We start from the raw sequence: 72,089 nt of genomic DNA, 5'->3' as shown, positions 1-72,089 counted from the left end.
TGGAATATGTCTTTCCCCAGTAAAGATATATAGTATAAGCAGCTCTTGAGGTCAAAATAAGTCCACTGTGTACTGTCTGCATCTAATTATAAAGTGTTTTATTGTCTGATAAACAGGAAGTGTGCAGTTAGTGTGCTATTTGTTGTTAGTATTACCATGACACAGACTCCGCTCTGGCCTCTGAAAGTTGTGAAAATAAGTTATAAACTCATCGTGGTGAATATTTAGGATGTTTGGAATGTGTAGGTTAAGTGAGGAATAACTTTGGACCTGTGCAAATAAATCTTAAAATGAAGTAGTTCTGTTTTTCAGACAGTGAAATTCAGGTACTTACACAACACAATAATATCTGTGGGATTTGTATGTCTTGTAATTTGAGGGAGGTCTATTTTTGTTAGAATAATCTGTTTGGGAGCAGTACAACACCAGGGAGCAAAAAGGATTTGGCAGTGACAGACATTCACACAGTACTGAATGAGAATTGGCAAAAAGTTTTAGAGAAATTCTTTCGTCAAATGAATGGCTCACTGCATAACGCTACAAAAAAGCTCCTCTCAGCTCTGTGCGCAGCATGCAGTGGAAATTAGGTATTGACTGTTTTTTAATGAAATTCAAAGTTTTCATCTGATCAATAGACTATCATCTGTAAAATAATGCAGCTGCTGGAACAGTGCGCTCAGGAGAAGGCAAAAAACATGAAAGCAGATCACACACAGTAGCAGTGCACATATAGGCCTGCGATAATAATGACGATATAGACTTATTGCTCTATAAATTGTCAATGGAACAATGCTTTTTGGGGGGCAGTATTTATCGTGGGTACTTCTTCTTTGCATTGGTGCTGAATTTGTTGTTATTTGTCTGTACTACGATAAGATTTGAAGTGTTTTATCCATAGGAGGTGCCGACAACTGCGCAGCTTTTTTGTTGTGATGATGTTTACAGCGACGTCAACTCCCATTGGGCATCTCAGTTTTCCAAACAGAAGACAGCGAACTTCTTTCTTGTTGTCTTCCTCGTTTTAGATCAATATTGTGATTTAAAATGTCCAATTTATAATATACTGATCCATAGGTGTCATAGATTTTAGCTATAAAGCAGACACAAGCACAATATGTCTTCTTTAAATAAAATAATTCAAATATGAATTGCCATAGTCTCTGATATAGAGTTGTTTTTTGGGGGATTATCCTGCTTTAAGGTTATTGTGTCAGTGGTAAAAATCATTATTTCTGTTTATCGTAAATGTTTTCCTCTGCAATATATCACATTTCAAAATGTTTACAGTGACATACCAAGTGCACTGAGTTCTGTGGCTGGATCCGGCTCTCTGCCATTGTTTGTGCAGAGGGGTCACCTGTCTAAGATGCTCAAGTGGCCTCAAGAAGCAGCCCATTAATTCAGCTCAAGTGCTCCTCCTGAGCCTCCTGAGGGCTCTGTTCACACAGCACTTTGTCACAGACACGACTGTGACATCTGCAGACAGAGGCACGGTGCATGGCTTTACACTGCACTGAGTCTAAACAGCAGACCAACAGGAAATGCACAGGGGCAGGATACTGTATGTGATAATATGCTATTCACTAGAACTCCATGATTTTGAAGGGGAAACAACAAATTGCATTTTTTTATGAGGACAGTAAGATTAATCGTAGTTGAATCAAATTGCAATGGGCGCATATCACAAAGGCAACAATTTTTAAAGTACCATAATTTCCCCAACAAACAACAAAATATCCTGCCATGTTCTCCATAAAAACTGTACAAACATGTTCTGAAATGTGCCTCTTGTATTTGTCAGTTTGTATTTCAGTCTTTTTGTCAGTTCCTCTAGACAATTTTAAAATATGAACTTTTGAACTGGATCCTATTATGAAAACATAAAATGTAAATCTAATTGCAATCGCAAAGCTTGTCAGAAAAATCGTTCATCCCTATTTTGTAGCATTGCGATTTTATTTGAAGCATTAAAATTTGAGAGAAGAATGAAATATGAACTGATGTGCTAGTACAAGAATCCCATGTATGTTAGTAGAGGTCTAAACTACAGGGTTGATATGTTTTTCTATAAAAAACACACATAATATTTTGTTACATGTCATAATAAGACCTTAATCAAGCATGAAGAAAGACCCAATTCATAATGAACAAATAGTTTACAGTAGAGAATGATTCAGGCTTAGTAACTACGGTACAGTAAAGTAACTTAAGGTTAGGAGTTAGGGTTAGGGTTATTGGTTAAGCCTGACTCATTCTTAACAAACTATTTGTTCATTATGAATTAAGTCATGCTTTCATGGCTAATTAGGTGTGGTTAATATCAATTGTTGCCAAATATTTTTTATTTACTGAAGACAATCTGCAGCCTGTTTAATTTGTTCAGTTGCACCAGTTAAAAGTGCCATTTCCATTTGTTTGCAGATATTGTGCAGTCCTAGTATTCACATCACACCTTTATTATAATCTATAGAAACAGAATGTAAAATGTAATGTGAAATACAAGCTTGTTTTATATCACAACAGTGGCTTGTACATGCACACACCACACGGCCGTTTACTGCGTTTCAATTAGCCAAGGTCAGACAAGAGCTCATCATTTAGGGCTAACGCTGTATCAGCCTTTACAGCTCATAGGCTCAGCTCTGTAATGCAAAGCAAGCATGTAATTAATGGAGCCTCTCAGCCACCCCTCTTTGTTGTTCGACAGACACTCAAGTCAAATGTCTGCACAAAGAGGAGAGAAAGGCGTCCTGCCCACAGAACTGCTGACGCTGTGCTTTCGGCTGCTCGCACAATCCGCTCTATTTTACGGTTTTTGACTGTGCATTGGCTAAAATCATCCACTCAAAAGGAATTACCTTTATAGCTAGCAACAGTGTTTGTTTACATAAAGCTGGCCAATGAGGTGTCAGTAAAGATCCAAAAATAGGATATATGTTTGTAGCTATAACTAAAATGTCAAATTTGTTTATTTTATTTTATTTTATTGCAGAAGATTGTATTGTTTGTTAAATTGACCAATGAGGTGTCAAATATTCAAAAACAATGACTTTTATTTTCATAGCTGTAACAAAAAAATTAAATTTGTAGATTTTTAAAATAATTTATTGCAAAAGTGTTTGTACATTGTTTGTTTACATAAACATTAGCAGTGTAATTGTGATGACAGTTGCTATAGCTTGATGAAACTCATAAATAGCTAGAATATTAAATGCCTCAATATTTATTGCAAAAGTGTTTGTTTACAGAAATCTGACTAATGAGGCGTCAGTAAACATCCAAAACAAGGGCATTTTTATTGCTATAGCTAAAATATAAAATGTGCAGATTTTTTTATTACTTTAATGTGCTTGATCAAATATAATTTAATACAAAACTTTCCAGCATTTGTTTACATAAATCTTATTATATGTTGCCAATAAACATACAAAAACAAGCTAAATGTTTTACCATACTGAACTATTTTTTTAAGCTATAGTGAAGGATTTATAAATTGAGTATTTTGACCACATGTTGTTTGACCTACACATTTGAAAGAGAGTGAAAACGTTATAATCCTTTCTAATCCCGATGCATCTAAATCTCAGTGGCCCTTTGTCAGTGTTGACTTTGTTGAATAACAGGTGGCAGCATCACAAGCTCCAGCCTCACTCTATACCAACAATTTTACATCATAAAAATCACACAAAATATGCACATTTTGGCTGTAAAGATGCTACAAAATGGAAGACTATTTAGTGGAGGTGGAGTGCCCTGAACTAGCTTAGACTGTGTGGAGACCAGAGTACAGCTATGTTAGTTCTTCGTGTTTACTGTACAAGCTTTATCACGTGATGTGCTTCTCTCTTTGCTTCTCTAGCATTTTTACATCCTTTTTCCCCCTCTGCTTTCTCCCAATCCCTCCTGGCGTTACCGTATACAGTGCTCTGATATCTTATGTGGCGGCGGTGGGCTCTTGAAACTCTAAGCTAGTTTTCAAATGCCCGGAAGGACGAGAAAGATGTAGCATCGAGAGATGGGGGTGGGGTGACTGTGCATGGATGGGGAGAGGGGGGCAAGCGAGGGGAGGATTGGACCGTGATGGGAACCCAAGGACAAAAACAGCTAAGGACAAATGCATATCCGATACTGATCTTCTTTCTGAGTTTTCTTTTACAGTCTATGCAATGGGCCGCGTGTGTGGTTAGCATCCACAGGTTTAAAGCAGCTACCAGATACGTCACCAAAGCTTCTACCGATTAGACACACATTTTGTTCCCTATTTACATAAGCTAATCCGTGGCTGTGACCTGAATTGTGCTGTCCTTCACTCTATAGTCAAAAAACAAAAGTCTACTATGGGGACACGGCTATGGGGGTTGGGTGAGTGTGGACGGGATTATTTAGGGATATTGACGCACATATCATCCATACGCATGTAAGAAAGTCATGTACGCTGTTACAGGAGCAGAGCAGAGCCTATCTGATGTAGAAACAAAAGAGAAAGCTACACTAAGTGGAGAAATGTAGGACATGTCTACAGGGCGAGCACAGATTTAAGTACAGGGCTGCAGCGGGGCAGACTGGAGGCATGTTAACTCACCATTCTCACTGAGACGGACGCCCAGAGTGGTCACAGGGTCCGAGATGGAGCGCGTGAAAGTGAAGTCATCCAGAGGCTGCTGGTGGTGGTGGTGGTTAGATGAGGGAACATTGGACGAAGAGAAATCATCAAGCTTGATCTTCTTGACCAAAAATGAGCGGGGCATGTTTCAGAGGATGGGAGCACTTATTAGAGAAAAACACATGAGAGAAAGAGATGCTCGGACGGTAATCCTTTTGGTGAATGTGAAGACACGGCCAAAAGCACAGGATGGAAAATCAAATGTAAATCAGAGAAGAACAAGGCTGGCGACAATGCTGTGTGATGCTCTCTGGCTCCCCCAGCTTCCCCCAAAACATAAAAAAATAAAAAATAAAAGCGATCCTGTTCAGCACTGGATAGCTCCTGTGATGCAGTAGGCTTAAGGGACCAGTGAGGAAGAGAAGAGATGGAGACAGAGCGGAGGAGAGAGGAGGGAGAGAGACTGTCAGACTAGCTGAGATCAGCAATCACGCCAGCCTTTATATGGGGCACAGGCAGTGGAAGATCAGGTGGTGCTGCGAAATGGAGCTGCTTAGCTTTAATCCATCAAATGTCCCCAGGGACACACATCAAATTACTACTGAACCGTCTGTGCATTCACACACAGACAGAGCAGCAGACCCCCCCCCCCCCCCCCCCCCCCCCCCAGCCCCCTCCTCTCCCCCCCTCTGCTACTGGAGGAGGAGAGAGGAGAGGAGGAGAGAGCAGAGACAATGGAGATGTGGATGAGAGCACTCGCTGTCCTCTCCCCCATTGTTTTCAGATGAAGTGGCACAGTTTATGTTTGCCTTGTAGCGGCCCTGCCTCCACTGTCAGCTCTGTTACCTCAAAGCGCCTCGTGTCACTGCTGTTACGGCTGTTCTGTTGTATCTGTGGTGTTGCAGTATTGTACAGGGCTCATACAGGAGTGTGTGGAGCCGAACTGTAGATTCCAGTAGAGCTATCGCTCCTCTCTATCTCTTTCAGTCTGTCTCTCAATCTCACTCTCTTTCCTTCTCTCCCTTTCTCTTGCTTTCTTTCTCTCTCTATTTCTCACTTTCTTTTTCTCCCTCTCTTTCTCTGTCTCTCTGTCCCCTCTCACTCTTTGCCTTCCCCTCTCTCTCTCTTTGCCTCGCTCTTTCTTTCCCTCTTTCTCTCTCTCCATTACCGCTGCACAGATGTGTGCTCTGCCATGCGTGGCACAGAATTATCTGATTAATTAATTACATCTTTTTTGATTAGGGTGAAATCTCAAATTAGATTTGTGCTCAGTAAATTGCCCGGATATTCTCTGGGCTGGTTTGTATTTATGTGAATTCATCAGCTCATTTTGTGAATTTTATGCTACATTATACAAGCTGTAATTTATAAGTTCAGCATTTGTTTCGCCCTTCAGTGTAAATCAAAGTGAAATATTTAAACAAAATAATTACATTACAGCTGCCTGAACAGCACAGGAACACAAGCACCTGTTTGATGCACTGTCAAAGGGAAGCACTTGAACCAATCGTGCTAATAGTAAATGCAAAATACTGACTTCAGGTAATTTGACTTAATTGCTAAATTAAACAAAACAAAACTGCATATAGTTATGATAAAAATGATAAAATATATTTTTTAAAAATTATAGAAATGATGTCTTTCTCATCATCTGCCTCCTCATTATCTTAATCTAAGTCGTACTTGAATTGATTCATGGATTTTTGAGTAATTCTGTACTGTCCTGGATTTGGGGTGAAATTTCACTATGAACAGGTTATTAGCTGTTTAATATTGAAATATCCAATTAACTGTAAAAACTGTAAATGTATATAAATTTACAGTTTACATTAGACACTGCCTCACCACTGAGAGAAATGTGTTATTTTAAGAGTAAGTAATTTCACAGATTTCATACATGTATGTCTTTTCTATTTGTTGTAATGAAAAAGCATTTGAACCTGGTTAAAAATGCCATAGATTCATGTTGTCATTTAGGGGTGCCCTCTCGCTCTCCGCGTGGCCCTATATCAAACCTCCTCCCTGTACAGCACATGACCCGGGCGCTCGCATGTGGCGGCTCTCGCACGGATGCCCTGTTAAATCAGAGCGCTGGATTTATCATGCCCATGTGATTGTACATTACAAGACAAGTTCACGTTGCTGTCACCAGGGCCGCGCTCATGAGCAGAGGCAAGGACACGGAAAGGTCAAAGGAGGAGTCATTGTCACAAAGAGCAGCTTCAGCCATTTTACCTGAATTATATGTTCACTGTTCAGTTCATATCTGCGTACTGTAATATCTGCGTTGGTGTTTTCAGATTCTAGACAATGTGATGGGATTCTCTCAGGTGGGAAGCAGGGGGATATTGACAATAATGAATTACATTAAATTAATATCTTGATTTAATTTTGCATATTCCCAAGACAACAATTGCATTAGTATTTTTGTTATTGTTATATTGTTATAAAATAGTTATAAAATAGTTATAGATATGTCAATTATTAAATTGTTCAAATGTTAATCTGCCATGAAAAACTCAGAAGAATGTCACTGCTATTGCACGTATGTTGGATAAATATGAGTCAATAGTATATATCGAGACAAACCTTAACTTAACTAGCTGCAAATCAAATAACCTAGTAGTTTTGTTTAAGGGAAAAAAATCAGTTCTCATCATAATAAATCTAATAAGTCACCCACAACATTCAGTTTGTGTTTTTAAGTACCCATAACTTCAGTTAATTAACAAAATGAACATAATGCAACAGGTCTTCTACAGGTGACCAATGACTTAAGTATCTGCGATTGACACATTTCTCATTCTCCCATATCGGCAGCTGTTCTCACATCCTCTGCCCCCCTCCCCCCCTCTCTCCCTACGGGCCAGTTCACTTGTAGCCTCCCAAAACTTCGACATGTGGTCACTGCCTTGGGACGTTACCATGGAGACTCACCCCCCCAGGCTAGAGAGGAAGAGGAGACAGGAGGGGTAAGGAGAGGAGGGAGGCTGTGGTCAGATGGGGGAGCAGGCCTAGTACAGTCAACCCCATTACCGTCCTGCATGGGCCCCAAGGCAATGGAGATGACCTGAGATTGAATGGAGCAATCCAGTTGATTTGTTCCTTTACTCGGCCCCATAAGAAGCACCACTCACTGTTTCCCAGCAGGCTTTATTACCTCTATTTACACTTATGAAGTCCACGGGCTGCTGCAAATAGGACTACTTTAGAAATCGACTTTTCAGTGATAATTTATATAAAGGTGCCTTGATAATTTTACACTTATTTTGTCCATTTTATTGCTGTTATAGTTCATATTTTAATATGATTATAATCGCTCTTTGGTCATCAGATTGTATTGTGTTTTGAGTGTTTTTCCAAATAATTTCCCTTGTGCGGATCAATAAAGTTTTTCAATCTATTTTTTTAAGCTTTTACCAGGAATATTTTGATTACATTTTAACCAAGATCTTTGAGGTAAAACCTATTTTCAGCGCAGTAACATTCTTTAAAGTCTAACTAGTCCAGATAATGATTAGTGATGATTAGGTTAGTCATTGATGGTGTAATTAATGGATTAGACACAGGGATGTGCAATATTGTTTTGTTTCCTCGATTACTTAAATGTATTTATTCTTTAAGGACCCTCATTTCTATTGATGTCAAGACAATAGTTTTACACTATTACAATCAAATAGGGGTGGCAGTAGCTCAGTTGGTAAAGTAGTCAGGTCCACTGACCCACGGGTTGGCAGTGTGATTTCAGCTCTCACAGATGAATACTTCTGTTGTGTCTTTGGGCAAGACAATTAACCCACCTGTGAATGGGTGAGTGGCTCCTTGATGTAAAGCTCTTTGAGTACCTTGAAAGGGGAAAAGCGCTATATAAAATATGACCAAATAAGACAATTAGAAAGATATAATGAAAATGAGTGTGTTTGTCAATCAAACTCTTAAATTGTCCCAAGGTAGGCATTTAACTCATACAGGAGTGCTGTAAGTTATTCCAAGCAGCTCTAACATTGAATGCTGTTTTGCATGGTTGTATAGTTCAGGTTGACTACAAAAGGCCTGAAAATAATTATGATTGCAGAAACATCACAATACCCTCATTTGAAAGATTACATTGTATTTTTCTTTCATTTTTCTTCCTTATCTGGTATTTTGCATCTTATTATTATTATTATTAGTTGTTGTAGTAGTAGTATTAGTATTATTAGTATATTTTAACAATATACTCAATATTCTAATTATGCCAGTCTTTGAAACACCAAGTTTGACATTATTACCATTCAGTATATCAAATGTTAATCCTTTGACTATTTGCTATAGTTATATCAGAGTCTCAGCGCTCTGTGTCCTTAAATTCTTGTGTGTGTTGTTCTGGACATTAGGAGCTGGTGCAGAGAAAGGAGAGTCCATTAGCCATCTATAATTCACCTCTTTCTTTCTTTATGGGTCACTTCAGCAAAGCTTTTGAGCAGCAGGTCTGGAAAGCACTGCCCTGCTAAAAGCTAATAGGCATTCTGCTCTTGTAAACAAAATTACATATGTCAAAAATGCAATAAAAGTTTTTTATGTTTTTCTAATTGTTACTTTGTTTGGTGGCATAGTACCCGGGGTAAATATTTATCATAGTTTTACACCAGTTAGGTGGCAGTTTTTGGAAAAACTACAAAATTACAGGGAGTAACTGTGAGTTCTAAAATGAACTCACAGTTATCAACATTGAAAACTCCATTCAAAATAAACATACAAGGAACACATTTTTCTAATAGTTTGAACCTTCATTTAACACTAATAAAGGTATTGTCATATATTTTTATTAGTCTAAGCATAACTATAACTGCAATTTCAACAATTTTGGACTTTGTTAGCATTATTGTTTATATGTCACAGTTATAGAATTACCTTTACATACTGTAGGCCTATATCATATCTTCTGCCCATGTCCAATCAGGAAGTGAAATGATAAACTTAAAATAAAAAAATAAAAAATTATATATATATATATATATATATATATATATATATATATATATATATATATATATATATATATATATATATATATATATATATGTGTGTGTGTGTGTGTGTGTGTGTATATATATATATGTGTGTATATATATATATATATATATATATATATATATATATATCCTCCTGAGACCCGAGCTTTAATCAAATAAAATAATAAATAAATAAATAAATAAAAATACAATAAAATAATAATACAAACAAATAAAAAAAAATTAAATAAAAATAATTAAATAAAAAAATACAATAAAAATAAACAAACAAAAAAATATTCTAAACTCTTAGAAATATTAAAAATTGAACATGTTCTTGTTGCTGTTCTTCTAAAAATTTGCACTGTGGCCTAAACAATCCAAAATGTGTTGTCCACAGATGAGGACGCCAGTTCTCAGGAGGATATATATATATATATGTATATAGAGAAAAAACTAGGCTATCCATCCATCTATCTAGTTATCTAAAATGACTCGTCTACCCATGCACTTTAAACTGATAATATCTTTTATGATAATATCCTCTATAAATACATGGCAACATTTCACTTTTACATTGCATGAGTTTGAGTAGTTTCCATACTGTAACTAATGTTGTTTGCTCCACATTTAAGTGCATCGCTCATGCCCTACTTGGCATGCGCCTGGCTCTTGTCCTGTTCGACTCGGAGCGTGTGTGCATTTGTTGTCCATGGCCAACTGTTCTGTAAATAGGGCAATTAAGTGTGAAAAGCAGAAAGAAGCTAGTATGTTCGTATCTTTTTAGTGGGGGAGATAATTTATGCTAATAACATCTCTACCGTTCAAGCTGCCCAAAAATGATAGCAGACCCTTTTGGCTTGTGAAGAATCTTTTCATCCTCTTGGTTTCTGAACACCTTGCAAATAAGACAGCTGTGTGGCAGTCAATGGCCCTCTCCCCCTCACTCCGGCATCGCTTCTTTCATCTCTATGATAATCTCTTCTCCTCACTGGTTTGTATGGGCCATGTTTGTTCTTCATTTAGCCTGTGGAATACTTGAAACCTACTTCCCCACAGCACCTCACAGACTGCTCACAATCCAGCAGCATTTTGCTTTGAAGAGCCAGCATAGGAAGTAGGGCGGCATGAATAATCGCAATTGAATCGAAAATATGAATGGTCAGAGTTGGCAAAACGTAAAGACTGCAGTGCTGTACCTGATTTTTACCGTCTTAAAAATGTGAAAAACAGAAGCAGTTCATTTTCACCTGTTTGCAAAAAAGCAATTTTCACAAGGGTAACGCAGTCTAAAACTAGCATGCTAACAGAGGATAAAACAATATTAGACTCACACTATTATTGGACTAATTTTGATGCTAAGATGTGGTATTACCATCTGTACTGAGGCAACATAAATATTACTATGCAAACAACAAAATATAAATGGTAGATCGTGTATATAGTTCTTTTCTACAGCTTTATTGGGCACTCAAAGCACTTAACATCAAAGAACCACTCACCCATTGATATACCAGTGTACACAGACAACAAGGTTAAGTGTCTTACCAAAGCTCACAACAACAGTATTTACTCGTGAGAGCTGGAATCTAACCACCAACCTGTGGATCCGTCCACTCTACCAGCGTCACTAGTGCTGGAAACAAGATTTGAACTGCCAACCTTTGGATCAGTTGATGCATACTCTACCAAAATGCATGCTATTCTTGTATTGGTTTAGTAGTTAATCTCTCCTGGTGTTGGTGTTGCTCCTGATTGTGTTTAAAATATGTGCTGTCTGCTGAATACTGTTTTGAACCAATTTAAGTCAAAGTCACAGTTTGAATTGTCACCAATATTGAATTGCAAAGACTGCAGTTATTTAGGTAATTGAAGGTTTTATCCTGTTTTGAATGACAAAACGTCCTGCTCTGAGATGCATAGTTTTGTATTACATATTGTTAATATTTCAACTTTCTTAAATATGTAAAATGTACACTGTCAACTGAATTCATATTTCACAATATATAGTAATTTGCAATCTGCATCAATTGCATCTAATCTGAAATGCAGTACTTCAGAAAATCCCTCTGCATTTTGCCTTGAAGAAACATCACAGGAACCCTCTGTGAGCGAATGGACAGCAGTAAATAGTATCCTACGCGTGAGTGATGCCTGTTAATAACACTTAAAGCCAGGTTGCTGTAGCATAAATTCCTCTAGAGCTCACAGGCTTTGTAATGTGAAGAGCAGGGTCGCCATGGCGCTTCAATAAATAACCCCATAGTCACTGGTGAATGTACAAGCAATAAACCAAATGAAATCGCTACCTGTTTTCAAGCTCATATGAGAAGCGTGTTGTTACCCTCAGCTTAAGCCATATGTCTGTGTTCAAAGGAGCATTTGTTGACTGTGCTCTGTACATATAAAATGGTGATGTTTTATGATGTCAAATTGTTAAAGGAGACATATGCAAGATTGACTTTTAAGAGGCTTTAACCATGCTATAATTGTTTTCCTTTCTCAATTAACCACTCGAAATCTTATTTAGATTGAGTCATCCATTACTCCTAAAATTCCTGTTCCTGCAATTTTATTTCTGAAATAGATTCGGCACAAGAGTGTCTCATAGCCGTTTTGGAACAATTTCATAACTACTGCGATCTGCAGCTATCCACAAGCGGAGCCCTCAGCATGGTCCAGCAGCGTGGCACTTTGTTGTGAGGACACTTATGGCAACGTAACATAATGGGGCCAATGGGAACCGGCACAGCGTTTTTTAACCTGAAGTCAGCTTTTTCTTTTATTATTAAGTTGTTTTAGATCAATGTTGCGATTCAAAATGTCAAAAATATAAAACATCGATCCACAGGTGTCATAGATTACAACTGTATAAAAGCATAATAGGTCCTCTTTAAAACTTGGAACAATTTCCCAACTCAGCGTAGAAAAACTTGAACCTATAACAGATTTGTATGGTAAAATATCTTCCTCCATAGACTGGTGCTGAAGAGTAGGAGATGAAGAGGCTGAGGAGTCTAATCACCCTACTGCTGCAGTGGAGAAGATTCAGTATATTCTAGGAAAATGGAAGGGAGCAACTGTGTATTAATATGAATGGCTTGAGATGTGATTGGTTGAGAGACTAATCATAGTTTCTTTGTTGAATTTATAGACTACTTCAATGCTATTAATTTCTACTTTATCTACAGGTGGATTTTGTGAAAAGCTCTCAAATTTTATTACAATCAAACCACAACTGTAATTATAATCATCGCCCGCTGCTTCTTGATTTATGGAGGAATAATAGTTGAGATAAACTGGGTCTAAATTAATTGGGTTAATTAATCACCACAGCGACCTCTCTCAAATAAAGGCCTTCAGGTCCTTGCACATTCTGTTTCTCCTCAGAGGTCAGAGCCGGTAATAGACTGTCATTTCCAATTTGTAGGTTCATGCAAAGGAAGGGCACATGCATTAGTGAGATGGTATCAGGGCGCTTTAAATGACGCAACACATGGAGAGATTTGCACGTGAGCGCTGAAGGAGAGGTACAGATTAGCGGGGAGCGGTCTCGGAGCAGCAGAAACAATCACACAGTACCTGTTTTCGGACAAGGATTCAATTCACCTGTTTGAATGAGAGGGGAGAGAGGGACAGGAAGGGAGAATGAGTAGTGAGAGAGAGGGATGAGAGAGGGGTGAGAAAGGGGAGAGAACAGGGCAAGAATACTGTGAAGAAAGGGTGAGAGAGGTGAGTGACAATTGAGAGACAGGGGAGAGGAGTGAAAAAAGGGAGGGAAAGAGGCAAGAGAGAAGAGTAAGAGAGGGGCAAGAGAGGGGTGAGAAAGAGGGGAGAATGAGGGGTAAGAGAACCTTGAGAGAGAGGAGGAAGAAAGGGGAGAGAAAGAGGCTAGGCAGGGGTGAGAGAGGGGAGAGAGAGACCCTGGCCTCGCCTGATGGGACTGACCGCCGCTGTGACTAAAAATCCAGAGCACATTGTCGTCAACAGCTCTCTGCTTTGTGTTTTGTGTTGTGCTTTAGCCGTGCGTGTCAGGCGCAGAGGTGAGATCCATTTCCACAGGATTAGGCCGCCTGGGGAAAATGATTGCTTTTTCTAATACTTAGTAACAATTTTTCAATTTCCTGTGGTCTTTGTTACTCTCAACATTTTTGCAAATGAGCAAAACAGAGGCAAGCGGCATTGCTGCTCCGTGAACTTCACCTTGGGACCATGCATCATTTGCATATATATTGAGAGCATACGTTTTTGGTTTATAATAGTCAGTGTTGGGTGGGGGTGGGGAGCTGGGGGGCTGGCAGGCGCTCTGTCACCTGTTATGAGGCCCTTGTCCTGAGCATCCCAGAGAGGAAACAGACCATAATTACTGACTTGCTTTGCTCTCTGTTTTACATTGTTTTAAATGTGAAAAGTGTGACAAAGACCGCCACAGGGCTCTGCTTTGTTCAGCCACACACAGAACCAGGAGTTTCCTACATTCATAGAAATGAAATGAATCCATGGACAGCGACTGCGCGATTACAGACACACTAATAAATAAATCTCCATGTTCCACTCCACCACGACAGGACTTTGTATTCAGGCAAAAGCAGCGTGCGCGGTCACATGACAAATGGCTTTATTGGCCCGTTATGGAGATTTGAATCATAATTGAGTGTCTCCACAGTAATGTGTGACTCACCCAGACTCCAAAGGACAGATGAGCTCTGCCGCTGCTTCAGTTTGTGGCCCATTTATTTTCATCTAAATCTTTCAGTGTTCAGTTTCAGTCTATGCAGTAGTAGTGTTACTGTATGTGGACTAGAGTCTGCAGTGATGCATGTGGCTCACGCTCTGCTGCTCTTGTGCTTTTCAAAGGCCATGCTTTTGTGCACAGAGGATGCAGCTGGCAGAGTGTGGCTGCTGGCTCTGCTCCTGGGTCACTTTACTCTGCTCGTCTGGGCCCAGTACAGCCTGTAGAACCATGCACATCAGACGAAAAGGAGGCATATTGTGGAAAAATCAACTTTTCAGAGATTTTAATCATGTTAGTGTTGTTTTTCTTTCTCATTTACTAGGGGTGTTGAAAAAAATAGATTGTGATTCTGTGTCTTAACGACTCTGCATTGATTCCAGAGAGAAAGGCTGTCTCCAAGCACACTGACACATACACACATGCAGCACGCACCAACAGAACAGGGGACTTACATGAGACAGCGCTGAGACAGAGGAGACATCAACGGCACATCACTGTTACTTTGAATCACTTTAGTGTTGTTAACAGCAAAGAAAAGCTAATGCACTAACTACAGCTACAACTTGTTAGAGTTAAAGGGCCAGAGCCACAGTCATTGTAAATAGGCTATAACATTTATCAGAAAATATTTATAATTTAATCTTTGACAAATAGGCCAACATTTTAAATCACTGCAGTATGGAATTAACTGGGCCTAGATAATGATTGAATAGATATATTATATTTATTGATAATTATGAACTAATACAATAAATATAATTTCAGGTACTTTCAAATTCTTGCCTAATCCAAGAACAATTGTATTTTGTATCGACATAAAAGATTGTTACATCAGGGAAAAATAAATATGTAAAATAAATGTTATTTGTTTTTGAATAAAAATTGCTCCAGAATATATATATAATATATTTATGTTATTAATATTTTGAGAATTGAGAATCATTTTTCAATCAAATCGGGACTTCAATAATCTAAATCGAATCGCCAAGGACTTAAAGATTCACAGCCCTATCATTTACTCTCTCTAAGTTGTATTTAGAGTAGTTCTTACATGTTTTAGTAATTTTTATTCTCTTGTATTCGAGACGTTATTGCTCCGATCTATCCTCTTTTCACTGTCCCCACCACACGCCTACTGCTCTGTACTTACTCCAGTTTCATTTTCTTTATTGGTGATACACATAGGATTTGGCAGCGTCACGTAGCAATATTGGCACGAATGAAAAAAAAAACTTGCTTGCCGCTCACTAGTGTGATCATAGCTATCCATAGGAGGGCCCTGACAGCATGTGGCACTTTGCTGTGATGATGTTTACTTCAACCTAGCATAAAGGGGCAGGCGGGAATCAGCTCCTTATAACTCATTCTGCACTGCAGTTTTCCCAACCCTGAAGTCAATGATTTCTTTTGTTAAGTTGTTAGATCAATATCAAACACAATGATCCATGGGTGTCATAGATTAGATGCAGATGCAATGTCATTATGTCTATAAAAAAAATGGCTGGTTGAAAATCTAAATAAAAGACACTTGCAGTAAACGTTCAAACAAGGGCTTAGATAGACATAAATAGAGAGATTATTTTTTAGAACTCTGCGCTACTTCCTGGATTTTTTTTTACATTTTTTTACAGCTTTTTGACTGATGTAAAATTATGATAAAAATTCATCACAGGTACTATCCAGCCAAACAAAAATTCAAAATTCAAAAAACATAAAAAAAAGCTTATTTTTTTAACCTTTCTTTGACCCCAAAACCAGCTTGTAGCTATATTTTTTATATTTTTAACAATCAAGACAAATCAAGGCACCTTCATTCATTTGTCGTAAAATTACCTTATAAATGAACCGTCTTAGACACCTGTCAAAGCAGCGTGAATGTGAATCCACCACAGGCTCTTCGTGATGGGCTAAGTTGGTAATGACAACTTACCACGTCTGTCCCCTCGGGCTGAAGAATGAGAACGCGGTAGACTCCTCTCTCCCCATCCATCCCTATTAGGATAATGCATCAAATAGACATTTTAATTTGAAGTTCATTTACTCCTCAAGGCCTTGTGAATGTCTGTGGGCATGTATGTTTGGAGAGATAACCTTTTTCCACAGTACTGGCTTGTGTAACAGTTGTATTTTTAGGCCCTATTAAATTCACTGGCTTCTTGTTTACAACATGTTGGCACAATGAAGTAGCAAAGGGTCTGTTGCTTTGTTTAAAATTAAGTGAATTCTAAAAATAACTAATTCATAAATCTTCGTTTTCCTCTTTTCTTGGGCTCGCCTACATGCTGGAGTGAGTGAGTCATTGCTTTTCACAAACAAGCTAAAATTGCAAGGAGTGGCAAACACAAGGGAAAATCTCATCACTCTGCACTATTTTGGTCTATGACGTCAAAATATCAAAGGGGACATGGGACAACATTTCTCTCTACAAATTAGACACATGATTATGAAAGAAAAATACAATCACAGAAAAATCATTTCACCTCCAACCAATTTGCAATGCCCGTCTGTATGCCAGTTTTTGTTTTATACACCAAGCAATTACGTCTGTGTAATCCCTCAGTCGTCCAGGTATGATTAATCCTACTTTTTATACTTATAATGTATAAGTCTGTTACAATAATTACTATATCTACTTATCGTTCAATATATATCTGATGAAACAACATGTTTTGAGGATCAATATTTATCGTGGTTACTTTTTTTTGTACTAGTTGGGAACTTTTTGTTATTTTTCTGTTCAAGATGAGATTTAAGCTGTAGAGGGATGAATAAATAACTTCTATGACTCATTATAGATACAAAACTAACTACTAGCAACTTCAGTTCTGCTATTTGCTTATTGCTGTGAGTGCTTTTTAAACATATTATCCATTAAGAAAATTTTTTGGAGGATAATCCAGTTTTAGAGTTGTTTTGCCAGTGGCATAAATTAATTTCAATATTATCATTTCTTTAACAATATATCACACTTAAAAATCTGTTATTGTGACAGGCCTAAGGAGGTATTTAAATCTATTTAACTTGTTCTTATAGATCTCAGAAACTCTTTTGGCACATTGCTAATATTCATACGCATTTTTTTTTTTTTTAAGATTTTTTTTAAGATTCTTCAGCAGGGTGGACCTCCAAAGAACAGCCTAAAGTGTCATATAGCGGCGCGGGTCTTTCTTACAGGTTTGCGATGGATAAAATGTTTTACAATTAGATGTAGACAGTGAGGAGCAGTTTTATTTTGTCTTCTTTTGATTTATGATTACTGATCTGTCCAAATTAGCAGATGGTGTGAGTCTGATAATTAATAATAATCCCAAACATCATATCAATAACAAACAAGTGAAATACAATGTAAAGGGCTTGTACCCAGTTTTGAAGCATGAGTGAAGAATATGCTAGTTTCAACTCATAGCTCCACTCACTTTGTCTCTCTCCCAATCTGATCAATTGTGTAGGATAGTCACAGGCAGTTTTTTCCACATGGTTCTCATCCAGCGACGAGTCTGATTAGACAAAAATAGATCCATATCGTTCGCATACAACTAAAGGCTTTAAAGTATGCATATAATATCCTTCGGTCTCACTGTTTCGCAAATAGAGACTTTTACATTACATTGCAAGGTATATGTAGGGCATTAACCTGGAATAGAATAAAACAAAAACACATATTTGACACCCAATATAGCAAGAATATTCAGTATTTTCACTTTAGACTATTGACTCTTTTATTTTGTTTTGACAGCCCACAAACACAGCCCATTGTCTTCGACCTTTGGTTTAGCATAGGCCAGTGTGTGGATAATGTGCGTGAAATGAGCGGTCCATCACCCACCTGCCCCTCGCTCAGCTGCCTCTCCACGCCCCACCGCACTCGCCTAATAAACAAACCTGTCCTTATCACCAGAACTCCATTAACGCTGCTGCAGTCACCTGAATCCCTCACCAGCACCCCCTTCAAGACCCAAGACCCCCTTCGCAAATTACAAGGCAAATGTAATGGCTTTTTGCTATATTGCCACACCGCAGTCAGATAGTGAATTACACCAAAGGCCTGATGTTATTACATGTTCCCCAGGACGCGGGTTGTGTTTTATGATGACTCCAGTGAAAACCAGGTCACTGCTCAGATTGTCCTGCCCTTCGCCTCGCTCGCCCCAGCTCTATCCATCATGTCCATTCAAAGACATTGGACAAAAGGAATAAGGCGAAGGACTATAGTCGCTTTAGACTGTGCCATATGTAAAACTGTCATTGAGTGCTAATTAGCAAGTGGATTACTTGATCTGTATGTACACTAAGGTCACAAATAGAGCTGCACAAAATATTGCAATCAATTCAAAATCAGAATTTTAGTTGTCACTGTTATCAAATCTCAAAGGCTACAATTACTTATATAATATCCTCTGCAAGAACAAAATCTCCTGTCTTTTTATAGAAAAAAAAAATTACCTAGATCTCTTCAAACATGTTCAAAAATTCATGATAGTTTTCAGTTTATATTTCAGTGCTTGTAATGTTACTCAGTATGGCATTAAACCTGGTATCTCCATGGAGTCAAGCAACAAGCAATAGGAACACCTGTCACAGTATAAATGGCAAATATAAAGTAAATGCTGTGTAGTGTAACAATCTAGACAAAGCAACATTATCTCCATGGAGATGAGCAGTTGGCAGACTCTCTACCATAAAAATCACACAGTGCACCTTTAAATCTAACTCGTGAAAGAAAGCTTTATTTTCTAGATCTGATTAATAAACTTGGCAAGCCACTGTGTTCACTGGGTACACTGATGCAACCCCTGACCATAGGAAGAGAGAGAAAAATCACAATATAAAAAGTACATAAAAATGATAATAAAAAAAACAAAAAGACAATTTTCAACAGATGATTTTTCAGATGGATCTTGAAGATATAGACTGGCTCATGTTGTATGGGTCAGTAACAAATTTCTACAAGTTCAGTAGCGATTGCACACCTTGATTTGAAACCTAGTCGAATCAGATGTGCTCCTGTGTCACATGACGAGATCAGGATTTCTATTTCTGTCAGCGCAGTGCAGAGTATGAGTAATGACTGTTAGCTGCGAGCGCTTGTATAACAGCTCTCTGTGGTGTCTGCAGCGAAAGAGGCCAAAGCGATGAAACAATCTGAACACAAGGTTTGTCTTTGATTATTGAACCCTGTGTCTTTCACTTTGCTCAGCCTGAGGACATTCTCGGGGCTGGGAGGGGAGAGTAGTGCTGTCACAATACTAAAATTTCAAACTTGATTTTGATACTAAGGAATTTTCAACCTTAAATAATAGTACTTTCTTTTATATTACTAGTCTATGTGGTCATATACTTGTTCTGATACAGCTCAAGTTCCTGTCCTGCTCTATATGTGCACCCCAACTCACTACTGCATGGGACCTCATTAGCCAGTTGTCCTTGTCTGGTAGGACTGTCACATGCACACATTTTGAAGTAGGACTGAGAAATCAAATTTGAATTGGCTCAAGATCCAGTTGTTTCAAATCGCCAATGAGAGGTCATTGAAGAGACAACCATTGTGGTTAAATGGCACCTGTTTTTTCATCTTGATTTTACTACAGAAAGAGATTTTTCAATATAAAAATCAGATAAAAAATGATTATTGATGAAAATGAGGAAAAAAAGCTTGCCATTACACACAGCAATATTTTGAAGGATGATATATTGCTACAAATATTGACATAACATATTTAGGACCACTACTGCTGACACAATAACTCTTGGTTATTAGTACACTTTTTTCTGAATGAACCATTTTGAGACTAAAGCATGTGATAATAAATAAATGCACAATGAACACTTAAGAAGTTGGTTAGAACCTATTTGGAGGTAAATAATTTGATCCTTTAGAGCTCAGAAGTGACCACTATTACAAAATAAGAAATTCCCCATAGTCCAATAAAAAGGTGATGAAAAACATTAAATCAAAAAATATATATATTGTTGATCTTACATATATTGAACAGTAGGAGTTAAGATTTCGGCTTACAAAAGATGAGGTTTATCTGAAAAATCTATCTATAAACCATATTATTAACAGCCATATTTATCTGTTTTGATTTTAAAAAATGACATTAAATCATAATTGAAATATACAAGGTGGAAAAAAATCTGTATAAATGTCTCCCGGCCCTAAGGCGCGCTAGCACACCACTGGGGCCTCATTGACAAATCGTCCTTGTCTGGACACATAGACTGGGGATGGAGGTAATTGCATATTTTGCTCTAATTGCATTTGTCACAGGTGGAGTCGGCCTCTGTCTCCACTGATGTGCTACACTAAACATGTGAACTCTCACCTGCACCGAGAGAGGGCCGTGCGCAAAGGGGGCTGTGTGCAAAAGGGGACAATAAATTATGTAGTGACACAAACATCCACGGAGCAGTCAGCCTCAGTCACTCGAACATGTGCGGCTATAACAGACAGGCATGACATTAGCTGTGTGTGCTAGCATCACAACACTGTGTCATAGGGTTTATTATTTTGCTATTTTTATTGTAAGCCTTCGTGACCTCGTGGGTAAAATGAATAGTGTAGTCATGTAATTCTTTATAGTGGCAGGCTTGGCACATTCCAGTCCTGTTGTAGTCATTGGTTGTTTTCAGACTGTAAATGTGTCATGTCGATTTCTCGGATGAAAGGAGAACCTAGTTTTCCTGTATATTTATTACAGTATTTATATTCAGAATAACCAAAACAGAAATCCTCAAATGTTGAAAATGTGAATCCAGTAAAAACATGAGTACATATGTTAGTACACCAGTAGCTCAGTTGGAGTTCTTGTCCTCTGATCTGAAGGTAGGTGCTTCAAATCCTCTTTCTGACACAAACATCATTGGAGAGCCTCTGGTCCAGAGGTTTGCGGTTCGATACCATCTTCCAATGAATGCTATTGTTGTTTCTTTAGGCAAGACACTTAACCCAACTGACCCCAGTGTCTTGTATACACTGTATGAATGAGTATGTAAATAGGTGAGCGCTTATTGTTCATCAGCTCTTTTTGCAGCCTTTAAAACATATTTTTTTTATACGAAGATATATCAGATTTCCGCTTTTGGAAATATGTTTAATTTAAAATAGCATACACAATATCGTCAATTACTTTATATCAGCCCTTCTACAGTAGCAACCAGTGATGGCGAGAGCAGAATAAAACCAAATATGTGATAATTTACCCCTGAAAGCAAAAAAAAAACCTTAGCTTGATAACAATAAAAAAGCAAGACCTGTGTTGAAATAGGTGAATGTGCATGTTTCTTTTGTCCCACGGTTCAGCCCTGTTTCTCCTGCTTCAGCAAACTTTCCCGAGGGTGGGGCCACAACAAAGAGGAGGGGGAGTACGCCGTGGTACAGGGGGGTCCCATCTTGGCTTCTGGTGCCTTGTGATATGCAGCCAGCCTCTTGCATTATACAGAGGGCTTGTACAACTACATTTTAATCCAGTCGTGTTTCGGGCCTGATAAAAGGATTCTCTCCATCTCTTTCTGTTTAATTCACACCATCATCAATCAAATGCACCCCCCTCACTCTCCCCCCACTCTTTCTCTCGCCCTGTGCGCTCTCTTGGGTGTTGGGGTCCGCTGCATAGGCTGGGGGGTTTCCCTGGGGGGCGAGGGACAAGACGGACCGGTCACAGATGCCACCCAAATTAAAATGCAAGAGTTGAGTCAAGGTGTTGCATTTCTCATACAGACTCATTTGCACTAATACGCACGTGACATAAGGAGGCTTATAAGATCATTGCGTGAAGCACAAGATTATGAGACTACACTACAGAAATGAATATCTACATGTGTTAATGTGGTTTGTATTCAGAATCATAATGCTGATTTGAGTTTTACTTATTTAAAGTAAGGTATATTTTTCAGTAACACTTCTTTTCAATTCACTTCAGTCCACTATTGATAGCTCTGAAGTAACCAGTATATCAAATAGTTGATACTTTGAATATTATTTAGAATATGTAATTGATTTGAATACCGGGTTATATTGTTTATTGTAAAAACTTGCCCAAAAAGCTGCAAAAAGAGCGGATTAAAAATAATATCGTCCAAAACGTCTATTTCAAACAAGGGCACAAAGTTTATATTTTACATGGCAAAACATTAATAATAAATGAAGTATTGGCTTGTAAGTAATATGTAGTTCTAATCAGAAGAATTCATTTAATATAAATTTTGAATAATAAATCCATATTAAATGTACACACTTTCGTGTCAACAAGTATTAATACTTTTCATTTACTTACTCAAAATAAATAATATTATGACATGGAAATTAAGAAATTGAGAAAAAATACCTAAAAACTAGCCTAGTTATACCACAGTACTAAAATTTAAAACTCAATTTTGATCTTAATATTACCATGTCATCTTTTACTAGTTCTAACATAGATTAAGGTATTTCAAAACCTCTTCCAAAATGTTTTGGGCTTTTTTTTATTGTCTTTTTTTCAAATTAAAAGACCTTTTTGTAATATTTCAAAATGTGTTGACAATGTATGTTTCCAATATCAAGCTTTGAAACTAGTTTTAGCATCAATTATTAGCTGGGTATCTTTTTCTTTTCTTTTTTTTCAACAACTCTATGTGCTATAGCTACAAGTGTCTATTAGGCCTACTTTTTTTTCACTTCCACAAAATAAATTAATATTATGACTTGGAAAAAAATTGAATATGGAGCCATAACATAGACCTAAAAATAAATAAATCAAGTCAATTACTCAAACCAAGACTGCATGATTAAACCAACATGCTAAGCGCTATCATGGCTACAAGTGTGGAAGACTTGCTGTGCTCCATAGAGAGAGAGAGAGAGCTAGCTAGTGCCTTTGTCCCCCTCCATTGTGTGCACATGACAGTCGCCACGGGCTACTCAGTAATGAATCTGCGCTGTAGCGTCTGCACTGCCATGAATAGAGTAAATATGCACCATATCAACACAACAGGTCAGCCCCAGCACGGCAAGACTCTAGCATGATCAACCGCTCCACATAAGCCCAAGAAACTACAAAGGAATTATGTATAAACAAGTGTCACACCACGTACGCTAATATCCCGCAATGATTTTTTTTGGTCTAAATAAGGCGCTGTATTCCTTTGTCTTTCGTGGACATCTATAAAACCTTTGATGGTGTCTCTACTTAGTGACACTTGAATATATGCTAGTTTGACAGGTAATACGGGCTCTAGCAAAAATAGCACATTTGTAGAAAGCCATAGTGAAGCGTCTTTTGACAGATTTACAAAGGAAACGCGCTTGGAGGACGTTTGTCATAGTCGTGTTATCATCGCTCCGAGTGGTTAAATTATGTTTTTTTTGCAGCGAGGCAAAAGAGGGAGAGAGAACAGAGCAAGGGGCTTTCAGCTTTATCTTGTAGGTTTAGTACTTCATTTTCCACAGATGTTTTTGTGTATTGTTGGTTTGTAGAAGTGGAAAAATAATGTGAAATCTGCAAGTAAAAGAACTGCTCCTTCTGATAATGTTATTCAAATAAAGTCTTGAACAAGTGCCGTTATCACCACTATTGCTGCAACTACCAGTACAAGCTACTACAACTTCTGGTTAGTTTTATAGTATGTTTATTGGCCATGTTTTTTCCTGTTGTAGAGCCAAAATATTTAAAGGTGCATTATGTAACTTTTCTGTTACTTTTCTTGCTACCTGCTTGCATCCATGCCTGGAATGTTCCACACTATGGCATTGATCTTGTCTATATTGCATTTAAACAGTTGCATGTGTTTTTATTGCTAAATATCTCCACAGATTTGACCTGTAGTTTGACCTGGTGGCGTCAGCTTCTTGTGTTCATGGAGATAGATAAGACTAATGCCATGACTTGGAACAATTTAGACAAAGTAATCGCTATGAAAAGTTATATTATTTTGAAAATGTAGTTGTTACTACATTGTTTAATGTTTGCTTTTTGACTTGTTTTTTATACATACAAGTTATGTTTTAATTATGTATAATAGCTGTGGGGGGTATAATCTGGACATTCGTAGTTTGAATGTCTTTCTCTACTAATGCAGGACAGTGATATAGGTTATAAATAAATCTAAAATATTGCCAACATGTATTTGTCTTGCACTATTGAAACTTACAGGCAAAGCATAGATTGCATTTCATAGTAATAAGATTTCTTTATTATTATTTTTCTATTTCCATCTGTCGTCCCTAAGCAGGTAACAAAGAAGACAATTACAGAACATTACAAAAAAGACATAAGTGCTCGGTTTTACTTCATCCACAGTTTAAGGTGTGATTTGAAAGTGACAAAAGATATTTATGATCATTTTACATATTTTGAAAATCATTAACACAGCCTCATAACCAGCTAAGCTTTAGTTTCGTTTGTGGGACAAAATGATAAATATTTGATTGGAGTGAATAATTTAGCACCTGTGTATTCCCCGGAGGTTCAGTCTCAGCTCTGATCCAGTCACTTTAAGATGTCTTTTGTGGATGGAGAGTCATTCAGCCTAAATGACACTTGGCCAAATAGCACTTAAGTACATGCTCAATATTTTAACAGGCCAGAAAGGAAGCAGTGGAGTGGGCAGAAAACAGGTGGATAGCTTAGTGCTCATTAGCCACCGGAGAGTTAGCCATCGTGAATAAAATGTGCCATAAGAACTAGCTTAACCACTTGAACACAGAAGAGATTTGAGTAAAACCATTTATCTAATCACTCTTCATTGTAATAGGAATCTTCTTAGCTTTCAGATTTTCCTTTCTGAAGTGGCCACAGCAAGACCATTTCCTCTAGTGCAGTTTGATGCCAAGACGTTTGGACGATATGGGAAAAAAAATTGTTGTAATTATATCTTGAGCCTACAAGAATTTTACGATTTTGATTACATTTTTGGTTAAAATTTTTAAAACAAGTTTGATCTCGACTGAGGAACATTACCATTTGAGAGAAGAAACATGAACACATTAACTCCTTAACTAATACAAAAATCACATTTTTCAGAACATGTTTGTAGAGGTCTATAGTTAAACATTTAAATTGTTGAACAAGACCCCACAGAGGCAGAATATTTTCTTGTTGCACGGGACATTCTATTACCCAAAACTTTGTAGCTTTTACAGTTTGTTTTTTTCTTGCATTGCTACCAGAAAATGCTGATCAAATGCAGACTCCATTGAATCGTGATTTCTATGGCACTGAATAAGGGATAATCGGCGAAAAGCAACAGGTTCATACAAATAAGTGTCATTTGTTAGTAGCAAAGAGAATTTTAAGCATGCAGTTCCTATTTTTATGATGCTCCAGAAAAACTTGCATTATTATTATTATTATTATTATTATTATTATTATTATTATTATTATTATTATTATTATTATTATTATTATTATTATTATTATTAGGCAAACATATAAGGCTATGTTCACACTAGCACACACACACGGCCCAATATTCAATTTGGACTGAACCCTGAACTAAACCTGGACTAGATCAGGACTATATCAAAGTCAAAAAGGACCAAACAAAGTCTAGATCAAGACTAAACTGGGCTCAAACTAGGATCAGACCAGGTTAAGTGAGAGTTTGAATGATATTTGAACCAGCTACCATCTGGTCAGAGGGCTGTTGCTTGACTGACCACCTCCTTATATTTTAACATATTGGGTAGAATAATAGCTGAAATATTCTTGCAACCTTTGGCTTATAAAATTCACCAACCTGCTCTATGTATCTCCCAAGATAAGCAGCTGCCATGAGATGTGAATGAGATGTGAACCTGCTAACTACAGGTCAGAGGGTGAATGCTTGACCACCTAAAATGTTTATGCAGAATAATAATGTACTGATTTTATAGGGAGGAAATGCCACCTTCTGCTTAATCAAGTTGACCAACCTACTTTGTGAAGCATTGTAAGTATTCTCATTGTAGTATTCCAAATGAGATGAATAAGATTTGAACCTGCTACCTCCTGGTCAGAGGGCGATTCCTTGACCACCCAAACAATAACAAAAGCCCTAGTACTGATTTTATGTGGAAGAGCTGAAACCTTATGCTAATGAAGTTGACCAACCTGCTTTGTGACTCTCTTATTGTAAGCAGTCCAAATGAGATGAATAAGATTTGAACCTTCTACCTCCTGGTCAGAGGGCGATTGCTTGACCACCCAAACAACAACAAAAGCCAGAGCACTGATTTTATTGGGAGGAGCTGCCGCCTTATGCTAATGAAGTTGACCAACCTGCTTTGCGCACTATCTCCTAGTGTCAGCACGGCTATTGAGGAAGTCTGATTAACGCTGGGCTGACGGAGGAAATTAACTCATATTCACTTCATTATAAAACGCACAGACCTCAAGCACCCAGACTTTTATGGAGCCGCGACCAGATGTCATCCAAGCCACAGCCCCAATTAATCTCGTAGCCATGTAACACACCCTGAGAAACAAAAAAAATAAAAAAATACTCCCGTTATTGGGCGAGTGGGGTGCGAGATGCTATCCGAGACACTAGAGAAGTCTGCATTGGGCTAGATAAGAGAGGTAGGGTAGGGGAGGGGGGCTCTCGTAGGGGAAGCTGAGGTTATTCATTGCTCTGCCGTGAAAGCTTGAGAAGATTACCCACAGCCTGGTTGGCAGTGATACAAGAGGGGGACAGGCAGCCAGCATAGCCCCCCTCTCCTCTCCTTTACCCTGGCCCAGCCCAACGCGACGTACCCCCTTTTGTTCCCCATCCATCTGCTAGAGTCACACAATGGCTCATCAGGACCAAGTAGGAGGGAGAGGGGGTGCAACGGGGGGTGATGGGGGCAACGGAGGCTCTTGGAGAGGGAGGAAGTGACAAGGGGGGACACAGAGAAGAAGTGGAGCAAGGAGACTGACAAAATTTGAATTTTGAATCTTAATTTTATTATAGATTATTTGACTTGGCTTGACTAGAGACTATAGATTCTGACTGGTTCAAGATATGTAATTTTTCATATTTTAAGTCAATAATAGGAAGAAAAAAAGCACCTGAAATATTTCTTCAATCATATTTTTTCATCTTTTTTAATTCAGAAAGAAATATTGAAAACAAAGGTGTTACTCAAAGAAGTGTCACAAAAACAAAGAGAACGATTTCTTTAAATAAATAGACCTACTTTTTTTTCTTCAATATTTTATGTTATCCTTGGGTTTTGAAGTGATACATAATTAACAGTTGTCATAGCAATGAAGAATTCAGTACAAAATCTTTCTTTTTATCCACCTATCTGGTCCAAAGTCCTCAAAATGGCATGCATAAGCAAAAAGTTGAAACCCATGCATCTAAATGCAGTCAACTTTATTTCCATACACAAACTTGACTAAGACCTCACTGAGCAACTGGTTGCCTGGTGACTAGTTGAGAAACCTTAAGCAATCTCTTGAATCAAGTTAAATAATACTGGTAAATAAATCTAAACTAATCAAAAGTACTCTTCTACTTTTGCTACTTAAGGGAACATCCACACATTTTGGGAGTTGTTGGGAGTTATTGAGCATATTTTGATCCTGATGTGGATTTGGTTTGGTCTTGTCCTAGTCCTAGTCCTGGTTTAGTCCTGATCAAGTCCAGGATTAGTTGGAGGTTTTGTCCTGGTTTACTCCCAATGATAGATGACATTACTTCAGAATGTCATCTATCATGTCATCTGAGGTAACATGGATATTTACTTTTTAACTATTTATTTTTTAATTTGCAACTAGAGTTGTAAAGGAGAGAGACAGTGAGGATGAGAGTTATGGATAGAGAGAGAGACTGAGTTAGAAAGGTAAATAGGGACAAAGAAAGATAGAGAGACGAGTGTGTTTGAGACAGGGAATGCATCCTTTATCGTGGTGGTCCGGGGTGAGAGTTGGTGCTGTGTCTGATGGGTGCAGGGACAGAAGCGGGTGGAGGAGTGGGTAGGAGGGGGGTATAGGGTGGAGGAGGGAGGTGGAGGTCCGTGTTCACGTTGTTATTTTGGGGTGGTAATGGGCCCGCTGCTCCTCTTCACTCTGAATAATCAGTACTTTGGTCGGTCTCAGACACCACTTCAAACCATGACAAATACAGCACTCCAAGCCCTCAGCGCACACAAGAGAGCATTTGTCTGTAAATGCCGTGGCCACCATATTTATCCTGTTGAGGAATGATCACATGATGAGGGGCTGTCTGCTAATACCAGGTAATTATAGGTGCTTTGACAAGGAGACAAACCACAGACAACTGTTAAGGACTTTACAGGTGTCCCATAGCACATTAGGGAGGGGATGGAGTGGCGGTCTTCACAGTCTAGAATGTGATTATTCGAGCTGCACGATTTGGGAAAATATCTAAGGATGACTTTTCAGACAAGTATTCAGCAATTTAGATTTGCCATTTATGTTTTAATTATAGGATTCTGTTCAAAGCTTACATTTTAATAATGTCCAGAAGAATTGACAAAAAAGGCAGTAGTGGCTCAAAGATAGAATATTCACCCCTAAACCCAAAGTTTTGCTGCTCGAGTTCCTGTTCCAATCAGCACACACTGCCTGTGTCCTTGGGCAAGACTCATTATCCTGTATATGAACGTGTGGTGATCAGATTGGTGTCCACTTGTAGACTGTGGCTACAGAAGTAGCTTACCACCTCTGAGTGTGTAAATAATGCATCATAAAGTAACTTCTGGTTTATATATTTTCTTGACCACACACAGATAAAAAAATATCTTAGCCCCTTTTCAAAGAGAGGCAGTGTGCATTCATCCTCGGTCTTAGTTTGAGCACAGTTTAGTTCTGATGTAGGCCAGGTTTGGTCCTCTTCTAGTCCTGGTTACATTGTGATCTAGTGCAAGTTCAGAATCAGGATTAGTCCAATCAAGATATGGAATGTGTGAACGCACCCTAAACTCCTGATAAAATATAATTGAGCCTTGTAAAGCCATATAAACTGCTGAACTTTCAAAGATTGTTTAATCCCAAATGAATCTATTACTGGCAGTTAATTCTGTCCTTGTAATTTGCCCTTAGTTCTATTATGGCATTTACCAGTGTTATGCCTAATACATCTCAGTTGTAATTGTGACAGTGTGGGCCCTGCGCACCTGTCGTGCACCTGTCGGTCCCAGAGTACAGCTACACTAATGTGCTTCATTAAAGCCGGTGTTCACCTCCCTGCTCATTATAATGGAGAGAGTGTAATAGAAACGACCTGTTAGTCCAGAGTGTGCAGAGTCTCAGGCTGCAGACAAATACAGCAGTAAATGTGCCTAATGGAAACGGCTATTGTCTGGAATAAGGTTGTTATTGTTGTTGTTTTAAACCCCTTTTTAAAACTAGAGAGAGGACACTGCAAAAAATCAACATGACATAACATCAACATGAGTTTAACTATCTTGAGCAGTATGAGATTAATTATAGGGATGGACCTTATCTGACCCTTTGGCAAAGTGGAGAGATAGTTAAATTGTGATTCAGAGTTTTTCTATGCATTACCTTTTCTGGTGGGGGTTTTACCACCTGCCTGTCTTCATGGAGATATTATTTCTTTGGCTATACTGCTCCACTGTATGGCATTAAATATATTTTGCATTTATTCAGTCTATTTATTGTAGAAATACCTTATTCTCACTGTGAAAGGGCTAGCCTCTCCATGGAACTCTTAATGGAGATTTAAGTTTCATGTGTAACATTTTTCTGTGGAACATTCCAGGCAAAGCAATAACATCATTATGGGGCAAGGAGGTGGACAAACTCTTCACTAGGAAAGCAACTTAGTGCTCATTTAAAACTAGCTGAACAATCTAAGCTTAAAGTTAAAAGTCTATAAATATAAACTATGGTTAAAATTATGCAAATCAAGTTTATAATTCTGAATCCCAGTCATTTTACTCCTGATCCTTTTTTGCAGTGCAGGGTCATCCCTCTCTGATTGTCCTGTGTATCTAGTTCATATATGAATAGCTGCGGGCTATTACAGTGCTGAATATGAAGCAGACCAATTACTTAGGCCCAGATGGAGCAGTGTCTCCTGTGAGGACGCCCTGCACCCATAGAAAGCCCAGAGCAGCTCTGCTGTGGGGAATGAACAGCCTAATGACAACCACACATATATGAATTCACATTACTCACAGAATTACATCTATTATAATCTATTATACTGTATTTGACACCTGTCCAACACCAGCAATGATATCCAATGAGGTTTTGTGTGTCAGGTAATTGAGCTAAAGCTTTTAGCTGAACATGCAGCAAATAGGCCACTGATTTAAAATTTTATGTCAAAAGTATCACCTTATAAAATATTAGGTTTTCCAAGTACCACCAAAACTAGAGCAGGAAACAAAAATAATCTTTAAGAGGGGGTGTTTTACTTCTATGAGGTATTAACTGCTAACACATTACATATTTAGATCACCATGTCACCTGTCACCTACTGTATACTGCTATATTTGCCAAAAACAACATATTAGCATGTTTTGTAAGTTTCGCTTTCATTTTTGGCGCTCTGAGTCTCCTCCTCCCTTTGCTCCCCTCCCCTTCTTTTTATTTGTAATAATAATGGGCATGTTGTTTGAGTGATGATAAGATGTTTTATAATAGCAACAACATTGATGAATAAAATGAGCTAAATTGAAGTCATTTTAATTCTTACATAAGCCCTGGACTAATGCATTATTAAAATTCTAACCTAAATTAACACTAGAACATAGTATCACTAATAAACGCCCGTGTGCCACTCTTTGAGAATCGCTGATATGAATAAAGTTTGAGGAGTGCACTGTTTAAGCACTTTATTAAACCAAAATGGAGCGATTTATGAAAGTCCCAGAGGAGCTCTTATGGGACCATCCCCAAAGCATCAGAGCCGAGTCCTGGCTCTGTGTCTCTGGACATATGGCCCTGCTCCGTCTGCTGCTACAACCTACTGTGTGTGACGAGCCATTCACAAACCACTATGACACCTGTTTGAATTCTACTGAAAAAAACAACAAAAACATTTGTGCTTTTAATATATTTTTGTACTTAGCTTCATTTAAAAACACATTCACGTTACACAGCAAACTATAAATAAAATGCACTTTTATAATACTATCTCATCTGTTCTGATAAAAATATTATTAATAAGGTATAATCTGTTTGTATAAGCTTAACGAGGATTGGCCCTTCAAAAAACTAAACTATATATTAAAAGATTTTGTCCACCATGTTGTTTGATCTTACTCTCCTAAACTTGCAATTTATTCCACAGCTATTCAAAACAATAAGGATTTAGGTTTAATTACTGCTATATGCATATTCATTTATTTATTGTAATTGAAATAAAGCACACGTTAAATATAGCAACTAGAAACAAGCCAAAGATGGATGACTTTAAAGCTACATAGAAAAGGAACTTTCATCAGCTTGTAACTGTAAGAACACAGTAAACACACATCTATAAATTTTATCCTGGGGCTGTAAGTCTGTGCAACCTAAGCAGTCTCCAGGGCCCAAACTGAAATGCATCTTTTAGCAGCACTGAGTTGGACTGGACATTAAGTATTGAGAGTATCCACGGAGCGTCCGGGGGAATGGGGTTTTTGATACCAGCGACCTTGTACTTATTGAACATTTCAGATGGAAGTGTGTTACTCGATCTGACTGAGGGCTGTGTGGAGTCAGGAAGAGAGAAGCAGGTCATATTTAATGTGCAGAGTATAGGAGAGAAGCATCAATTATTAAATGCTTAAAAATGGACAAGCTTCGCACTCTGGCTTTGTGGCAGTTCCATTTATGATAGAAGGCACTTACAAGACACTAAAACACTAAAATATTGCCGAATACTGAAACAAAAAAATTTAATGATATTATTTATGGTTTGGGTAGTTTTGTCTGTTTAGATTTTATATTTGGCCCAAGGATCATTTATTGTCCCAGGGGAGAAATTTGTCCTCTACATTTGACCCACATTATGGTGCAGTGGGTAACCGCCATGCAGCACCCAGGGACCCATCTCCAGATCTTGAGCAGTGTTCATGCTCAGGACAATTAGCTTATTGAGATTTTTTTGGTTTAGCCTGCCATATGTATCATACATATTATACCTATCATTATGATGAGTTGTCTTTTTCAAGCTAAATTATCTGTCAAATTGTGCCAATGTAAGGAGAAAGAAATTGCCACCAAGTACATTATAGCTTTTATAACAATTATCTTGTAGTGTGTTTTAAATGTTTTTAAATATTTATTTTGAATACATTTTCAGTTGTCTATACATTTGCATATGGTGGGTCTTCTTATTCTAGTTCATCTGTTCATGTGCTTATACTTTTAGTCTTCCTCTTATGTTTTTATTATTCTGAACTCATTTTAATCATTACTATAGATTTTTGCAGTGTAGTAACATCCCTGTACCTGTGGCCTCTCTGTTTGCTCTGACTGTAACATGATTCAGTTCAGGGGGAGGACTGTGGCTGGAGTGAATGTCATATGCAAAGTTAACCTCTCTGTGGCTCACTAGATCAGAGCCAGAAGCGAAAGGACACGAGCACAAGCAGCACTCTCTGGGATGACGACAACCAGCCAAGTCCCCAACCTTTGGAACAACTGCAACCACTGCTGCACACCAGATCACAGCAGTGCATAAATCTGTGATTGTCCTTGAAAGCAGCCATTCAAACACATTAGGCAAGGCAAGTTTATTTGTATGGCACAATTTGTACACAAGGTAACTCAAAGTGTTTTACAGAATAAGACACACATTAAAATCACAATACAAACAAATCAAAACATAAATAATAATTATAAAATTTACATTAAAGTCATATGCACAACTAAACACAACTAAACAAACTGTTTTGAACCTGGATTTAAACATTGTCAGGATAGAGGCCTGTCACACATTTTGTCAGGAACATCCCCCACGTTCCTGACTCTGGGCACCAGCAGGAGGCCGGTCGCTGAAGTCCTCAGAGTGTGAGATGGTTCATATAGCACTAACATGCTGGAGATGTACTTTGGTGCTGGTACACAAGCTGAGCTGCTTTAAAGTCTATTCTCTGAGCCACAGGGCTTATGTGCTCGTACTTCCTGGTTTAATTCAGGACCCAAGCAGCAGTGTTCTGGATGTACTGCAGCTGTCTTACCACACGTTTGGAGAGACCAATGAGCAGGCCATTACAGTAGTTTAACCTGCTGGAGACATAGCTGCGATTTTTGCAATGGTGTTTAGATGGTAAAAAGCTGCAGATGTTGCTGTTAAAGTTCAAATCCGAGTCTGTTATTACCCCTAGATTTCTAGCCTGATTTGAAGGTTTTAGAGAGAGAAACTGGAGGTGACTGCTAACACTTTCTCTTTGTTTCTGTGGGCCAAAGACTATGACTTCAGTCTTGTCTGAGTTTAGCTGGAGAAAGTTGTTCCGTACACACTGATCTGTTGGATGGAGTGGCAGAGTGAATCCACTGGTCCATATTCACCTGCTGCAGTGAGATATGAGTGTCATCTGCATAATTGTGGTAGGACACATTATTGTTGCGTATTAACGGACCTAACAGAACTTCTTTTCTGTGCTCTGACCGAGTCCTCATTCCTCCATGACACTTTCTGCTTATCTTTAACCACTTTAACCTTCATCGAGGCAATTGCGTCCTCTATATTCAAAACACTCGAAGTCAGAGTTTGACAAATCATCAACATTAGAACATGAGGCATTTTCAAAGTCTATCATTTCTGTGAACAGTGCACCTGTGTTATCATTTATGTATCATCTTCGAACAACTGCAGGACCAGCCCCTGGTTTGGGAATAACAGACAGGTCAAAGAAGACACAGAAATGATCAGACAGTGCAACAATCACCACATTGACATTTGAAATATTTAGTCTTTTTCTGATGAGCAGGTCCAGAGTGTGTCCTCTGTTGTGGGTGGGCTCACTGACATGCTGAATCAGTCCAAAGGTTTCAAGGACAGAACTGAGGTCTTTAGTGTTTCTATCTTATTATCCACATGTACAATAAAACCACAAACAACATCATGATCACACCAAGCAGAATACTGTGGACAAAAATGAGCAAAACAACTACCGACCACTACTGATGAGACAATGGTCCCATCAGTAGTGTTCTGACATAGTGGTGAAAAAATGAAGGAAAATCACGGGGGCAACTCCCAGACATCAATACCATCTACACCACTCGCTGTCTGAGGAGTGCGCACATCAACATTTTTCCACCTGCTGCCCTCAGGTAGAAGGTCCAGGTCCATACAGGGCGGAACAACCTGACTGACCAACAGCCTCTCTGTATCCTCAGTGCACCCCTCCCCTCTCTGTCCACCTCCCATGGACGATAACCACATCCACCAGTACAGTAACATTGAACTGGACTTTGCATTGTTGCATAATGACATAAAAACTGATTTGACTGTATGTCCCTGTGATGCACTTTACTTTATGCTGCTGCTAAAATTTACTGTTTCAGCTTTTTACATATGTGCTGCACTAAGGTTATTTATGGGATTATTGGATGGGCTCTTGCACCTTTTATATTGCACTTTACATCAAAGCTATACATTGTTTGATGCTCTAAATGTAATTTTGTTGTTTTCTATGACAATGACAATACAATCTTGAATCCTGAATCTTGTAATGTTGATTGTTCAGAAGATGTGCATAAATTGAACACTTTGCATATTGTCTTTTTCGTGGGTTTCAGGCATAAGAATTCCTGCCTGACATGAAGGATTTGGCAACGGTCCTCCAGAAACAAAAAATTAATTAGAAACCTGCAGTGTTATCTTCCAAAGGGTGATATGTCGGCACTGTTGGTTTCACATTTCATTCACATTTGTGGAATCTCAACCAATTTAGACTATACATCTAGATTTATAGCACATTTTTGAAAAATGTCTGAAATATGATGTGGTTTATTATTGTTAATGTGATAATCAATTAAATCATTATTTTTAAAAGGGCATTTGGCAAATTCCCCAAAGTTATAACTACTGCGGCCAAAGCTCTAGTGGATTAGAGGAGCACTTCATAAATCTGTGAACCTGCAGGTGGACACTGGCCTCTGTCCATGAAATCATTCATTCAAACAGAAATAGTTGTTTTTGTAAAGCAATATTAGAATACGATGATCAATAATAAGATAACTTTCAAAAGGATGACATGTTTCTAATAGATTACAAAAAAATAATCTTGAAGGTAGTTGTCAGAATGTGAGAGTTAAAAAAAATGTAATATGAAAAACATGCGGAAAATCGCTTTTACCAGCTCATTTGAAAGGTTTAATTGGAAATTTCTGTTTTTTTGTTGTTTTTTTTAATCATTTTTATATTCAGTATTCTTAATTTGCATATCTTCAAAACATCAATTTCAGTATCTTATTATGGCCTACCTCCACTGTCCAATGTCCTTGAAAGCAGCCATTTGAGCAGATTAGTAAACTCAAGACATTTCTGCAATAGACCTTTAATTGTGCCGATAGATGTTGATTTCCTGTTCATAAATATAGTGAAAGATTCTCCACTGGGAGAGCATGTTCCTTTTCTGTGGCCTATAGTGTGAGGACAGCCAACAATTCCATTGAGAAATTAGCAGGTCTCCCGTGCTTTTGTGCTTTAATGAATAATTCAGCTGTCAGGGTGAACTAAGGGCGCTGAGACCTTGACTGTGACTGACTCAGCACTCTGCACCCAAGGGTGACACGCGAAACCCATTTCCTCCTGGTCGTCCCGTGTAAGGGCTGTTACAGTATATGTGCAGTATAGTGGAAAGAGCGCATACATTCAAGACAGGTTAGCTTGTAAACATTGAATATGAATGAAACTGAGTAGTCGTACGGCTGCAGCTAATGATTATTTTAATAATTGACAAGTCAGCAATACATTTTTTCATTAGTCGATTAGTCAAATGATTTTTTCTAGTATACATTAAGACTTTCTATTACAAAAATCTAAAATTGCTATTTTGATTGAGTATTATAACTTTCGAAATGCTGTTTCTATATGTATTTTAGTCTGATTATCAAAATATGACTATGATTTTTTTAAATATAAACTAGTTGCGATTAGTTGATAAGTTGTTGCAGCTCTAAGTCTTAGTCGACAAATTGAAAAGTTGGCAGTTATTTGGTTATATAATGTCTTTTGCAAAGAACAAAATATCACGCCTCCATGGGGTGTTATAATATAGACCGAAACTTAATTTAAAGTTAAACATGAAAATTTAACCCTCAGAATACTTTACCATTGTTTTGTTCTGTATGGCCTTTATGTCTGTCTATTTGGCAACATATCTACATCAAATATGCAAAGATACCAGTGTGTTAGATGTTTCTCTCAGTCAGTTATTCAAGGTTAGGTAAGGTACTATAATGTCCCCATTGGGAAATTTGTCCTTTACTTGACTTTGATCCATCCTTCAATGCCTCTGGGGAAACCTGTCAGGAGCAGTGGTTGACCACAGTGCAGTGCACAGGGACCAGATCTTGGGCCATAGGTTCACGGTCAGAAGTACCTCACTGGAGGTTAGAGGTTTCTGTTTTTCACTCTGCCTCTCTTTATCTTGTTGTCCTTTTATAATCTTTGACCCAGAATAAAGAATTGGCAGTGAGCGTGAGTGAGTGTGCATGTTTAAATGTACAGAGCAGATTCCAGGACACACCAGCCCCCCGGGCCCTAGAGACTGGTCTCTGAGTGAACATCTGTTTTACTACAATCTTTATTCTGCTGCTCATATGTGCAGTAATGTCAAATGAACAAAAAAGCTTCACTAAAACACACTAGAATAGAATATTTGTCCCCTTGGAGAAATGTATTTGCTGTGGTTTCACAAGACTTTGCACATACGTACAGCAAGACATTGACATTAACAGTCATTAATTTAGAACAAAATCTGACAGCAGGATGTTCAACCAATCGAAAGAAAACCGGGGTCTGTTCTTCTTGGATAGTGGAGGGCAGAAGGGCAAACTCTATAGAGAGGGGGTTTTGTGTGTAAGATTAAAGGAGCTGTACCTGATTTTCTGTCTTGTTCAGAAAAATATGAAAAAATACTTTATAACACATGTCACTTCAACTATACTTGCACTGTTGTTTTGCCATATTTTGTATTCATATTCAGTGAAAGTCTGTTTAGTTTACCTTATTTTTATTCATGTCTTATTTTTATTTCATCATAGTTTATATTAACTATTTTTATTCTTTATTCAATGTTGCACCATAACACCAAAGCAAGTTTCTAGCTTTTGAATTTTGTTCACTGACAATGGCAATAAAGCGTATTCTGATTTTTCATCATGTAAAACATTAAAAACACAGCAATAGCATCTCCATGGAGACAAGCAGGTGGGAGTTAGATAGTTGCACCTTTAAGAATGTACTTTTCTTCCTAAAAAGACTGCATGTTTAGCTTTTTGGACGAGACATTCTGTTACCTAAATAATTGTAGCCTTTGCGATTTCATCATTGAGTGATTAACACTAATTATCCACATAACAGTAATCCTTCAAATAATAATGTCAGTGACACCAACAGTACTTCTATAACCTTGGATCTCTGCTGCATTCCTATGGGAGCTGTTTTGCTCTAGATTAGCTGTTCATTTTAATCCACACTTTCGGTGTGTTTAGCTTCAGTGCCAAAGAATAGGTGCAATATGCTAATCACCACAATATATGCAGCTCTCATTTCCAGCTCTATTGTTCTAATGCTACCTCTCTAATTACATACATTGTGTCTCTCTCTAAATGCTAGCTCCACGCACCTTAGCGCCGGAGTCAACAGAGCCACAAATCACATGTTTCTCTGCAGCCTCCCCTCCTCCCACTGTGCCCTGTTGCACTGACCTGTATGCATGCCAATACAGAAGAATACCTATTGTACAATTAGATGTTACAATAGAAGAATGGTCATTTCAGAAAGTAAAGTGTTAAGGAATATCCAAGTGTAGGGGTTTTCACTACAGAAAATAATTGGCTTTTAACCAGATCCATAACAGGACTGTAACTGAACCTAGAGCTACACCAGGTCTAAAATTGGACTTAAGTGTATGATAAGTATAGATGCAAATGATGATTAACCCAAATGAGGCCAACACATGAATACAAGTGTCTTTAAATTAAACACATGTAGCAAATACATAAAAAGCAAAGAACCCATTTACCATTTGACCCATTTTTTGAAGCTGCTGGAATGAATACACTGTGGGAGAAGAATACCGGGACTAATCCATTGTACAATTAATAGAGATTACATTTCACAAAAGTCAGTTGGCAGTGTATATAATGAAATGTGCATGCAGTGGTGTAACAAAATGTATTTATCCCTTTAAAATAGTGCTATATTGTGGAATACCATGTGCAGTATATCAATTACTGCATGTATCGCCATATATTGTATCGAATTGTGAAGGACCCTGTGATTTTCAGCCCTAATCACTACTGTAAAATACTTCTCCTATGAATAATGCTAACGCTATAACATTTGACATCCCTAACTCACTGCACAGATTGTTGCAGGAGCAGATGGACAGGCCTCAGGGGCAGTAGAATGAAGCAGAGCAGTGGGGCAGAGCTGCTTGTGTTGATGGCTCAGATCAGGTGAGTGTCTTTACAAAGGCACTTCCTGCTCTTTTCAAGCAAATGCCTCAGGACAAATGTGACACAGAGTAACCGCGGCATCTGTGTCAGGTAATGATGCCTTCACTGAAATCTGGATAATGGAAAAACCTGACCATTTACTGTTGTTACAATCACTGTCACCATGTGTCTCCCCCAGCAACATGTGCCTGAGTGGCCAAGAAAGTACAGTTGTGGTACTTTTTAAGTATAAATCCTGTGTTGTGCATTATTCAAGCTTAATATCTTAAACCTTGACATTTAACATTGTACAACTAAACTAAGTGCACATTTTACCTATAAGTAAAATGGTAGTAGAGCAGAGAGTCCACATATTGATGGACTGAGGGGTGAAGCTGCATGAATAATGTAAAACACAAAAGTTGCTATCATTGAAATTGGTTTGTTATGGGTAGTCTGGCAAAGGTGGATGTTCATTTGTACCAGATGATACCCATCAGTGTTTTCAGCTCTCAAAATCTAAAGTCTACACAAGGTTACTCTAAAATAGGGCTGGGCAATGTAACAAAATGGTAAATGGTCATGGTAAATGGTTACATTTTTATACAGTGCTTTTCCACCTTTAAGGCACTCAAAGCACTTTACATCAAGAAACCACTACCCATTCACACACACACGTATGCAGAGATGGGTTGGGCCTTACCCAAGGACACAGTGGCAGTAGTCATATGTGGGAGATTGAATCACACTGCCAACCTGTGGGTCAGTGGATCTGATCATTCTACAAATAATGTTTATGTCGAGAGATTCAAACCGTGGACTAACACTCTACAAACTCAGCTACTGATTATTTTCACAGTACCGGCTTTAAATTATTGCCATTTGAAACAAAAATAGTTGTATTTCTTCCTCCAAAGTCTAAACTCTGCTCCAAACTACATGCTTTTACTGACAGAGGATTCGCTGTAGACCTGTTGATTAAAATGACCAAAGCTGATCATTGACAATTCTAAACAAATGACTGAATCTCTTGATGTCGTGATTAAAATTAATTGTATACCATATTCTAACATGAGATAACATAAAACATAACAATAACTCCTGGAACACAGGCATAGTAGGCTAATGTCCAAGCTAGGTATCCTAACCAAGATGCTGGTTCAAGACCCACTGGTCCCGACAGTATTGAAGGATGGGTCAAATGTAGTGGACCCATTTCCTTTCGGTGTATAACAAAGAAAACCTTATCTTCCTTGAGACCATGTTGCCTCTGTACTCTAGTTTTTCCGCTGAGGCGCGTTGAGGGCCCGGTCAGGTTTCAGTGCAGTCCTGAAGTCACCGTTGGCTCGATGCCATAGACAAATGTGTCCAGGCTTTTAACTGCAGCAGACACAGGGCACATCAGTAAATTGGTCTGTCTAATGTTATATGTATGTACAGTTTGTAGCACTGAAAGCCTTTAACATGATGGACGGTAATACGTCTCTGCAAAGTCACTGCCCAAAGCGGAACTGAAGGATTGAATCCATGAACTGATTTTGTTATGAGATCCTTCGTCTGGGTTGTCAGCTAAACTTGTTCACTGTAATTTTATTTAAATTCCATGCAATGGATAACTATCACTATCAAAATTGCTATTTGACTGGTCGTGATTGGTAAATCACGGTTATTTAGGAAATAGAAAGACCTTTATACAATAGTACTGTAAATTTTGTGTGCCCAGTATATTTTCTGAAATACATTTGATTCTTGTGTTAGTCAGTTAATATTTCAATATTTTCTCAAAGGTCTCTGGATGTGTTTAATTGTGAACTGTGAACTTAACTCTATATTTTGAAGACGTTTTTTAGGTGTCCTTTGGCAAGACTCGTCAACCATTTTGCCATAAGAATGTCCTTAACTTCACTGGACGCTCTGCTTTTATTGCCATCAATAGCAGTTTGCATCCTGTTGCTAATAGCCATAATGCTTTAGTCATTTCAAAAAGCTTCACATTTCACTATATAATCTAATAATAATAATAATCTTTATATTTTTCTAGCTATTATCCATGCATTTTAACTCACAAAAGACGTTTGTACAGTGAATTATGCACAATTTTGTGGGTATATTGGGGTCTAATGGTAAATGTATGTGTTTTCACTTTTGTGATTGGTTTATTAAACTGAAGGGGATGGTCTCTTAACTTATATGGCTGTCCTCATACATGAGGAAGGTCAAAGCGACCGAAACGTTGTAAGAATAAAATTTAATCAAGAGTTAGACAGTGTGCGGGAGTTTCCTTAATCTTTTAGACTATATATAATCTAAAAAAAAAATCACACAAATTGTGCACAGTGTCACTTTTCTAGTGGAGGTTCACCCACCTGCTTGACTCTGTTCGGGTGTTATGTTATTGTTTGGCTTAGAATGTTCCACGTCAAGGCAACATATCTATCTCCATGAAGACAAGCATGGGACGCACTAGACCAAGTTACAGGTCAGCCCCCCCTCACTGTAAGAATGCATGTTTTACAAGGTATTTTCTTTAGCAAAAACACCTGTAACTGAATACAGTGGAATATTCTAGTCAATGCAATAACATCTCCATGAAGACAAGAAGGTAGCATCCCCTCAAGGAGAGAAGTTACATAGTGCACCATTAACTACTCTTTTTTTGTACCTAGTATCATGTGGGGTCTCTTCCTGGCATGGCCTCAGACAGTAAACATGACATTAGCATTGCGGCATTCATGCTAGCTCTGTGTTAACACTGAGTCTGTCAATGACCATCCCGCTCCTTCAAAGCCTGATAGCTCTCTAAAGTGGCCTCTCTCGGTAGCTACCATTTTCCACTTGACTGGTCCCACACGCAAGGGAGGACCGGCCGCCCCGAGCAGCTGTGCCAGACTGGTCACTGAGGGGGGGTAAGGGGAGTACAAGGGGGGAGGGAGGGCAGCAGATGAATGGGCTACGTGGAAAGGGGAGGGTGCTAATGGCCAATAGGGAGGGGCATCTGTATGCAAGAGGTGTGTGAGCCTTCCACTAAAATATACCCTTTGCTTCGCCCTCCAAAACACTCCACGTAATAACCGTTACTGAGCAGGCCTGTCATTTATTTTATCTACTTTAAAGAGGTAACACTGCACCTAATCATTCATGGATACTGTGCACTGCAAAAATAATAGAATATCTGCAAAATGCTAAAATACATTGAATTCAGAATATTATGTTGATTTGAATAGTTTGGACCTGCTTGGTTTTAAGTAGTTATTGTTTCAGTTTACTGTTGAAAGCATTGATCAAATATACAGTATTTCTCTTTAATACTACATAATTAAAATGTTCTTGAAATAAGGTCAACTTTATTACTCCATTTAGAGATCATTTTTGGCTGACTTGCAGAAAAAACAAATCTTGAAAATTGTTAGTTTTTCTGACAAATTCTGTGAAAGTGAATAAATCTTAACATAATCAGTGCACGGCATATATTTGTAATAAGATAAACTACACAATTCACACATCTACTGTAAATATTTGTCAAGAACTTCACAAATTCTGCTCAATGTACAGTGCTTGCTTCCTGCTAAAGGGCTGCACAGTTCCATAATTCATAGCCACATAAGTCACAAAGATTAAAACAGTTCAAACTGAAGTAGGGCTGTGCAATTAATGGAATTTTAAGAGATCCAGTTATTTCTAATCATCAATAATATGACTCTTTTTAATGGAGAGGTATACAGTCAATCCTCTGTCAGTAAAAGCACGTGGTTTAGCGCAAGATTAGACTTTGAAGGAAGAATGTTGTACTTCTTTGTGTTAAATGGCAATGATTAAAAGTTTGTATTGTTTATCTTCAGGAAATTAATATTGAAACCCATCTTTATAATGAGACAAAAATTTTTTTTAAAAAGCACTGATGAGTAATATGAGGAAAAATAAATGAATTTTTGTCATATCACCCATCTTTAAATTGGAGTCCTTGTCTGCTCTGTGTGGTGAACGTGCTCTTAAAAGTGACACATCCTTTGCAGTGTCTGAAGAGCAGAGTGGCAGACTGAGATTGGGAGTGGAGTTTGATGAGTGATAATTCGTCTGGTGTCTGTTTGCTGAGGCCATATGGGCTTTGTGTCAACACTCCGGGTCTGCTCCAGGCTCACGGGACAGGGCCCACACACGGCATTTTCATAAATCATTGTTGACATCGCATCAAGGTTATGTGCAAGGCATTGTGGGGGCGGAAAATTGCCTTTACATTGGCAATGCAGTGGAGCTAGAGTGCATTTAGATTAGTTTAGTTTGTGTTTTGGGGGGGTTTAAACTAGAGATAAATCGGTTGGCCGATATATCAGGCCAATATTTGCACTTTTTAGTATATCGCCTTAAATCTCCAGCAGGCTGATATTTTGTTTTTGTTGATCTATTGTCTAAAAATACACAGAGAGTTTTATTTTGATACTTTAATACCAAGGGAAAACTCCACAAAATGTAACTACACAGCTCTCTTATAGGTTTGTGGTCAAAAAGGGCGGTGGGTGAGTTTGTAGTAAACTGAATTTTAGGAAAATAATTAAATCGGCTCTCCATATCGGCCCCAAAAACATCGTGCAGATCTTATTGGCCATCAGTTGCTCTGGATTCTAAACAAAAACACAAAATTACTGAAAATAGTGCCGAGCTCCAAAACCAGAATCCATCTTATCTATGTCATCAAAATTCCATCCGCAAAATAAAGGTGTTATCATTAACATTATTGTGTATTACGCCCATGTCCAACTAGGAAGTAAAATGATAAACTTCACCAAAAAAAGCAGGAAAACTAGGCAAGATTGTTAGTAAGATCTTAAATTATGTTTGTGTGAAATGAGTAGTCTAACCTGTCATATGCACTTTAAGTGTATCTTTGTTGGCCTATCTATACCCCTCCCTCAACGAGGAGGTAATAATTAGCTCACTACACTGGGGTAACAAGTGTGCACCCCCTTCCTGCCGCGTCGCGCTGTAATTGGTCCCCTCATGTGGCACCGGCGGCCCCAGAACAAAGGTTCCCAGAGGGAGAATCCGTGCTGACCCATGCTGAACCCTGCACAACAATGACAGGCAGGAAACATTTACATATGCTGACAGACCCAGCTCCCTCGCGGTGCAGTGCTCGCTACTTCATTAAAGCTACATCAATACCTGCTGATAGAAAATGAGGAGTGGGCCCGTGCGCCTCACTGTCTGACTCACACACAGCCAATGACATCGTCCCGTCACATCCAATTTCTAATAAATGGACAGCGTTTATTAAATGGGCCGAGTGTGATGGAGGGAGGCGGTGAGAGGCTGTCGAGCTGTCTGTGAAATGTCTGCATGCATCAGCAATTGGTTTACCCACAAGCTGTTCACCTGCAAATCAGCTGCCAAAATGTGTCAAACCTGCCCTCACTGGAAACGCAAAGAAACATTTGAACAAAAATATTATCACTATTATTATTTCAGAAATATTGTTGGATGAAATTACACATGTTTACTGTACCGTTTAAACACTGCACTCCACACTGCATAGACCTGCTGAAGGAGGAGAGGTCTAAAGTCAGACAGGTGACATATCTGTGGATTCAGCAGTGAGCTCTGCATCGCGGTGCTGTGAATGAGCTCGTCCCATTGGGAAGAGGGAGAGACGGCTGCTCATTTCGCTGAGAGGGGCTGAGTGGAGGGGTGGGTGGGTGTGGGTGGGTGGGTTAGGGCTAAGGATAGGAGGTTGTGGGTGAGGAGAGGGTATGCACTGCAAAAAAATATATTTTACATGAGTTATAATGACCTGAATTCAGAATATTACTCTTAGCACTTACTATCATAGGTATAGCAGATGCATGTCTTTTAGTTGTCCACATTTTACATTGCTTATTTGCATTTTTTTTTTTTCTATTATTATTAATTGTATTATCACCAAAGTACATTTTACTTTAGTAATTTTGTTCAGTGACAGTGGCAATAAAGCTTTTTTAGCTTGCCTTGTTCAGATTATCATTATATTACAAGCTAAACTAAAATTGTACTAAGCTTTTTTTCCAATTTGCCTTAAAATCAATCAGAAATGTCATGAAACACATCAGATATTCTTGGTTGTGTAAGCACTTCAACATAAACGTTTTAAAATGTATATTCTGAATTCACATCTTTTGAACCCATACCATAGGGAGTGGGCGAATTTTATGACAGTCCATCAGAAATGTGCTAAATTGTGCCTGTAATTGTCCTGGTCTAACAAATTACCCAGAGAAATGTAGAAATATCCCATCAACTCAAAACATGCACACTACAGTAGGTAAAATCCTTCATCTTAGAACGTCCTGACCAAGCCAATCTTAAGACCTGGAGATGGTCTCCTGCAGCGCCCACTGCACCTGACAGGTTGCTCCAGTGGCATTGAAGGATGGGTGAAATGCAGAGGATAAACTTTCTTATGGGGGCAATAGTTCCTCAACCTTATTACACATGACATTTTGGTCCTGTTTATTCATGATGAACTATTTTCAAGTCTTTATGAATAGTTATAGATATATAGTCCTTAATATATAGAGTAATCTTGTATCCAACCAGCAATTATGATATTATTCCTTTTCAGGTAACACTTAATAATAACTACACCATTTATACTCACTACTTAATAAACCCACAGTATGTAACTTTTGGTTGGTTCTTTGGCTCTGATCTTCTGCAGTATGACATAAAACTATCTACCTCCACAGAGAAAGTTTCAGAGTATGGTTTTAATGTTCTGTTTCCATGGAATCATGCAGTTGATTTTCCATCTCCAGAAAGATGCCATTATCACTTTAAAGGAGGAGTTGGGGTATTGATTAAGTAGTTACTAAGCCAGACTCATAATAACCTTTGTTCATTGTGAAGCCTGTGTAGGCTTTATTATGGCTAAATAAGGTGTATTTATTATTAAGTGTTAACTAGATATCTTTATCTTGCAGACTGTGGGTGCGCGTGGGGTTGGGGGGGCTTGTGGGGATGACTAGATAGAAGAAGGCGTTCGGGGGTCCCGAGCAGATGGCCCCCTCCCTCCTCCTCGCTGTAAAGCAGTCTTCACAGACACCACAGGATCTCACAGGAGCCGCTCTCACATCCAGGTGACCAGCTGGAGCAGCGAGAGGGCCATCTGACACTCCAGAGAACGAGACCCTGCACGTCTTTGTAGCATTGTTTTGTCAATACGTTCACACAAAAGACCAGAGCCAATCAGCAACAGAGCTAATACAGAGCTAATGAAGCTTAGAGAGAAAGGCCTCTGATTGTACTGAAATATTCAAGGTTAGGTCAGCCATTATCCCTCTGCAAGTACTCAACACTGAGGAAAATTGTGCTTTGAGGATATACAAAATTAGAATATTGATGTTACTGTTCTTTCTAGCTGCAAAAAAGTGTTTGTTAACATCTTGTAAGATTCTTCTTGATTTTTATTCAATGCACTTTCTCACTTCATTGTGTATTAGCTGCCATAACAAGTGAATTTCTGCACTATTCTGTGAACTTTTAAGTAGCTTGTTCACCTTTCTTCATGGAGATGTTCTTGCTTTGCCTAGAATACTGTGTGAGCAGGGTCTGTCAGCCCCTCCACCAGAAAAGTTATACAGTGCACTATGATTGTTTTATCTTATCTTAAAGTTTTAAACTAGTCTCCAATATTACGTAACAAGTTAAGGTATTCTAGACCCTATTTGTAAATAAAAGAGGTCAGTTGCAGCGTGTATCTTGCTTAGGGACAAAATATACTTTACAAACCTCCAAACAGCTCAATACCACCCATGCACAGTTTTAGTTGTTTCTGACTATATCCCCCTGTCACTCAAAACTGCAACAACAGACTGCAATGATGCCTGAGCCTGTTATACACTGTAATGTAGACTCAACAAATCCAAGTGAGAAAGTGCCATCTGTGGTGCTCTGATCGGCCCGGGGGCGACTCAGGGCTAATTGTGGCTCCATTTGTTTGTGAAATCTTATTGTTTTACTCAGTGTCGAGGTCAGGGCAGCTCCCAAGTGACCAGCGGCCAGAGATGCAGCCTGTGACCCCCATAGAGCAGATTACAGCCCCCCTCTGCTCACTGCGAAAAGACTAGCTCAGGATCCAGAGCATGAATTAATATGAAGCACGGACAGGACAGGAGTATGTAAAACCCATAAGATCTGACTTTATATAGGATTTCATTTTGTAAGAACTTGTGGATAAATATTTTAAATGACTGTAAAGAATGACATATTCACTTAGACGTATTCAAACTAAAGTAACTATACAGTTTTAACACATTACAATAGACAAAAACTACTTTAAAACATGTATTCTTGTTAAACTACTACAATCTTAGTAGTTTGATATACACATATTACATATTTACTCAAAGTGCAATATGTAACTTTTCTGGTGGAGGGTATGCCACTTGCTCGTCCCCCTGGAGATGGTATTGCTTTGCCAAGAATGCTCCATATTATGGCATTAGACATCTTTATGGAGACAAGCAGGTCAGACCACCAGGTGAGAAAAGTTACACAGAGCACCTTTAAGCTTAAAAGGTACACTTTGCTTTTTTATTTAATACTAAAGCAGTCAGAAATACCTTAAATCAATTCTAGACTTCACAAACAAGACAGACTTTATTCATGACTTGATCACAATAAAAAAATTGCATACAGCAGTAATACATAATTATAAAATACGTTGCAAAATGTAAAACAAAACTATAGACATATATAAAAAAGTTGCAAATGTATTAAAAAAAGAAACAGACCTAAGATTTATATTCTGGACTGGAGTTAAATCAACTCATGTGGAATTTCATTTTTCTGTCCAAAGCCAGACCAGGATAGCCCCTAGGTCCTCCATGGGGGGCAGAGAGGGGAGGAGGGGGGGGGGTAGAGGAGGAGGAGGGGTGTGAGGGCTGAGCTGCTGCTGTTCCCATGGATTCAGATTCTCTCCTCTGTATTTATTATGTAGTATGTGATGGTGCATTCGTGATGTGGATAACAGGGTTTCACACAGACATGATATTTGTTCACTGTCTGAATCCTGCTTTCCTTCCCATGCATATATCATACTCGCAATGCTAGTGTTTTTTATGCATTTTTGTTCATCATATTATTAAACTGCTACTTATTTATAGTTGAATGGATATATAAATTTGAGTAGTTTTGATGTGTCAACATTTTCTTTTTTATTTCAAGCAAAACTATGGGTCAGTAGAGTAAAGCAAACCATCTAGATACTCATTTAATTTTTTGACATTGATTTCAATCTTACTCTCAAGTTTGTACTGTTTCTGGTTTAGTCTGGATTTTGATTTGTTCTAGTCCTGGTGGTATTTTATGAGGTCATACTAGTACTGTGTGAAAGCCATTGTCAACAAAATAGAGATTAACCATTTAAAATACAACTGAGCAAGCTGATGATGTATAATACAGTAATTATTTATTACATTAGAAAATACTGAGTTAAGTACATAAATGTATTCAACATTTCATTCGTAGTGGTTATTCTACAAGTGCATTGTGTTGGAGGTTGCGGCGCAAGCTTTCGACAGTTATTCAAATTCAATGTACTTCTGCCATCTAGTGGACAAAATTACACACCCCACTGTGTGTGTGTGGGGGGTGTGTGTGTGTGTGTGTGTGGGTGTGTGTGCATTTTTGGTGGTGTTAATACACTGAAAAACTTGAGCCCACTGTGAGTGGGCTTGCATCTCCACAAACCTGACTCTTATCTGGCTTGGAGTAGGGCCTTCTCTTGCTTGTTTCAATGGCATTTGCCAACTCCTTACCATGGACCATGACAATGTTTTTGTCTGTTGTCTATTGTGTTCTATATTTATGGGGGTGAAAATGTCAACAAGTGTCATGACAACTGTGAAAACAGTGAAATTTCCCTCTGGGATGATGAAGTTATATCTCTTTATCTTTGGCTATAATCTTCCACAGTATGGCATAAAACTAATCTATCTCCATGGAGAATGTATTAGACCTTTAAATAAGTTATTTGTAACAAAAAATCTAATTCTCTTCTAATCTAATCTAGTCTCAACTCTTTCCAAGTGTCATGAAGGACATTGTGAATTGCAGAAGTCGCTGGTCTGAAAGAGCCTGTAGACATTGACCAGGGGGAACATGGTGACAGAGCCCAGCAGAGAGCCCATCTGAGCGGCTGCTCCACACCAGACGAGGGCGCTGTGACTGCGGTCCCTCAGGATCACACCCACCATTACTTTGACATAAGACAGAGTCCCCGTGAAGCAGAGCCACGACAGCACCTGCAGTAGATATAGGTGTGATGAATAGCAGTGAAGTGTCACTTTAACTCAACCAGACTTTTGATACAATACTGGACTGAAGGACTTTTTATGTATATAGAATGGAGGATCGCCACTAATACTCACTATGAGGATCTCTCCCAACATGGCACTCTGAAACAAGGGGCAGGGACTCATCGCAGCCATGGCCATGTTGTAACTCCCAAATCCAGTGCCCATTAAAGTTAACACTCCCATGAAGGCCAGAGACCTGTGAACACAGCATTAATAATTATATACAGAGGGTAAAGAAGACCAGTGATCTTAATATGCATGAGTCATTACCGGTTCTGCACAAACATGGCCACTGTGCAGGCCAGAGGGTTGGCCACAGAGGAGAGGGCAGCAGAGAGATGGTAAGCCAGGTTACCGTAGGGCATACACGAGTATGTCTGCACTGAGGGCAGCAGCCCGTTGGTAGCAGCGTTCACCCAGACCACCACACAGTAGATAAAACAGAGCTGGGCCATGGAGTGTTTAGGGTGAGCCTTAAGAGGACTCTCGGCCTCGTCAGCATGGCTACCCTCGCCCTCTGTGTCAGCTCCGGGGTTATCCAGACCTGAGCAGATAGAGGACACTGCAGTGTCTGGGACCAGGTTTTCAGTTGACATCTCAAATGTTCGAGGAAGTTTATTCAGAGCAACAAACGCAGCCAGACTGATGCACATCATAAGAGCCAAGAAGAAGAAGAACAGCTCAGTGGAGAAGTTTGGGGGGAGGTATTCTGTTTTAAAGATCCACAATTCCTCAGTACTGGAGTGGTTTCCTGTAGTATGAGTAGAGTTCACACACTTGGCCATCCCCACACCCTGAGCCAGTGCGATTACACCAGGGATAAACCCGCTGAGGCCCTCCCCAATGAAGTATGTGGTGATGTAATTGGCCGGCAGCTGCATCATGAAAGGCAGAAATGTGACTGAGGACGTGCAGTCGACCAGAGCCAAGAAGAAGGTGATGATGAAGAAGGCCGTGCTGTGGGGTGCTCCCCCGATGAGTGTGGTCCTGTCCCAGAACAGGGCGAGCAGCAGACAGGACACGATGCCTATAGAGAGGATGACGTAGATGACCAGGTGCTCCTTGAGCCTGCCGGGGCACAGCCGGTGCATCAGAGTGACCAGCAGGGGGCCCAGGTTGGCGAGCTGAATGATGACCGTGAGGTAAGAGGGCAGGTCCCACCCTTCAGGCAGAGCATTTACGATGAGAGGCAGCTCCACCCACAGGCCGTTCACTGCAACCCACGAACCCAGCCCGAAGGCACAAGCAAGAAGATGCACTAGCACAGCCATACTGACCAGTCTGGGGCTAGAGCAGGGAGACTGTGAATGTAAACACAGGACTCATATCTAAAGAAGGAAATATAAATAGTGTTATTAAAACTACTCAGAATATAATAGTTCTCAAATAATAGTGACAGTAACAACTTATAGAATACCCCAAATTAAGTCATTACACCCTAAAATTACTTTAAAGATCCCATACTATACAAAATTGATGTGTGAAATTTTAGCCATATTGTTACCTGTTTAAAAAACATACAGAATTGTGTTTTGTTGAATTCACACATTTGAGTAATTCTGTTACTAGGCTGTCAACATCTACAAAGGTCAAAATGCTCTGTTCAACCTGGTGATGTCATCAAGAGTTTTAATGTTAACAACAATTTTTGGCCACAGTCAAACTGCTTTACTCAACAATACACTACAATGTTGCAATTTTTTAAAATAATATTTTAGTTTTACCCTTTGTTCAGTAGAGGTTGCTACAGAAACTCTAGACTGTGTTCACTGCACTGAGGAAGTTACAATGAGGTAAAAAAAAAATACCCATATCTTCAAAGTTTGGCAGTTCCAGGGCTGAAATTATTCAAACTATTCTAGCAAAGTTGTATGGAGTTTATTAACACAAGTGCAGCATTTCCTGTATTACCACTTCATGACATTATACGGTGGAATAGAGTGTTTTCAGTTTAAGAGAAGGACACAGCCTACACGTATGAATAAAACATAACACAACTCCAGGAATGTTTTTGATGAGGATACAACATTATGACATGGATACAATACAGAATAAAATGGGCAATTTAATAACAATTTCTGTTGATATTTTCTGTGTGAAGATATTGGCCTTGTTAAATAAGTCATTTATTATTTGTTTACATTTATTGCAGCTCATATCTTATCTTTCTAAGGCAGAGGAGCAAGTAAAACTTTATGAGCTCAAAAATGCAAAAGTTGCAATAATTTCTGGCCACACTTGTGTAATTTATGACAAATGCTCTAACTTGGCTGTTGTCCATGAGTTCTAGTTGTTAGAAGTGACTGACCTAGAAACAAGGACAGCTACAGGCAAAGTGTGCCATAGTTCTCTTCTCCACGTTGAGTAGAACAAGTCCCACTTGTAATAGTCAAACATTAAATGTCATTTATCTCACATGTCACATTTTATCACAGCTATTACTGTAAAAAAAAATGTTCATCAAAACAACTAGGTAAATTTGTAATTCCCAGCAGAGGTTCACAGTGGGTGCCCAGATATTCTTTATAAATATGATCAAACTTCAGTTAAAACTGGCTTATGAAAGCACTGCATTTGCTACTATGTATTTTATATGTCCTATAATAGTCATTTATGTATTAACCATTCATATTCATTAATACAATCCAAATGTATTTGTATAGCACATTTTATAAACAAGATAACAGTTAGCTTTTAAAGTCACCACAATTACATTAATTTGTTCACTGTGTTAACATTAAAATCCTTAAAAGACAGTATTCATTAAAATATGGGTCACTGAGCTAAACACTGGTGCAAATTAAATCCTCTGTATAATAATGCATTCACATATTGTAGTAAAAACCTAATACATCTAATACAATATACTGACATACAAAGTTTACTACAGACTTCTGATAGACATGTATTTATACTTACAATAGTCTGTGTTCCCTGAAGGCTTCAGCATGTCTTCTTACTGTGTGTCCAGATGGGAATCACTTGAACAATAATTTAGTCCATAGTCCACTGCTGTGATTTCATATCCCCATTGGTTAAGGCTACATGGGAATACACTCCCCCTCCTCTTCCTCCGTGTACCTGATAATTCGGTCAATGCAATAAAGAAACACTTTTACATTTTGGCACACTCCTGCAGTGACTTCAGGATCCAGAAAATAAAATGAGCAGTTTAATGGATTTGGCAGCCCTCTATTGGCCGTGGGGTAATAGTACAACGTGTGGCTCTATTAGCAAAGTAACCCATGACTTTACTCAGAGGTCACAGACAAGGGCAGTGTGGCGCAACAAACATTGCAAAATCCACTTCTGCTTTCTCACTTCGTCATGTGATAACAGTTGTTTTTTTGTAATTTAAAGACACACAGTAAAGCATTACATATTAGAATTAGACTTGTTTTTATTGCTAGAAAAAATTGCCAAAAAACATGTATTCTTACTTTGAGTAGGGTTTGCCCTCCACAGATCTTACCTGGAACATGGGATGAATGGCATCAAATGCTTGTATCCATGAAGATAGGCAAGTTTAATGCCATACTGTGAAATATTCAGTACAAAGCAACGACATCACTACGGAGACAAGCAGGTGGCAGACCCTTCACCACAAAACATGGTTATAAAGTTCACCTCTAAGTAGATTTTTTTTAACTATTATTTATAATAATAATAATAATAATAATAATAATAATAATAATAATAATAATAATGTTAAAGTTGTAATAATGTTTTACACTTGCAATGTGCTTTACAGGCTTGTCAAAGCCTCTCAAAGCGCCACACTATAGTCATTATTCATTCATTCATTCAGTGGTTAGTAATCACTTTGCAGCTAGTGAAGAAAATTTGAAAACAAAGTTGAAAAATGCATAGATAATAGATAACTTTTAGCCTTTTTTATAAGTTATTGCAGTACCCCCACGTTTAGTTATATATTTACTTAGGACAACATTTTTTACTTCAGGTACCACAGAATCTAAACCAGGTCTATAGCTTGTGTTTTTTAGAATGTGATGATGTGATACTCCACAAGGGGGGCAACAGACTGTTTAGTACACTGTGCTTTTATGAGAGATATCCAAAAAGTACATTCATAAATGTTTAACTTGATCATTTCTATCAGCAACTAGACCCTAGAAGTCACTGTATTGTAACAACAATCTGCATTTTAAAAATAGATTCTAGTTGCCCCCAATCTCTATTAAATATTACTATTCTATAGAATGTTGTGATATCATCTGTAACTCAGCAATAGGACTAACCCGGGTTTTAACTAGTACTAAACCAGAACTACACTACTGGTGAAGTAGTTATAAACAAGACCCCAGAGAAGAGAATATAAGACAAAATTTAATCCAAAGCACATCAAAATTGTTACTAAAACAGGACTAAACCAAGACTCAAAACCAAACCAGGGCCAAGTTGGGCTTAAACTAGGACCAAACGTGAACGCACCTTATATTTAACCTACTAATTGCAGACACATCCCAGTTTGAGAACCACTGACAGTGTATGATGTAAAAGACTAATATGAAAGGCATATTAAAAATACATTTAAAAAATATATATTTTCTGAGTAAACTTGGATAAAGCTAGATTTTATTATGTTTAAATTGTGTTTATGCTGTATGTGTGTCTATTTTTCTTGTAAACATACCCAAATGTCTATCTGATAATTCACATTTACTGGTACTTAGAAATTAGGTACAGTAATCGCTATTCTGTCTATTATACTAATGCATACATGCTCAAGATACTACTAGTTTCAGCATTACAAAGAGACACAATCACACAGTCGAACACTCAATAAGATTATTTATGTTTTTGTACAATCAGATTTAACAAATAATAAAAAATAAGTACAGTATTTGAATGGTCACATCTGATGGGGACTAAAGAAATGCCATCAACAAAGGAATGAACTCTCAAGACTCCATGTTTTTAAGAGACGAGATGTTTGAATGGAGGAAACAAAACAGAAGATTTAGGAAAAAATTGTTATGGGGTACAGGTTCATAAGGGTCATATAGGGGCCACGGGGAGGTTAGAGGTCAGTTGGAGTAGATCTGGCCCTCCGGAGGTTGGGGAAGCTTCATGTTCTCCTTACACGTCATAAGTCGTCTCAGCTCCAGTAAAACCATCCGAATACTGTAGGAGTTCTGCCACTTTGCCAAAGCGGACACTGCTCGCATGTCGACCTGCAACAAGACATGCTAAATGAACAGTCGCATCGATGTCTTCCCACGCTTATATGGGAACAGATTTGTGAAATGTGCTTTAAGTGTACCTGATACACATGTGTGCTTGAAATAAATAGATGAATGCAATGACAATGAAGTGTAGATGGGGGTGACTGCACCTCCACTGGCATTGTCAGTGACAAGGACTGAACCCTTAACTTCATAACTTGGGCTATAGCAAACATTTATACTAGAGTATAGGGCTTAATTGATTTTTTTTTAAAGGTATAATATCCCAATTGTTGTTTTGAAGATAGTATTGTCATGATACTAAAATTTAATGATTGGATTCCACAACTGTGCACAAAATGCTGCATCTGTTGACATTGCATATAGCTTTTCTTTTACGCAAGTGTACAGCAAATAGTATCATACAAAATGTAAACAGCACAAGTACTTTAAGTAAGTAACCCAATTTCTTATTTCAGACAGATACGTACCACACCGTTGGAGTTGTGAACACCATTCAAGTTTATCTTTGTGACAAATCTGACGAACGGAGGAGACTCTGGGTACCCGGGCCCACACTCCACCTTCAGATTGTACATCCGGTTTTCGTAACTCGTCTGAGAAAAGAACACGAAGTAAGTGACAGGTAAAAATGAAAATATATAATTAGCATAGATTTTTTTGCCAACACTTGAGGGACAGAAGTGATGATGTAATGTCGCTGTTGTCATGGGAATCTGTAACTTCTGGTGCTATAAACATTGTCGGGTTCAAATGATCAAATTTATTTTCTTGTTTGACGATTATTCTATGATTTGGTTTGAGATTATGGTTCTACTTTACATGTTTATGATTCTACTTTATATGTTACTTCAAACACGTTCATTGCCCAGTTTGAAAAAAAATCCTCAAAATTGTCATTATCAATGTGGCTGGCATCATAACTTTGAGTGACGAATCAACTAATCTATGGGTTTAATAAGGACTGTTGGCACAGTAATCAAAAATTGTAAGTCAGAACATTACATCTTATGAATGGGCAAGTCCCCAAAAATCCCTCAAAACAGGAAGACGTGTCACTAGTAAAACCCATCTTTAGTATCTTGCAGTAGTAACACTTTCTAAAATTTGATCATAATAGATAATCTCATAGGAGAGCTAAGGCCTGAGTTTTGGTCTTTTAGAGAAAATTATACTGACACAAACTTCTAAATGTTGGACAAATCATGTTTTTTTTATGTTGTTATGACGCAATGTTTTTACGAACATTTGTAGATACTATCAACTGACACTTTATGACTAAGGCCCATTCAGCATGCAGGACATGCAGAATCAGTATGACTATGAAAAAAAATATTTACCCATCAGAGTGAAACCTCCCTTTATCACAATACCCTGTGTATAGACTCACCCTGGGTGGGCCCAGGATCACCCCCCTCCACCGTGTTAAAGTCATGTCATCATCATCCTCCAGACCCCAGCTGACTGTCCCATCACCCACACCCTTCTGCCCCTCCTCCAGCTCCTCCAGGAGCCGGAAATTACGAGGAACTTTAACACCTGTAAATGCACACAAACAACACATTTAATGAAATGATTTAGATTGTGGTCTCACAGTGGAGTAGTGGTTTCAATGCCTCGTGTCATAGCAAGATGGTCCTGGGATTGATTTGGAGGGCCACATGAAGATATATTTGGTTCTACATTAATTTTGCATGGTCTTCCATCAAGATCATTCAATACCTTCCATCATTTTGGCTCATACAGCACAGTCACAGCAGCTCAAGACAAACCCTATGCAGTTTCATTGTACTTTAAATAAAGAAAAATCTATTAATTATGCTCTCCTACTCTTGCATTTGTAATCCCTCATTCATCCAGCAGTGGTCTATGGTAGAACATGTTTCAATTTTTGAAATGGTTTCAATTGTCATGCGGGAGACATCTTCATTCTGAAGATATTGATCGGTCAAAACGTTCAGATGACTTCCTTTGAAACTCTTCTTTTCTCATACCTCTCTACTCTCCAGCTGGAAGACAACTATGCCAGTTTCTTCAGCCTCTTATTATAATATTTCGAATAGTGTGAATAAATAACCATCATCCATTTTGTTAAAGGTTACAGAAGAAAAGACAATAATTTAGTTTATCTGACCAATATAAAGTTGGTAAGATTATGCGGTAATTTTCAAGTCTCATGTTTTAGTTTCACATGAACGCAGACAGACCCGGTATAAAAGCACATAAACAACATTAGCAGCTGGTCTATTCTCTCGTATGGCAGGCTGCATGATTTGTCCTCTGCAGACACAATCGTGATGCTGCACTGTCCCTCGAGCTGTCCACACTCGAGCGACTGTCCAGTCGTGTGGGCCTATGGGTAACACGAGCAGCAGCGACTCCCCAGTTTGAACTCAACAAAGAAATGAATACAGGGGAAGACGTCTAGAAACCGTCCTTTACTTTTAATCACTGTTAAGCAAATGTCAAGCTCTACTCGCTATATTTCGGGCAGGTCGTTATAATGCTTGAGGTCCTCTCCAGTGTAAAGCTCATTATGTGGCCAGGCTCCGGTGCTGTTGCTGTGAGTTAGCATCAGGCTAAAGTAAAGGTACATATGGATGCCGACAACTTTTGATGCTAGTGATGCACAAACTACCCAGTGGCTTTCTACCTCCCTGTTCTTTAGCAGTGTTTAACCAAAGCCCCACCGCGGAGCTTGAGCACATCGCTTTTGCAGTTATTTACAGCTAGTTAGCCAAACGAACTAAATTAACGTTACCGCTATTCATTCTGTGAACCGGCCCGTTAACTTACATATTGTGAGTCTGCGCGTTTGTCACTAGATAAATAAGATACCATAAGGACTTAATAACTGGCCCGCGTGAATTTAAAGCGGTTCTGAGTAGGCAATAAAGCCATATCTCTCATTAAATTATCGGAAACGTTTACCTGATCCGGCGGAGACCGCCATCTTGTCGCGACACAACGGCTCGTGCACGCGCATGCACTGTCACGGCTCGTGCACGCGCAGCACATTTGCTGTTGTGGTCATTTAAAATGATACAATTACTATTACGAAACTAAATGAAATGAACACAACGGTTATCAATAAACATTGGTGTAGCAGTTTATTTATAAATATTTTTCAATATGTACAAGTCTTCCAAATAGAAGACAACTGAAAGGCATCAAGGCATTATTCTGATATCTAAATCCTCCATTGGCAACCACCCATCACATCCAAATGGGGCTTGAATATGACATTTTCAAATCAGTGGATTGCTTCCTATAATGCTGGCAAGTTACAGTAAAGGGGGATAAGGCCATTCAAGAACAACTGATTATTTTACACAAGTACAATACAATTTTGTCACCCAACAAAATAGAAAACATCCTCACCGTAATAACTTTATATGCAAAGAGAAACAGGTTTTTGAACTTGACAGGAGCTGTCTTGAAGCAGGTATCCACAAAAACCTCTTTGAAAAATCAAGCTTCGATTGAATCTATTGCTTAAGTGAAACCTCAGGCTCGAATCCTTTTCATTTTTAGCAAAGAGCTGACAACGACAAACTACTGCGCTTCAAAAACAGCAGCTGTATTTTTAGCACTTGACACCAATGCTACATTATAAACTAGATCACCTAGTGTGGTCCTCAGATTAGCAAGTTATAAATGCAAAATTTTAAATAAAATATTTTTCTCATTTAAAATGATTATGTTCACAAACTTTGTAGTATTATGGCTTATTTCTAAATAATCCAGTTTAATTTACAAAGTTTACAGTTTATGGCATGGTTGATGTTTTCTTTAATAGCTATCATCACCTATGTTTAATCAGTATTTAAGCCACAACACAAAATAAACGCATCCCTATAACAATGAAAAAGCTCCAAGCAGGAATTCAAACTTTTGATCACCCAACACTTTGCTTACATCACATCATGAAGCAAAGAGGAGCTTTCCTAAAAACACCCAACCAACAATGTGCAATCTGCAGTGTACTCTGATCATTGACCTATTATATACAAGAATCAAGTAGAAGGATTCAAAACTGGAATACATAAAGCAAATTAGAACTGTTTTTAATTTGTACAGTATCCTATTATAGGATTCTTGTAAATCTGTCGTTTCTTAAACCCTTTGAGGTATTTGCTTTGGTGGGCCTTCATTTTCCCTTGGAGTGTCATCAGGAGTGTTATCCCATAGAGGTTGGTGACTGAGTGTATTGCTTGCACAAGCCAACATGCCAAATGCATGCAACCTGATGTCTGTTTGTGACATCTAAGCATCTAAAGAAATGCTGTCATGCTGTTGTAAATGAGCTCCATTTCTCTACTTGTTGCTCACTGTGAAGTAAAAAATAAAGGCATTTGAATCAAACCCTAAATTTAAGACATAAAGGTACGGGCATCCTACTCTGCTGCATAGTTAACGGCTGTACACCACATTTACAAATAGAAAAAGAGGACACAATGTTTCTACTTTACAAAGTGGAGATGTTTGTGGATCTTCAAACTTCACTGAAGCCCAAACCAATATGGCAATGCCAAGGCAATAGTCAGTGGACATTACTTGTGCATGTTTAGCCCTGAAACCGAAGCTGGTCAGTCTACATTTCACCTTTGAGAGTGGGATCATGCGTTTAGGTTTGGCACAATTCAGTGGAGCTCATTCTGAGACCTTATTCTCAGAAAGAGGAAACTGCTACTCATCAGATGCTGCTTAAACCTCAGTATCATTACTGCATCAGAAGTACATAAGGCAGATTGGTAGGAAACATGTTCCTCTTGTAAATGAAACAAGATAAAATATATGAACATGTGAGCTTCTAAATTCACCAGATAAAAAGGTGAAATATGTTAGCTGTGTGAGAGACTGACCTACAGAAGAAAGTTATATTGACTTCATATGTATTATAGTAATGTATCATGTGCTCTTTCTTTTCACATCTTATCAGTAACCTTTAAATGCTATTTTTGACCCAATATCTTTCCCAGAGGTGTGTGGCTTTTAACCTAAATATTTTCACGTTTTTTAAAGAATTAAATGTAACAGTAACCTATTTGTTCATTTGCTTTCAACATTGGTTTTGCTCCGAGTCACTATTTTTAGCACAGACTGCCATTGTTTGTCATTTCCTATTTTAAGAGGAGCAACTGAGATTTATCAAGTATACTCTATCTCAGTTGTGAATAGTATTTTTCATTTTTCAAGTATTTGTTTGGATATTTGAGTGATTTATCTTTTTCTTTGACCAACCTTTTTGAGCAAAAACAGTATGATGTGTCATGTTAGTATGTAAAAAGATATAGGCCCTGCAAACATCAAAGGTCTGCAGTGAGACATACTCCATCAATAAAGCCCTCCTCCTGAAGATTAGATAAAATGTGCAATACTTAAAGCTATGGCATCAAAATGGTTAGATTTCCTTTTCCAATACGTTTTAAACAGGCATAAGAGGGATGAGAGGCCTGAAAATGACCACTGTCTTCTGAGGTAGGGGGCAGTTATTTGACTTTCTGAGCCCACTTTAAGTCATCTGCTCTGGGCTTCTCTCCCGTCACTCCTTGGATCAGATCCTCCAGGTTTCTCCAGAATCCCAGTTTTTCCAAAGGGTAATTCAGCCAACCTAAAAACACAGATACTTTTTAGGTCCATTTGCACGTAGATTGGCTTTATTCACACATAGGCCTGCCCTGCATATTCCCAATAATTTACCTGGGAATATGCAGGGAAATCAGTTCTGGCTTTGTTCACACATGACCCTGTTCTGGCAAAATACTAGATAAATACCCAAGTCAGGCTACATGTGTGAATGGCTCTTATAACACCTCACTGAACATATATAGTCATCCATGTTTTATACAGCCTCATAAAGAACACATATTATGCCTTTTTGGGAGATATTTAGTAATAATCTGTTAACATGTAGATTTTTTTTTTATACATTTAGTTAAACATAAACCACAATATTTATCTAAAACAACCTAATAATAGAAACAGGTGCATTGACTTCCTGTTCAAAACTGCAGAACTAAGGCACCACCCTTTTAAAGAGGGATCACCCCCTAGCAAGCAAAACATTTTCCTTACCTTTATTGCTGAAAAATGGCTATGCTACATGTATAATCTACATCTAATTATAAAGCATTTTATTGATCGCAAATGCTGTTGGCAAGTTCTGTTGCATGGAAAGTCATTGTAGTGAAGAATTGGGATGTTAGGAATGCATTAGAAAGTGGGGAATGAGTTTGGAGCTCTGCTCAAAGTTTAAAAGCTTCAAAACTGTAAGAAATTGGGAACAGAATCTTTAAGCACAGGAATTATTAGAACAAGTTTGGTGAATGGACTTAACATACACTGAAGCTCTATTACACTTGTCCACCCAGTGCAAATAAGTGTTAATAGATTTGCAAGTTTTTATTTACTTAAAAAAAAAAAACTTGCCATGCCTCATTTTAATTTATCATTCCAATATATCACTCCAGATAAAGCAATAACTCCACGAAGGCAAGGTGGCGGACTTTCCACCAGAAAGTCACAGAGTGCACCTTATCAGAGCAGGACATCAATTCCACTCATGCAGACACAAGCATACGTACTGACCAGAACCCCTAAGCCACCCTGCTGACCCTCACCTGTTGTGATGCAGAAGTAGGTCTCATGTGGGGCTACATGGTGGATGCGGTGGTGCTTTCGGGGGAGGATGATGTGACAGTCCTGCAAAAACACGACCCAGCGAGGCAGCCCAAAGTACGTGTGCGACCATTTGTGGATCTGGTTCGTCAGCGTCACAAAAATGCCCAGTGCAAATAAGTAGCAGTAGAATGGGTAGATATGGTAGATCTCCGCTGGACACAGAAAGGATGTGATGTCATTCATAGATTTATCGACAAGAAGAGGTTGCATTCACATGACATTGCAACTTTCAAACGGGCTAATAGTTAAAAAAATAAAATAAAATAGAGCTGGAGGGCAGGTTAGAATTCTATACTACAACTTACTGTTGAATTGATTAAAAATACATCTATCATGGTTAAAGGTGCACTATGTAATTTTCTCCATGGAGATTATCATTGCTTTGGCTAAATTGTTCCACACAAGGCATTACACTTAGGGTTGGGAGACCATGGGGACAAGCAGCTGTTACAGGTCAGCGGCTTCATTTATAAAGGATTGTGTAGGAATTTTCCTAAGCAAGTGCGTACTCGTAATAGCCACGAGAGACATGTGCCACGCAAAAACCTGATGTCTAAAAACCCTCAGTGCGCACTCCACCACGCAATCTGTGCTTTAAAGATTCCCCCTGGGAATTTGCACACGTGAACTCGCGCTGCGTCATGCCCTCGCCACACCTCAAATTCAACATAGAAGGACCATGCAAAGTGACTCATAAATGAGCACTGCCTAAACATGAGCCGATGATCAGTGGATTTGACGGAGACGCAAGGGACATAGAGAGGGGGAGATGCTCCACAGTCATATTAAAAGCTTGTTTACAAATAAACACAAAAATAAAAGTGATTCCAACAGCTCTCTATCTCAATTTAAATTATAAAATGACAGAATAAATTGTGTTATGGTACTTAGATGTCACAATATTTAGGTAGTACGTCTTTGCAGATTAGCATACAGCATGTTTGTTTATTTTTAATTATTATATTTTCAAGTATGCCTATGATATGTATGTGAGGATTGGCCCTGTCCACGCACATAGATACGTGCACGTGGAGGTTTGAATGGTCAAAGAGGGGGCTATGAGTGCATCAATGAAAGGAGCAAGGGACACATGGATCAGCAGCGAGGGCTCCCAGTGTAGGTAGAACACAACAGCAAACACAACAGTAAACGCATCAGAGACATTTCAGGTGCTGTTATTCTGCCAATAAAACGCTGCACGGGATGTCAAAACTCTGCTTAGCTCTTTGAGTGCACGGGCCTGGGTTGAGACAGGCACAGACTTTATTATGTTTGTTTTTTTTATTTAGACAGGGAGGGCCCTTGAGGGCAAGTAAGAACTCCTTTAGAAAAAAATGCAGGGGAAATTCTGTGTTCACGTTAGGCTTGGACAGTAGACTCATGTGAGAACTCGGACCACTGTGGCGCACGGTCCAGAAAGGCAAACGTAAAGTAAAAAGCTGCATTTAGTCCCAGTGCTTCATTAAATTAAAGTCTTGTTCATGTGCTCTGTTTGAGGGAAGAGTTTTCTCTCAGGTCACATCGTTATTTGATCCTCTCTGTGTTGGGTCACAGCCATAGACTGTATATAGAAGTCTATGGTCACAGCACGGACTAAGAGGTCCAGGGCTGCACCGGGAAAGTGCACTCCCTGGTGCACAAGAGCACATGGCTTCAAATGCATAATATGGATGAGAATAATGAGTGGAATAAACAGCCTTTCTGCATGTTTTGGCCATCTGCTTAAATGCACAAATCCGAATGTCGTTATTTTATACAATGGAGCCTATTTTCTGACGATTTACTGATCAAACACTTCCACAAATTCTCTTCACTTCTGCTTCTCTCCATGAGTGTCATCTTTTCTCCGGACTTTGGAGAGACCGCACACTAGGCTCCTAGATGGCGCAATTAACAATATTGTTTATCGTGATAAAAAGGGTCGTCAATAATCGTTCGTGGGACATTTTATATAATCGTGATAGTCGGCAATAAAGATAATTGCCATTGTATCACCTGAATGTGCAGAAAAAAACTATCCACAGGGGAGTTGACGGGGTGGACGAAGGAGTCTGTTGTCCCAGGGTTAAGGAGTCCAGATTTGGACTCTCTTCCTATTGTATCTGTATTAGAGGGGGGGGGGCCCATGTGAGACTTCTTGCCCCGGGCCCCCAAATTTCAGTTGATGGCCCTACTCATCCAGAATATTCTCCACTAGATCGTAGTTGTTTTCACTGATTACAAAGTACAATACTATTATTCTTTAACAGTTCTTTAAACATGGAATTTAATCATAAGATTAAACTTATAATTATTCATATCCATAACATTTTAAACTGTCAGCAGCTTTAATAATTATCATGAAATAATCGTTAATCGCAGTTATTTTTACTATGATAAATGTGACACTAAATTTCAATATCATCCCACGCCTAGCTGGTGTAGAGATAAGTAAAGTGCTGCACTTAATTTTATAAATCCTGTGTGTGACGCAGAGGAAGCTTTATAAATGAGGCCCCAGATCTGTGGAGAAGCGGCCCAGCTGAGTTCGCACATTAAATGCAAGATGGATACAGTTAATGCCGTACTATGTAACATTCCAGGCAAAGCAAAATGCAAACGCTAACAAGATAATTCTGCACATGGAGGAAAGGGATATAGCATATGAAACAGCCATAGTCACGCTGCAGTGTAATTGTCCAAAAAAGGGCCATAAAGGTATATTTCTGCACCTTGGTTTTGTTCTTTGTCCATTTGATTTTTGACATATTGGGGTATTAGTTTTTGGTCTTAAACTCACCAGGAGAGAGAGTGAGGAAGTTAAAGGCCATGTTAGCTAAAGGGACCAGGGTGAGCATACAGTTGTCTCCATTGGTCTCGATGAAGTCGTGCCGTGTGATGGCTGTGGGGTCGATGTGGTGCTCTCTGAATGGCCTTATAAAAGCCTGAGGAATAGATAGACAGCAAAATGTGTGAAAAACAGACATATTAAAATATACAAATAACAAAGCCCCTCCCAATATGTTAAATCTTGTCTCAGTTCTTCAGAAGATGTGAAACATGCAACCTTACATTAGTTATTCACAGACACAAAAAAGTCTTCAAGGTTGTGCTTTCATGAGGTGAAAGTTAAACACTGAACTACAGACCAACCAAGAAACGATCAATCCAATGTTTCCCATATATGAAGAACACTAGGCGGTCCCAGTTTGTCAAACCTTCTCTTCCCCAACAACAAGCTGGACAGTAAATAAGATGCCTTTTGCTTCTTTTAGTGATCTAAAGCAATCTATGCAGAGAGGTAACAGAAACAGCTGAATTACAAATATATATTATATTATATATTATATTTATAATGTAGTTTCTGGATAAAATAGAAACATGTAGGAAGAAGTGTATTATGCCTAAAATCCCAACTCATATTATACTGTGTTTTATTATTGTATTGCGCAAGTTTGATGTGCAATAAAGAACTTGAAATTTAACCTGGCGTTCACTATTTGCAGGATCATAACTGGCCACACAACATTGCTAATAGCGCCTCTATTATCATTACATTTGTGTGATTTGCATAGGGCCGCAGATCTTGGCAGCAATTAAGTTATTTTCAGACTACAAAGCCATTTTCAAGCCACCTAGGGAAGGGCATTGTTGACTTTTTACAACAATGCATATTTTACACAAATCATCCTATTTTATATCATATTTTAGCTGCAAAACTTGTCCATACTTCTCCATTGAAATGAAGATTCCCACTTAACAGGAAGTGCCAACACGAACCAAAGGTGCAGATCAGTAGCAGTCATGAATATATAAAAATGGGCAGAATAAGCTGCATACAGTAGTTGTGCTTACTTTTCCAAAAACAGGCAAATCCACAGACCCCCATGTATCTGCTCCCCAGTGAACGAGCCCCGAGGCAAAGTCTGCTGTCAGGATTCCTGCAACTGAAAGTCATATTATTAGTCAAAACAAATCAACATACAACATAAGTATTGTGATTGTTAAAGTCTGTTCTTACCAATGCCCAACAAAATATACCACACATGGCCCAGGTGGAAATTGGCGAGGAGGTGAATGAAGTTAAAGGCCATTAGAGAAAAGCAAAGGATGACACTTATCCACTCCTGACACCTTTTGCCTTGGAAAAGAAGACCGTTAAAAATAATTAATTTAAGAAACATGTTTTATTTATTTGTTGTGTCAAGTAGGGGTGCAACCAACATTTTTTTTTTTGATTAATTGATTAGTTAGTTAAAAAGGTTGTAAATATCAGATCTTCACAAAATTTTACCCAGATAAAGCTGAAGTGAAACTGCTTGTGGACAGCTTGGTACAGCTTTTTATCAAAAACACACAATTTACACATTTCCTGTGTCAGTTTCAAGTATTTACTGCCCTGTCCAAGTCCTAAAACATCTTCTTTGGAGTCTGTGTATAGACCAGTCAATGATTATTCCATTACAAGATTATTTAAATAATCATTTAGTTAAGATTAATCGACTAACTTGTTGCAGCCCTTGTAACTGGCTAGGAATTATGTCTTACCCTAGATTCAACAGAATTTTCCTCAGGCCTTGTTCCTCATTTTGTAATGTTCAGGTTGTGAAAGTAGCTGACTAACCAAATGCAAATACACTGAGGAAAAAGCAACACCTTGAACGAATACATTTTAAATAGCTGTTAGACCTGAAATATGAGTGTTTTGGCTACACAGGAAGAGCTGGTCAATAAATATATATCAATAGAATTACCCCTCCCCAAAACTGCTGGCTGCTATTTGTACAATGGGTGTACATTGTGTGGATTTCAGATTGTGACTCAGTGATTCTTGTGCCCCATGTGACAGACTGGTATGCTGCCACCTACACGTATTTTTTATTGTATTTTAGTCCCAGTTTAGCCCAGGTTTTTATGGTTACACCTTTCTTTATATACAACTTGGTTTAGTTTTGGTTTATTCCTGATTTCATTTAATTTCCCATTTTAGTCCACCTTATGTAGATTTTTTGTTGTGGTTCAGGTTCTGGATGGTCCTGATTTAGTCTTGCCTTAGTCCAGGTTTTGACATGGGCAAACCCAGGAAGACAACAAGGATTGAATCTAGTTTAGACCTGGTTTTGTACATTTCCCCCTGATGTAAACCTCTTAGTTGTGGCTCAGATTCTGGTTAATCCTGGTTTAGTCCCAGTGACAGTCCTTGACAGTAAACATACTAGAACGCCTTTGTTACTTAGTTGCCAAATTGAAGTGCTAGATTCTTCCTAACAACTGCTGGTAGCAAAGGTAGAGTTAAAGAGGGTGTACATTAGCCTAACACTGTTTTGACCTAAACTGTGTGTATTATCTTCTGCATACAATAGCTCTGTGTATTGTGGAGGTATACCCTTCAATTCCCCGATGGTGCTTAGTGCTCAAAATCTCCAAAACAAAGCCAACTACAATGCAAACTTCTTTCTTTCCTGTGTTCCCGGATAAGCTAACGTTAACGCTAACTAGTAAACTGTTCTTCTAACTAAAGCGAAATTCGTTTAGCTGAATAGAAAAACGACAAATTCAGTTTTGGCTAAGTTGCTAATGTAACTATGAAACTAATTGCAGTCGGCAGTTATGTGGCCCGCTTAAATCAGTGGACAGTCCCGTGAGTCGCGCTGGGAGAGGCTTCGTCTCACCTGGCGAGTATAAATTGGCTAGTTCCCGGGCCCCCGCGTGTTGTGATCCCCATCTGGCCGCTGTCCGGGCCAATGTCGGGGGCTCTGGGCTCGGTGTTTCCACTCCACGCCCGTCCTGCCTCTCCATACTCGCCATTTCTCCAGTGCGAGCCCAGCCCCTTCAGCCTCCGCTCGTAGCAGGAACCAGGGTAGGATAGTGAGACACTAGAGGACTCCTTTTACCGGAAGTGACACAGACTGACGTTCAGCCACGCCGGCCATCTTACACATGTGTTCATCGTAATGAATCCACTTAAATGTGCTTTAACTAATAATAATAATAATAATAATAATAATAATAATAATAATAATAATAATAATAATAATACACGTGATGTAAAATGCATAAAATGCATTATTCTTTTCTGTAGAGGCTCATCATACGCCAGTGAGTCCACTTACTAGAAAAATATCACTGAGCTTAAGTTTGGGTTGATTAATATTCCCATAATACTGTTAGTCTGTGAGCCTGCCCTTGCAGCTGAACATGAGCGTGCAGCACAGGGCAGATGGGCACACCTGCGTTTATTAACATGTGACTCACACTGCTCCATCACGAGACTCGTGTCCTGGGGCAAAGATATTTCTATATATGAATGTGGTGAGTGCATGAACGAGTTACTGGTGGTCGGGTTCACCTCTTCACGGCAGTTCAACTCACCACCACAGAGTGTAGAGTTATTAATGAACGAGGCTTACGAACACTGTTCCCTCTAAACTGCGCGCGTGCGTAATTGCGCACTGCTGACACGGTCTCCGCGCACAGAAAATCTGTGCTGCGCACAAAAAAATCGAACCGAAGTTGAAATTAAAATAAACACAGAACAATTCATTCTGCGCTATTTTTCAGTGTGAGTCAGTGAGTGTGACCGGCAACTAGCTGCTCCAGCCAGAAATGTGATTCACATACGTATTTGCGCAGCTTAACGTCATTGACAGGCGTCCTCATGCGCCGCTGTCAGTGTTTTAGCCGATGTGGCCGATGTGGAGTGAAAACTCGCCAATGATGCTAAGTGTTTAACCTCTTAAAGTTCCGACGGCCCGCCCTCGGGCGCACTGCTATTGACTTAATTGTGGGTCAAATATATAATGTGTAACGATTAGCATTAGCTAATCGTTACACATGATACATGTGTAATCATTTGACCACCACCAATCATCACGCACACACCACTTGGGCGAAGTGTCTTGCCTAAGGACACAATGACAGAAGTTGGTCCGAGCCGGAGTCGATCCTCCAACCTCTAACCACTGAGCCACTGTAACAGACTGACTGTCACATTGTACAATCATGTCCAGTGTGTTCTTAGTTTCCAGTGTGTTTGTTTACATTTTGAAGTGTGTGTGTTTGTTCACTGTTTGCAGTGTATGGTTTGTAAATATATATTTATTTTGACCCATACCACTTGTTTTGACTATATTTTATATACAAATATACATTTTATATTGTGTTTTGATATGATATATAAATGTACAACTGGGTGTGCAGATACAGATTCCTCTCAGTGTGTATTGGTCATTGACTGTCACTAGTTTATGAGTTGTAAAAATCAAATGATCGTGTCATATACTGAAAAAGAGTTAACGGACTGTCTCCCAGACCACAGTAGGACAATCTCACTCAGTCACAACAAAAGCTTCACACAATGGCTTATACTCATAATACAAGTCAGAGCTTTATAATAAAAATGTTTTCAACATTGGAGTTTACAGTTGTCTTGATTTGGTTGGAAGCTCATGTTTTGCCATAGTTAAAATGAAATATTTATACTTCCAATAGCATTAACATACTACACAGGTCATGAGCAAGATTTGTGGCTAAAGCACTTAATTAAAAGTCTTATAACAGAAATGTAAATGCGGTAATTTGATTCTTTTAATAAACCATTTCACTTGGATGGATGCGATGCAGCATGACCACAGTGCACAGGTCTGATCTCGCTCACAGTGGTCCATGGGACCGCTCAGGGAGTTTGTGTGTTTGCTCGGACTCGTGAAAAATTAGAGGGAACATTGCTTACAAATGTACCAAATGTTACAAATGTAAGGCATTATTAGTAGTAGCCGAGTTGATGTCATTCTCCCTATATAGACCAAATGGCAATTAAACATAGCCTACATTAATGAAACCCATTATAGGGCTTTTATTAATATTGAGAAAGATGCTGCTACATTTGCTGTAGTCCTCTAGAGTTTTTGCAAGCCGCTGACAGGAACCAATCAAATCGTCCATTTCTCAGCCCATAGACAGTGTCACAATTTTGACCAATCAGGTGCGAGTATTTGATTTAAATAACCAATCGTCTTATAGGAGAGGCGGACTATAAACCCGAGCAGCCAATCGTGTTGTAGAGACTTAGAGCGCACTTCCTGACTCCACCCGGCTTCACTCCTGTGACTTCACTGACAGGCGCGTCTCTGCGTGTTAAACGTCAGGTCTACACAAGTTTAACAAGGAACAGTGCATCTCTGATATAGATGAAGAACAAAATTATTTTAGTAATAACACAAGTTGAACATTCCAAATCTAAGGAACAGTTTAACTTTTACGCACATTTAGGCAATTTTTTTTTCGTTTTGCAACACTCAAAGCAAATGCATTGACAGCTTATTGGACTACTGATGAGGTTCCTGTGGCTTCCCTTTTTTAGTAATTAGTCTATGTCTAGACTATATGTGAATCTAACTGGCATTTTAAGTAAATACAATTCTCACTTAATATGTACTTAAAATGATCTTATCCAGTCCTTTGCCTATCCCTCGCCCTCTTCTGGCCGCATGAGAAAACTACATTAATCGTTCAGAGTGTGGACTACAGGGTGATGGACTTTGTGTGTTTCAGAATCAAATTTCCACTGCTAAAGTGTGATGAGGATTGTTTTAGCCTATGATATTTCAGTGCCTTATGAGATCTTGTCTTGTGTTGTTTGCACAGTTTAGCACCAGATGGCAGTAAGTGCTCACTTAACTAAGCCATAGTAATACCTTCCTTTTACATGTTTTCGCTTTGCAAGTTACTGTGTCAGTAGGAGTGTTTACTTTAAAATATAGTACCTATTTTAAGATAATTAAGTTTGTTCATTTTGTTCTCTAGCCAACTGCATTTTTCGACTGATTCAACTGAAATCCCGTGAAGGCCTCTGTGAATTAAGTTACTTCACAGAGGCCTAAGATGGTTCTTTTTAATCTGTTCTTCATTGATTGAGGCTGATTAGACTGGTCTCTGGTCTGATGTTGTGGTAAAACAGCTGCGTGACCTTTATCACATCACTTATGGCGTCCGTGTTTTGGTCATTACGCATCAACAAGATGCGATCAGTTGAACTGTATCAGCTGTGATTGGCTTTTTCGATGAGTCTGAGTCTGTTTCAAAACAAATGGTGATTCAAAACAGACAAAACAACGGTGTCAGTGCTCAGTGTTTATGCACAGACAGGCCACAGTGAACATCACAACTTCATGGTGGACTGCTTTTTCTTCCGTATATTGGCCGGCCTGGTACTTGTTCTCCTCGTCTAGACCTATTCTCTCATGCAAAAGTCCTAATGAAACGTAACCCCGATAATGCTTGTCAGTCGTCACATCTCCTGCTGGAGCCTAATGAATGAGTCTGATAAAAAAAAGTCCCGGGCAGCTCAGGTTGGCTGCTGGGCGCTGTGCGTCAGACACCTGCCCAGCCAAGCTCCGCCTCAAGTTTTTATAACCCCGGGAGACAGGAAGGACCTGTCAAATCATTCCAAAACTAGACCCCTGCGTGTCCGCTGTCCACAGTCACAGCAGACACAGACAGAGGAGTTTAACAGAAACAGTTGTCTGAGTTTAACGGGGTTTGTGTACAGCCCTATGCTCCTGCAATCCGGCGGGTGTTAAGATCCATGGAAGTGGCCGGCTATTACGACGAGGGCAGCTTTGCTTTCCACGGTCGCGACAGCATCATCACCCCGGTCAGCAGCACTCACTGGAGGCTCGGTGACTCCATGACGGAGCTGGGCTTAGAGGAGCGCGAGAGAGCCGTAGACTTCAGCGTGTACCTGGACTCGGGTCTGCACTGTCCGCAGTTGGCCACGCAGGCGCAAACACAGGGGGACATCTTCACAGACTTTTTGGCGGAAAGCAAAATAAAAAGAGTGGGTGCTTTGCAAAACTATAAGAACTACGCGCTCCTTGAAGCGAGTCATTGCGACAGTTTGAGGGACCCCAGGGAGCCTTACGCACAGTACGCAGATCTGCACGAACCCCGCGAGGACAGAGTCGCAGACAGAGACGAGAGTGAAGACAGGAAGATGGAGAACAGCTTTGACATGAGGTCCTACTTGCACTACTCCACTCCCAGCGGCAGCATGGGAAACATCTCCACCGCGTCTTCGACCTGCTCCAGCCCGCCGGGCACTCCCGCGCCCTCAGCTAAGAGCAGATCACCGTCCCACGGGGGCAAGATGTCCAACGGCAAGTCCAAGAAGCGCCTGGACAAGGACAGCGACGAGTACAGACTGAGACGCGAGAGGAACAACTTGGCAGTGAGAAAAAGCAGAGACAAAGCCAAAATGCGTAACTTGGAGACGCAACATAAAGTGCTGGAACTGGCTGCGGAGAATGACCGTTTACAGAAGCGCGTGGAGCAGCTGTCCCGAGAGCTGGCCACGCTCAGAAACTTGTTATCTGCTACGGGACAGTGTTAGGTACCTCCATAGGCTCCAATGGACTCATATTACAGACTTAAATTATTGTTCAACGAGCCACATTTGAGCGGTACGATCAGAGTTTACAAGGACACTTTGAATGAGGCAGAACAAGTGGGTGCATGATTGCGCAATCGCTCATGTTTCTCCCATGTCACCTCGCTTCAGTCTCGGTGTGATTTTGTGTACATGCAGTATTTGTGCGCAGGTTTTACATGCGAGTGTGCATTTCTACGTTTTCTGGTGAATGTGGAGCAGTGGTTGTCATGGCAAGAGAGTTGTGCTGCAGTGAAATGATGCAACTCTTTGTAATAGTATTGGCAATGAATGAAATACGTCTAATTATTTAAAACTGAAAGGCAAAATGCTTTAATTGTACTTGATATTGAATTAAACAGATTTCTACTTTGTTTAAACAATTTTCTGGTTCTTTCTTCTTTTGTGATGTTTTTAAGGCTGTGTAGGCGAACAGACAGGGCGTACACCCTCTTTACATATTCATGCTCTGAATACACTCTTTTTGGCATTCATGGGCTATATCTTATTTCAGACATTTCCCATCACAAACTCTTTTCAAATGTTTTACATGTACTTATAGATCAGTCATGTTCAACCTCCAAAAAG

General features: G+C 38.9%; 5 protein-coding genes across 6 annotated transcripts in view; 1 reads left to right on the top strand and 4 right to left on the bottom strand.

Moving 5' to 3' along the window:
- Positions 1-5,055, bottom strand: part of scrt2 (scratch family zinc finger 2) — a 7,401-nt gene extending 2,346 nt beyond the window's left edge. Inside the window, 1 exon segment of the mRNA XM_033970341.2 lies at positions 4,583-5,055. Coding sequence (XP_033826232.1) covers positions 4,583-4,748 — 166 coding nt within the window. The 5' untranslated portion in view covers positions 4,749-5,055.
- Positions 5,056-48,299: 43,244 nt separating this feature from the next.
- On the bottom strand, positions 48,300-52,275 carry slc52a3 (solute carrier family 52 member 3). Of its 2 annotated transcripts, none has more exons than XM_033970119.2 (4): positions 52,125-52,275; positions 49,476-50,533; positions 49,278-49,401; positions 48,300-49,151 (listed from the first exon to the last, which is right to left on the bottom strand). In XM_033970119.2, exons 2-4 carry the CDS (start codon positions 50,474-50,476, stop codon positions 48,939-48,941), a joined length of 1,338 nt encoding a protein of 445 aa, XP_033826010.1. In that variant the 5' UTR covers positions 50,477-50,533; positions 52,125-52,275; the 3' UTR covers positions 48,300-48,938. The 2 variants fall into 2 exon arrangements, with proteins under 2 accessions (XP_033826010.1, XP_033826011.1); XM_033970120.2 differs by having other exon boundaries at positions 49,476-50,506; positions 52,125-52,271.
- Positions 52,276-54,000: 1,725 nt separating this feature from the next.
- Positions 54,001-57,431, bottom strand: LOC117372954 (ubiquitin-conjugating enzyme E2 variant 1-like). Its single transcript, XM_033968806.2, has 4 exons — positions 57,344-57,431; positions 55,803-55,951; positions 54,883-55,008; positions 54,001-54,400 (listed from the first exon to the last, which is right to left on the bottom strand). The coding sequence occupies exons 1-4, from the start codon at positions 57,396-57,398 to the stop codon at positions 54,254-54,256; spliced, it is 477 nt and encodes a 158-aa protein (XP_033824697.1). The 5' UTR covers positions 57,399-57,431; the 3' UTR covers positions 54,001-54,253.
- A 74-nt stretch (positions 57,432-57,505) lies between these two features.
- On the bottom strand, positions 57,506-66,942 carry peds1 (plasmanylethanolamine desaturase 1). Its single transcript, XM_033968804.2, has 6 exons — positions 66,748-66,942; positions 65,097-65,216; positions 64,931-65,022; positions 63,876-64,020; positions 61,036-61,248; positions 57,506-60,026 (listed from the first exon to the last, which is right to left on the bottom strand). Exons 1-6 carry the CDS (start codon positions 66,881-66,883, stop codon positions 59,905-59,907), a joined length of 828 nt encoding a protein of 275 aa, XP_033824695.1. The 5' UTR covers positions 66,884-66,942; the 3' UTR covers positions 57,506-59,904.
- Positions 66,943-70,510: 3,568 nt separating this feature from the next.
- cebpb (CCAAT enhancer binding protein beta) lies at positions 70,511-71,884 on the top strand. The gene has a single exon (XM_033968805.2). The coding sequence runs from the start codon at positions 70,662-70,664 to the stop codon at positions 71,463-71,465; it is 804 nt and encodes a 267-aa protein (XP_033824696.1). The 5' UTR covers positions 70,511-70,661; the 3' UTR covers positions 71,466-71,884.
- Positions 71,885-72,089: the final 205 nt, after the last annotated feature.

Source organism: Periophthalmus magnuspinnatus, chromosome 7 (assembly GCF_009829125.3).
Source record: "Periophthalmus magnuspinnatus isolate fPerMag1 chromosome 7, fPerMag1.2.pri, whole genome shotgun sequence".
NCBI classification, from domain to species: Eukaryota; Metazoa; Chordata; class Actinopteri; order Gobiiformes; family Gobiidae; genus Periophthalmus; species Periophthalmus magnuspinnatus.
Note: the sequence above shows the minus strand (reverse complement) of the source record. Positions and strands in the feature narration are given on the sequence as shown.

Coding starts and splice junctions, on each gene's coding strand:
- LOC117372954 (XM_033968806.2), bottom strand. CDS start 57,398: ATGCGCGTGCACGAGCCGTTGTGTCGCGACAAGATGGCGGTCTCCGCC. Junction 55,952..57,343: donor GGCGGTCTCCGCCGGATCAG/GTAAACGTTTCC, acceptor GTGCATTTACAG/GTGTTAAAGTTCCTCGTAAT. Junction 54,401..54,882: donor TTCACAACTCCAACGGTGTG/GTACGTATCTGT, acceptor GTCTTGTTGCAG/GTCGACATGCGAGCAGTGTC.
- peds1 (XM_033968804.2), bottom strand. CDS start 66,883: ATGGCGAGTATGGAGAGGCAGGACGGGCGTGGAGTGGAAACACCGAGC. Junction 65,217..66,747: donor AGCCAATTTATACTCGCCAG/GTGAGACGAAGC, acceptor TTCTTTTCCAAG/GCAAAAGGTGTCAGGAGTGG. Junction 65,023..65,096: donor GTATATTTTGTTGGGCATTG/GTAAGAACAGAC, acceptor TATGACTTTCAG/TTGCAGGAATCCTGACAGCA.
- cebpb (XM_033968805.2), top strand. CDS start 70,662: ATGGAAGTGGCCGGCTATTACGACGAGGGCAGCTTTGCTTTCCACGGT.
- slc52a3 (XM_033970119.2), bottom strand. CDS start 50,476: ATGGCTGTGCTAGTGCATCTTCTTGCTTGTGCCTTCGGGCTGGGTTCG. Junction 49,402..49,475: donor GCCATGTTTGTGCAGAACCG/GTAATGACTCAT, acceptor CTGTGTTCACAG/GTCTCTGGCCTTCATGGGAG. Junction 49,152..49,277: donor TGTTGGGAGAGATCCTCATA/GTGAGTATTAGT, acceptor TATCTACTGCAG/GTGCTGTCGTGGCTCTGCTT.